Genomic DNA, 72,089 nt, shown 5'->3' on the forward strand with positions numbered 1-72,089 from the left:
GTTCAGGTGCACCCATCATGCATAAGTCCATGCTTTCTGGAATAAACACCTCAGGCTTGGGTAGATGGGCCGGGGTGATGCATATGCTGGGGTCAAAGGTGGATGGCAGTATGTGGATGTGATTGAGGTAGGCAGGAGATGTTTGGTCATTGGGGTCTGAAGGTGGAGCTATCGTCCGGTTGTTGATGAGATTTTGGACCTCATGACGAAGGCGGTAGCAACGGTCGGTGCCATGACCGCGCTGCTGATGGTACACACAGTACTTGGCGGGGTTATGTCTGGCTGGGAGTGGGTCGGGAAGAGGTTGAGGATCGAGGGGTTTGAGATGCCCTTTTTCCATCAAGGCTTTTAGTGCGCTAGTCAGGCTCATATAGAGGGGGGTGAAAGTTCTACCCTGAGCTCGGGCTGGGCCAGCTGTTTGTAGGCTTGGTTTGGCAAAAGGGTCGGCTGTGGCGACTGTATTGATTTCGGTGGGTTTGGGAATAGCGCTACTACCAGCGTTGGTACTCCCTGAAATCACCTTCCTTGTCAGTTCCCTTGTCCTGGGAATGATCCCGCTGTTGAACGCATTCTCGACTTGAACCCCCAGTTCATGCAAACTTTTGAAAGTGAATAGTGGAGCGACTATCAACTTTTGCAACATATCATGCTCGAGGTTTCGGACCATCATCTGCACTTGATCCCTTTCAGAAGGGCGACGATCTGTCATTTGTGCTGCCTTTGCTCTCCACCTTGCAACGAATTCTGCAAAAGGCTCTGTTGGGTTCTGGCGAGTTGCTTCAAGCTCTTGGATGGTCATTTTAACTTGGGTATTGTAGGAATACTGATCGACAAAGGCCTCAGCCAGTTCTTCCCAGTTTTGCTTCACTGTATCCTCCAATTTGGCATACCAAGTGGCTGCTACACCCGACAGGGTTCTTCCATACAGAGAGAGTTTCTGTGGCTTAGTCAGACCCATCGGCTTCAGGACATCTAAGAAAAGTCGGATATGTACCATTGGATCTCCAGACCCGTCGAAACGGTCGATATATGGCATTTTGAATCTGTCTGGGAGCCGGATGGCAGCCTCGGTGCGCCCATCCTCAATGTCAGGAATGGAGTTAAGGCCCTGTGCCTTTTTGAATTGCTTCTCAAGGTTTGCAATTTTCACTGTAGTCAGATTGAACTCATCAACATGAAAGGGTTGAGTTCTCTCATTAGGCTGCACCAGGGGTCTGAGCACCTGAGCTTGAGCCAACCCTTCTCGAGGATTCAGACACTGCAAATCTTCAATTGGCGGAATTGGGTCAAAGTTCGGCTGGGGTCCCAAAGCTGGATGTGAGGCAGATGCCCCAGATGGGCGCTGCGTTTCAATACTAGTCTCAGCCTGCATGGCAGTTCCCTGATGTAGCGCTGCTGTCACGGCCGCAAATTCTTCCGAACCTTGTGCCATCACGGTCTGCTGAGTCTGAACAAAGGTGATGTGACTGGCGACTGACGGATTAGATGAACAGATGAGCCCTGACCGGCTTTTCTTTACCTTGCCTCAGCGAAAGAACACTGGTTGCCCTTGAATTGAATTTCTGACCTAACAAAGTCTATCGGCACTAGTCCAATGTACCCGGGGGATATCGAAGCCTTCTGAAGCTATGGTTCCAAGACTACCTAGCAAAAGAGAAAACAGACATCACCTCAGCCTAATTTCATGATAACCCACATGAGCAAAGCTGAGTGAGTGTACTCTCTACTGAATTCTGCCCCAAAATTCTGCCCCGAATCTGAGTCTGATACCCACAGGTAAAGATGACTCCCAAATATTGATAGTAATGCCCGCAGGCCTGATGCCCAGACTTGCAAACTGTTACATGCATTCCTGTAGAGACGCACTCTAAAAGCACATAGCAGACAAGTGAGAGCCAAAACACCCCTATGTTGGGGTAGGGTTTCCCTGTCCTATTTTGTCAGGAGCTAGGGTTTCACTACGCACACAGCGGTTTTCAAACAACCTATAAACGGGTAAGCAACCTGTCCTAGTTTGGAATGGTCACTATGGATCCGAATATGCACTAGGTCGAATGGTCAAAAAGGGTGCCTCGGTAAAACCGGGGTTTGTGTTCCCATACTGGCAGAGCCCACAACCGGTCAGCCTTATGGTGATGCCTTGACAAGACAAGCCTCCGGCAAACCGTTCAGGAATAGCAGATGGAAAACACGGTGTCCTAGGCGCACCAATGCAAATGCAATGCAAAGAAACACACAAGTGTAGTCAAAAACAGATATCATGAGTTCGAGTCAAGTTCTCTAAATCCCCAGCAGAGTCGCCAGAAACTGTAGACGTCCCCGAACGCCCCGGGAGGAACGAGCTCCCATTCTGTTCATTTGGGGTCACTATAGCTCAGGACTCTCAAATTTGTCACGGTTCTAAGTCTGAACCAAAGAGTCCAAATCCGGCAAATTGTTTTGAGAAAAACAGATTTTTTTGAAAGAAGTGCCAAACATGGACTGCTTTGCCAGATACAGAGTCGCCACCTAAATGTTTTTTAATGGGAAATTTAGGAAACCCTGACTCGGTGCCAAAGGCCACGTGTCCGTCATCACCAAAGTTGCCTCGGCTCGGGAACTTGGGTACGATTTGGGAAGGTCACTTCGTGAGCACCCCCGCTCGCCCGATCAAAGATCGGCCTCTACTAACCATGATATCTATTTTTGAAAACTTTGTGTGTCCTTATTCCGGTTATTAGCCTAGGTTACTATGTGATGCACACAGCATATAAGTATAGACTGGATCGCCTGAATTGGAGCAAAACATTTCATGTTTGTTTGTTTGAAAATGGTTTGATAGTGCTACCTGTAGGTAGGCTAAGACGTGGATTTGCCACCCTCAGGTGGGCTTAGAAAACAATGGTTTTGCCACTATCTAGTGGGCTTAAAACTCACAATTTGATGATTTATTCCAATCCAGATAACCCAACCTTCACCCACAGGCATTCAGGCAGTTATATCACATAAGCATTTAGCCTCATGGCAAGCATGCTATCATGGCAGTCACTCACACGCATGCAAGGATGCTAAAGCATAAAACTCACCAAGTACTCCAAGCCAAAACAAAGACTACATTAGAAATCATGCATGATCCTAAGTATACAGAAATGCCTAATGCAACACATGCAAAAATGCAATCTATAGTAGGCCCGGCTATTCTAAAAGATGGCATATGGGATGCAACAGCTAACAAATATTCAATTTGGAATTGAAAGTACAATGCAGTTAGTATGATGCGCCGAGCCCGGTGCATGCAATACAGATGAATGAAATGCAAACATGCTATCGTACTGTATGCTAATTGAAATATGCCCTAATCTAACCACTATAAGCGGATAAATAAAAGGGAGAAAGACGTGGGGTTGGAAGACATACAACACACACACGCACACTTATTACAGTTATGCCCTCGCACAGAGGGTCCGAATAAATATACTGTTCCGAATAAAAAAATATTACAGTCCAAGTAAATATTACAGTCCAAATATGTGCAAATTCATAATTAATTTACAAATTAACTAAGAAAGCTATAAACTGGCATGCAAGCCAGGGACTGCCTTGACTCTTCTGAATGATGCATGTCTGGGCTGCCTTGCGCGGAAATCCACTAGGATGCCCCAATTAGCCTCTGTTTTGTGACTTTTCTTGGAAAGCGCGCCAAACTCCAGAAGTTTGCTGATTCTTCATTTGCTGCAACAGAGAGCAGGAAAGGGGCATAGCAATGTATTTTCACAGATATATGCATGCCTCGATCCTCGTGTCACCAATCACGCATATCGATGCATGATGGCAGAGGAGTCGAAATGTGCAACTTAATATAGAATGAATGCACGTGTAAACACAACAAGAACCTAACTCCATCATGGGTAATCCGGAGTGTCGGTGACTGGGAATTGAGACACGTTCCGTCATTCGGAGTACGAAACGCACCTCGTTTCCCGTGCCCGGGCTAACTCCTATCCCGAACACGATGCAATATTCATGATATGCATGAATGCAACTAAGATACAGCCTAGTATGCACAATGCTATGAAGATGAGATGTCTCGAAATGCGTGCACACGGGCACGTAAACCGAGAAAATGACATACGCAATGCAAATGACATGGAAATATGATATGGGCTTACACAAACATGAGAGAGCCTCAGCCACACTCACATAAGAGGCCGATGGATGAAAATGAAGTGCCTCGAAATGCGTGCACACGGGCACGCAAATCGAGGTGAAGGCATATGCAATGCAAATGACATGGAAATATGATATGGGCTTACACTAACATGAGAGAGCCTCAGCCACGCTCACATAAGAGGCCATTGGATGAAAATGAAGTGCCTCGAAACGCGTGCACACGGGCACGCAAATCGAGGTGATGGCATATGCCATGCAATAGCATGGAAAATGATATGCAAACATGCTAATGGAATTTCAGCACTGAAATGTGGGGAAAACAGCCCCGAAATGAGGCGAAAGTGCACCCGATGCATGGAATAGTCCCGAAACATGGATTTTGGCACCCGAAATGGCCTATAGCTACACCAAATATGCACAATATGGACATGCAATGAATAGAAAGTAGCAAGGCAGCACCAAAATTAGCATTTTACCAGTACAATTCATGGCCAAACAGCAAGCAAAGATAGGGCAACAATGGCATGCAAAAATGGCCCTAAACATGAGGTAAAGAAGCAACTCACAGTTGCTGACCCCAAACAGGTTAGGGCCCTTCAACAAAGTTGAAGAGGGGCCCAAAGCATGATCTTTTTCAGAACTGTAAAAACCTCAAAAACAAACATAGATATGGCTAAGCTCTTATGCAAGAAAATGAGCCAGAAGGTGGCCAAAGAAGCAAGTGGTATATGCAAAGCCCAAACTGAAAAATTCCCTTCTACAACATTGAAGAGGGACCAAAAATATGCATATTTACAGAACTGTAAAAACCCCAAAAACAAACATAAATATGGCTAAGCTCTTATGCAAGAAAATGGGCCAAAAGGTGGCCAAAGAAGCAAGTATACAAAACATTCATCAAAAAGCCAGGGACCCTCAATGAAACATGACAACGGGGTCAAAATATGGCTGTTTTTAGTTCGGACAAAAGTCCAAAAACAACAACATCAGGGGCTGCCAAGGCATACAAAAATGGGACCAAAAAGAGGACATAAGGGAAAGTACAACATGGAAGTCCCAAACAGTGTTGAGCCCTTCTTCAATGTTGAAGAGGGGCTCAAAATAATCCCATTTTCAGTTTACATCAGGCTCCAAAACAGATCACACATAGGCTAGGAAAAGCATGCAAAATAATGGCATTCAAGGAGGATATTGAAGCAAGTGCAATATGGGGGCCTCAAACAGTGTTGAGCCCTTAAGCAAAAGTGAAGAAGAGCTCAAAAGAAGGCCACTTTCAGTTAGGGCCGGAGCTCAAAACAGTAGGCATATATGGCTAAGAAGTTGTGCAAAAATGAGCTAGAAAAGAGGAAAAGTGGACTTACCCTTGAAGACCAATGCTTTTGTTGCTTCTTGGACCAACTTTGATGACTCTAAGCTGCTGGAATTCCTCCCCTTGCTGCTGGAATGGAGTGGTGGTGGTGGTGCTTGGTGGTGATGAAGAAATGAGGTAGAACTTAGGAGTTTTTCAAGGAAAATGAGAGAGATGGATGGAGATATGTATGTATATGCTTGAAGAAATTTTTTCTAACCCTTAAAACAGATGTTGGCAGCTGGTTATAAGGACCAAGGAGAGGGGGAGCATGGAGGGAAAGGGTGGGGGAAAAGGACCAAGGCTTTCCCCCAAAAGGTGTCCCCCGGATTTAGATATTTCTGGGGGACAACAGCTATACAACTGTAAAGTATACTTTGTGAGGATCATGACCGGCCAAGTTTCAAAGCTGCAGGTGGCCGCCCGGCCACCCCCCCTAGCCGCCGGCTAGGGGTCAAAAAGGTCAAGTTGATTTTCTGGCCGGCCACCACAAAAAGGTGTCCTCCCAGGTCCCCTCATCACAACCTTGTGGTTCGAATTTGGAAATTGTAAAACAGGAGAGAGAATAGGCCATTTTTAAGAGGGGTTCAAAAGGGTCAAATGGAATTTCTAGCCGGCCATATGATATTAGGATCCTCCCATGTGTGTACAACACAAATATGTGGTTTGGGGTTGAAGAAAGTGGCCCCAAGGTGTTCAACATTGGCTCGGAAGTGAGAAAAACGGGTGCCGGAGGGCGAAAATGGAATGTAACTGGTTGCCAAGATAATTGCTGGCCTCCCACCCTCTAGTGACCTTCCTGGTGATAAAACAGAGGTACCTGCCAAAAATGAACGAAAACCGGTGCAAAACGAATGCTCGGGGGCCGAAACACGCAGTTCGGGGTCCTAAAAACTGCCTGTTAAGCACCGAAAGTGGCATTCGACCACGAAGTGGGTCTCTCAGACCTCAGTGTCCCTCAAAAGGGAGAAAATAAGATGTATGCCAAAATTTAGAGCAAACGGAGATGGTTAAGCGGTCCCGAACCGAGGCACACGGCCAACGGTCCCGAAAAATCGGAAACCGGGCTCCGAAATGGGCAAAATGGCCTACGGCCACCAAATGTAGCCCACGGCCACTGAGAGATGGTCTACGGGACCTCTCCCTCCCCTCAGGAAAAGAAACAGAGAAAACCGAGCCTAGTTCGCAAACCGAGGCAAGGCACAGAAGAGGGTTCGGAAATCCAGAGGCAGGGCTGATAGCCAAGACTCTGAAACTTCTGAACGAGCACAATATGTAACATCACCAAGCGCTCAATTGGTGACGTCTGAGTCTTAAGGTCGGTCAAAAATGGGGTGTCTACAATGTGTCACCTTTTGTATATCAAACTCTGATTAATGAAAGCTTATCAATTCATTTATGTTGCTATTTATTGGTTGTTAAGAGATAGGTATATTGTGTTTATTTCAAGGTGTTACACAGACTCCCAAGGATGACCTCTAGTATCGAGAGAACCGCCTTGCGAATTGGTGTAGAGAAATCGATCCTGATTCTTTCTTCGAATCTTTATAGCTTTTTTCTTGATGTGTCGAGGTAGGATTCAAGGATGAAATTCTTGTTTGTTTTTTGGATTCAGAGAGTGAAACCACGTTTCTCCTCCGCCTATGGGCACCAGGAGAAGGTATGGGTAACGACGTGTTCCTAGAAGATAGAGACGCCATAGAAGACGTCGATGAGGCGGTTGTTGTTAGAGAGAGAAAAGGTCACAGCGGAGGAGGTGGTGATCAAAATCAGAGAGAGAGAGAGAGAGAGAGAGTGCCTTAGGTCAAAATTAGAGAAAGATAGAGAAAGAAATAGATTTTGAAAATGAAGATGGCATCAGATATTCTCAACCCCGAAAATTCCAAAGGCTGAATCTTTGCCGTGGATTAGGAAATCATCCAAAGGTTTGGGTGGTGTCTTGGAATTGCATAACGGCTCTTTTTTTCCTAAAAGATATATTTATTTATTTATTTTTGGTAAAATAGAAAGAGACAACAACGGCTAAAAAAAAGGTCATATTTTTATCTTTTAACGGCTATAAAAAAATGGCCATTTTATTTTTCTTCTATAAATACAAACCTTCAATCTCAATTTCATTTCACAGCAAGCCTCACAAATTATAATTTTCTTTTTCTCCTCTCTTTTTCTTAATTTCATTTCACAACAAACCTCCCAAATTACGTTTTATTTTTAGTTTTTTCACACAATCAATATAGAAGAAGATTCATCAAAAACAAAGAGAGGAAAACCATTTACCATTGATGAAGATGTGGCAATTTGTAAATCTTGGTGTCACATTTCTAAAGACCCAATTGTTGGTAATTCACAATCTTATGCTCACTTTTGGGGAAAAAATTATGAAAATTATTGCTCACTTCAGAATGATTAGTCAAAAACACAAGTATCTATCAATCTTGATGGGGTATAATAATGAAATGTTCCAACAAATTTCGTGGGTGTTTAGCGCAAGTTGAAAATCTACACCTAAGTGAGATGCCTCAATTTGATATAGTAGGATTTCATCTTTGTTTATTATGTTGGTTTTTTATTTCTTGTTGTATATAGCTTTAAATAATTAATTAATCTAATTTTTTATTCAGACAAATTCTTCAAGCAAAACTTCTATACTATCAAGATGAAAAAGAAAGCTTTTGAACATTGTTGGCAAGTCTTGCAAAATAATATCAGTTGGCAAGATGTAGCTCCTACGAACACAGTGAAGTCAAGGATACATACATCATTTACCGATTCAGTCTCCGAATCCCCTATGGATAACTGCATTTCTCTTGAAGACGATAATAGTCCAAGCGTTGGTAACAATCTAATTGGTGATGACAATGTCTCTGCAAGGTATAAAAGACCTATACGTAGGAAATCTACAAAAGAATTATTTCGGAAAAGTCAAGTCGTTGAAGCTGAAGTCCACAAGTTTAACAATTTATTGGAGACATTTAACCAATACCTTGCTGACTAGGAAATGAAAAAAGCTGAAAGAGAAGAAAAAAGGATTCAAGCATTGCAGGAGATAAAAGAACTTGAGATGAAAAAGGAAGAACATTTGATAATGACTACCGACATTTCTAATATGGACCCTTAGACGAAAGCGTATCACATAATGTGTAAAAATGAGATTTTTGCAAAATGGTCCACACATTTGAGTAACATAAATTACTATTGTCCCTTATCCCTTGATGAATAATTGGGGGAGAATGTACTTTTCATTTCGCAATGTCATTTATTTTTCAATGTAATTTTTAGTATTTCTGTTTCAATGTAATTTTTATTTTGCAGTGTAATGTATTGTTCCAATGTAATTTTACTTTTGCAATGTAATGTATTTTTCAATATAATTTTAATTTTTCAATGTTATTATGAAAAAAATGCAAACTTACTGAAATGAAGACAATTTTATTAAAATAAAAAGACATTAAATGACATTAATTGTCATTAAAAAGATAAAATACAAACTTAATCTAGGTCTCCATGACGAGCCCACAAGTGTTCAATCAAATCATTGCAAATTGCATTATGGGTTTTAGTAATCCTCTGGAGATTCAAGATAAATTCAAAATACTCCTAGTTTGGGTCGCGTGACACTTGACATGTGGTATTACTAGTATCTATTTGCAGTAGTGCTACATTGCATTGATTTTCAAGAATATCAAGCTCATCTTCAATGATCATATTGTGCAAAATAATGCACGTTTTCAAGATGTAGTACAGATTCTTATCACTCCAACATCGCATCGGAACTCTAACAATATTAAAGCTTGCTCAGAGCACTCCAAATGCCCTTTTAACATCCTTCTGACATGTCTCTTGTATCCTTGCAAATAGTTCTCTCTTTAAACCTTGAGGTTAAAATACTGTTTCGACAGTCGTTGCCCAACGAGGATAGATACTAACAGTAAGGTAATATCCCATGGTGTACACGTGATTGTTGATAGTATAGTTGGTAATAAGGGCACACCCTTTAGTTAATTGAGAAAATAGAGGCGACCTGTCAAAAATAGTAATGTCATTAAAAAAGTTAGCATGCCAAATCCACAAGTCGTAGGAGGCGACTGCCTCGAGCACAATTGTTGGGGAAATTCTATTTTCACATACCTAGTTATCTCAGTGTACACACTTAATGAAATATTATTTTAATGACAATTATATCCTAAACTAAAATGACCATAATGGACATCCACCAACACCCATAATATTACATGAAAATATGCTCTATACACTTCTTTTAAAAATAAAAAAATCTCAATGTACACCTTTTGAGTTTAAAAAAAAAACTAAACCCTAGTTTTTCCATTATTGTCACTTTGCTTGCTACACACTCTATACTTCTCTATTGCTTACAAAGCATTACTCTCATAACAACTCTTATATTGGTTTAATCGCTAGGTTTATACTGTATTATTTATATCATTTTCTTATTAGTTCCACAATTTTTGCTTGATTTTGTTATAGAAGAGTTGTGAACCAATGGAAGTTCAAACTCAAGAAAAAATATGTTTGGTGATAGCAAAATCAGTGGATATAAGTGGAGTTACCGTGGTCGTGCACCTTTTAAGGCGGCGTATGTTCGCCGACGTTACGTTCAAAATATTTCGCGTTATATTAAGAAGACTAAAAGGGGAGTAAGGAAGTTGCAACTGTACGATGAACAATTAACGGATGTTAAATTTGATAATAAAGGTGTGGCGAGATTGCTTAATGGTATTGAGTTGGGTAATAAGAGATGTGACCGTCAATCAGACAAGATCGTGGTTAAGGGTATAAAATTAATTGGGAATGTTCAATTGGGACAAGATGCTAAAGACGAAGCTGTGGCCCCCTACATATTGTTTTTCATCATAAGTGATAATAGTCTGTCAGATTTCGTTAGATTCTTTTAACTCTGCTAACCCTTCTGTTCAGACACCTTAGCTTTGATATATTTGCCCTCTGCTCCTCGTACACCAGAACAAACTTCGCTGGAGTTGACCACTGGCTCTCTTCCCACAGTCCTATTTGCCACGTCAAAAAGCGATCTACACACATTTGAGTGAACTGCCCGTAATTCTCGGGATACTCTTCTAAGAGTACAACATTGTATACCAAATAAATCAACAATAAAGACAAAAAGAAAATGAGGGACGAACAAGGTACTAGAAAGCAACTTCACCACAATCGTTATCCCACTGCAAAAGCATATTCTTCTTTACCATAAAATATTTTCTGGTACCAAATATATAGCAAAACTGGCCCGCGTGTAAGGACGAAGATTCCCCAGTCAAAATAATTCAAACACATTTATTTTCCTGTCTTTGCTTTATGTCTATTATTCTGATAGCATCTGTTCTTTAGAACCACGCAAACCACTAGAAAAGCGACACGTATATAGCACTATCTGGCAAAGAAATCAAAAGTACTCACACCACTCACACCTGGGCCCGAGTGTGACTTCCTTTTAACCACATCCATATACGTGTCCATAAGTACATCAATGGACGACCCAAATTAGTGGGAAGGGGGGCGCTGGTAATATTAATACAGTGCCCCCCCAGTCACACCACTCACACCATTCACACCAGGTTTTTTAACTAATAAGGAGGCCTTGTACGGTTGGTGTGAGTTCACTGTTTACCACTACAAAATGCCTTGCCAAGTCTCTTTCCGTTTTTATGCCAAGAATGTTTTTCCTTACCTACCCACAATGCCCATGCCCAAAAGAACAACTCTTAGAACTCCTCCAATCCCTCTCCAACTAACCACTTGTGGAACCAAGATGTCTAATTGGTTGATTTAGGGTTAATGTATTTCTTCTTGTTGCGCTGTTAACAGTTGCATTATCATTATATCATCATTAGATGATGAAAATTCATCAAAATCTCTATTAAAGACAGCTTTAGTGAAATTGTGCATTGTGGGTGGGTCAATATGAAAATTATAGAAAACCTTGGGTTATAATTTATAGAGAAAATTGTGGATGGGTAAATAATGGGTGGTTGTTGGTGGGTGGTTATTTGTGAGTGAATGGTTGATGAATAATAGGTGGTTATTGATGAATTAATGATGGGTGAATAATGAAGGGTTGTTGGTGGGTAGTTGCTTGTGAGTGAATGGTGGGTGAACAATGGGTGGTTGTTGGTGGGTGAAGAATGGTGGTTGAGATTGGTGTGTATTAAAGAATGGTGGATAGGTAGATGGTGGGTTAGAATTATAGGTATCTCTTCAAGACTAGTGGATAGGTGGTTGGTGATTGTTTATTTTTTAATTTTTAATGTAGTTAATAATTTATTATTATTATTTTGTAGTGATATGTTTTTTGGCAGGGTGAATTATATTTATTTTTTTTAATTTTTTCTATTTGTCTAATCGGGTAGAATGTAAATATTTAATTTTCTTTCAAAGAAAAAGTTTAAAAAAAGGTCACAAAAGACAAAAAAAATAAACAATAAAAAAATCACTAAAAACCTATATCCAAACAACACCTATAAAACTAGAGGAAAAGTTGGTTGAAATTTATTAAAATGACATGTGACCATTGGAGCACCATCACTATAATTTGGCAATGAATATTTAATGGTATCAGAGCCATTGATCAGTTATCTTTGATTAATCATTAATGGTATCAAAGATAGATAAAGTGACTTATAATTAATACAATTAATATAAAAGTGACTTACAATTGTTTGCTAGAAGCTTGAAATAATAACTTCAGAATACATATTACGAAATATTTAATGATTTCTACAAGTTGAAAGGGTATTTGAGAATTCGATTAGAGTTCTCTCATTTTTTTCCCTCTATTTTGTTCAATGACTAAGGAAGTCTTTTTTAGAGAGAGCCAATAACTGTGCTGCATGTGATCTGATTAGAGAATCTGACTGGAATGTAGCATGTAAAAGCACATGGATGCTGTCTGCTACTTTCGGTGCTGCAATGATTGTGCTGCATGTGATCTGATAAGAGAATCTGATTGGAAAGTAGCATGTGAAGGCATATGGGTGTTGTCTGTTGTTTTTGGTGATTAAATGGGTGACTGATGCACATGGGTGTTGTTTGCTACTTTATTTGTGTATAGTGGACAGTACTAACTATTTATTACTTTCGGTGAAAAGGTTGACGAGGTGTGACTATATAGTGACTGATGAGGAATCTATCTATATATCTATATATATAGAAGTAGCTTTTCTCGGAAGAAGAGTATTGATTGAAGCTTATATATATATATAATCTAATGATTGAATTAGGTATATGGGTTCTGAGCATCTTGGAATTATGAACTATATGGGTCATGACTAGTTGAGGCTTCAGAATAGGTCGATTCGTTTGAGGCTTCATCTTCAATTTTTGACTTTGCTTGGGCCATTATTAACTTTGCCATTTGAATAAGTTCATCACTAGTGGTTGACTTGGGCTTGGACTTGGATGATTTGGGTTTGGGAGGCCCAAAGCTGGATGTTGGACTTCCAAGTCTAACTATTGTAAGGAGAAGTGGGTTCCTTGAGTGACTAGAGTAGTTGGGTTCTGCTATGAAGACTTAATCTTTAAGACTATAGGAACATGAATGATGACTAGGAATTCTTGTTTGACTTGTTCAATAATGCGATGGTGTTTGAATGCATCCCACCAATTTTGTTAAATATTTCTTCAATTACGTCAACTGTATGAGTATCTTGTATGACTAAACTAAGTTTGCAGCGGTCACTCCCATTTGAATATCTAAGGGACTTTGTATTTGGTCATAAAAAGAAGCAATATAGCAAATTGAATCTTAGAAGTTACCTAACTCATACTTAGCTTTATGTTTATCTTTAGTAACTTTTTGACAAGTTTCATATCTATACACATTTTTAATCATTCTTTTTGAATTGTACTGATTATATTACCATATGTTAAATTATCATATTCAATAATTCTTGTAAGTTGACTAAGGATATCTCTGATTTTATGAGCAAAAAGATTGGGTAAGCCATTAATGAATTTTTCTTTCTAAAAGGATTTAGTACAATCATCTCGAAGCATGACTCTAGATGTAAAGACATCCTTATACCAACGAAAATCACTTAATGTTGGACATGTTAAATTAGTAACTTGATCATGTATTCTGGAATGAATATTACTAGGTGTTCCTATAAAATGTTTGATTATGGTAAATATTAAAGTATTTATTTCATCAAGTTTACTCATCCCTATTTCTTCATCAAAGATTGGAAATTCATTATCATCAATTTGAATGGCATGTTGAATAGCATCACATATGTCAGAAGTGAGATACTTGTCCCACCATGATTTAAGCATTCCGATAAAATCGGAAGTAAAAAGGAAGACTATTTCAGGTTGAGTATAATCAGGATAATTACTAAGATAACTATTAGCGACTATAGACATGTGATTTAACTTTTGGAAGATTTGATATTCGCTAAGATCATCAATATTCCATTCATATAATTTTTTAGCAGAAAAGGAAAATTGATTATTAATATTAGTTTCTTCAAATTGAAGATCAGGTGGGTTGGGTTTAGCATACCAATTTTTGGTAAGAGTAATAGGATTAACCTTAGGGTGTACTATCCTATTAAGATTAGTAGACTGAAGTTGTTTTTCTATTATTCTTATTTCATCATCAGAGGAGGTAGATGACTCATTATTAGTGTCGAGAATAGGTTGTTGAGTGATAACTAATACACCTTTATCATTGGAAGGTTTAGTAGAAGATGTGGCAATTTTGTTAAATATTCCTTTAATTGCGTCAACTATATGAGTATCTTGTGTCACTAAACTAAGTTTGCTGCAGTCACTGCCATTTGAATATCCAAGGAACTTTGTATTTGGACATAAAAAGAAGCCATATAGGAAATTGACTCTTATGTTGACTGATTGGGTAAACTAAAGAAAAATAGTTGACTTGGTCCATGAGGATGGAAGGGAGGAGTTCTGAGATGGAACCATATTGAGACCACCATCTCAGAAACCAAGAAAGGAATTCTGACTTGAATTTATGATCAGAAGAGAAAAATCAAGAATGACTAAATGACTTATTTTGATGCAAGAGGACTTCAAACCATGCATCAATGTAATCATAATAACTATATTGGATTGGATGATGAGGGAGGTCTCGTAGTAGAAAGGGAAGACCCCACTCGTCAAGAGATACAATACGTTGAATATACAAAGAATGATAAATGATTTTATTGGTATTGACTCGATCATAAATGGGTTTAATGCAGATATTATCTTTGTGGAAAGAAATTGACTTGTCTGGATGGGAAGGAGTAAAATGCCATCCAGAAGGGAAACATGATTTGACGAAATCAATGAGGTTATGGATATTTTTGTGGATTGGTTCTTTGTAGAAGAGGTTAGATAAGTAAGGTTTAAGAATATAATTTGTTCTTGGTGTTGATTTGTATGGAAAATTTGGAGGCATGATTTGCATTGATTGAGAAGCAAATGGGTCAGTTACAAGAGCAGAAGTGTAACTAGGTTTACGAATAGTACCAAGAATTTGGTGTCTATTTACTAGGTCGACTGGTGGTGTTGCAATTGGTTGATTGGTTAGTATTATAGCAAGTGGTTAGTAGGGGGTTTTTGACTTGATATTTGAAAGGAAGAAAAGGGAGATTAGCATCAGCTGAGGGTATCTAATCTGGCAAGATGGATGTTAAGAAAACATCTGTATTGACCAATTAAACTAAATCTCCATTGAATGTTGTGATTATTAATATCAGCATCTTGTTCAATGGATTTTAGGTAAGCAATTTCAAACTCAAGGTTGTGTAGCTTGCTTTTCGTACTCCTTGGAGGGGTTAGTCTCCTTAGATACAATAGCCTTACAGTTCGGATTCCGGTGGTTTTAAATCTGGTTTCACAAGTGCAATGTGAGACAGGAAAAAAAACACAAATGAGAGTTCAAATTCAGCAAACCTTTGAAAAATCGATTTACACTCAGAAATGCCAAAGATGGACTGCATTGTCAGATTTCAGAGTCGCCACTTAAATATTTTTGAGAAATTTAGAAAACCCATGACTCGTGCCAACAACCACTTGTTCGTTAAAACCAAAGTGTCTCGACTCAAGAACTTAGGTATAAGAGGGGAAGGTCATTAATTGAGCACCCCACTCACCCGATCAAAGATCGGCCTCTACTAATCATGATGTGATTTTTATATATAGTATATGCTCTTGTTCTGATTTATTAATGCTAAGCATTATTATGTAAGGTACACAAGTATAGACTATTTCTCCCACTTTGGAATGCTTTGATTTCATGTTTGAAAAGAGTTTTGAATATTCTACTTGAAAAAGTAAGCTCATAGTTACATTAATCAAAGTCATCCCAATTTGAGCGACATAGCCTTCATCCACAGGCATTGAAAAGGTATATCAAATATGTCACACACCAATTTTTAACTACTCAAAAACATTACCAAAAGCCTTTATTTAGGTTATTTTTATTTTATTTTTTTACAATATCTATAACCCTTGAGTAATAAAAACATAATAATACATGTTCTCTCTCTCAATGAATACAACAATAACAATAATAAATGCCAAGTTTCCACTGCAGAGTTATAAATAAATAATTACAAACATCAATGTACAATATTCATTTCTTTCACATCTACGATGCAATTACAGATAAAAAACACATGGACTTTTTAACTCTCCAACCAATAAATCCGAATTCTCTTCCTCTAAAAAAAAATGAAATAACAAGGGATGAGCACAATTGCCCAGTAGGAATCTCATATTTCTACAACAATAACTAACACACAGATAGAAATGATCATGCATGTAGGGTGATACCATATGGTAAGGTGACATTTTGAAATTCAAAATATTATATGTAGAGTACCTTTATCTCAAAATGTATTTGAACATTTAAAGAAAACTTTCAGTCATAAAAATTATCCCTCATCATTAGAAAAACCATAAATCCTCTTTGAAAACAAATATGCTTAAGGAACAACATCATTTTAAATTTGTTAATGCAATTCTAAAGTATTCCTTGTTTCATTTCCATTTTCCTTTTTATTATTCAAAATTATTATGACTCCATAACGTAAAAATTCAAATCTCCTTTATATTCAAACCAATTCTTCTACACTCAACTCCTACCTATCTAACAACTACATCACATCAACTTTTGCACTCTCAAATTATAATTCAACACAACATAGGATTAATAAACCCCTTTCAATTCAATTTCTCAATTATTTACAAACAACACTCATAATTTTCCCTTATAGTTACATACAACCTAGTGAGTTCATTATCACCAATCCCTTATCTAGTTACTATTTCATTATCCATTCTTTTTAAATAATTTCTATATGCATTCCCCTTCCACACCAGAGGACACATCAAATTTCAATTTCATAAGTTCATCACAAGTCACACATATTATCACTAACTCAACACATTTCTCAATACATTCCACCTTTTGTCGACTTGAGACGGCGGGATAGTGCACACCAAACTTTTAACACCCTTTACCTTTTGTCGACTATTATATAGCGGAAGTAAACTCCCAAAAACCATTTTCAACTTTAAAACCATTCCCCATGTTTGCTGACTATTATACGGCAAGATGTGGGCACCCAAAAATATTTTTTAAAATCATCCGTTTTTTCACTTTTGCCGACTATAATATAGCAAGACTTTGTGGACACCCAAAAACTATTTTTCCACTTTTGCCGACAACAATATGGCAGGACCAGTGGACACTCAAAAACATTTTTCCCATATTCGTCCAGCAATAAGCCTAGATAGGGCATTTAGGCACCTTGAATTTAAAACCACCTCCACATTTGCCGACTATTATACGGAAAGACGTGGGCACCCAAAAATACAACACCACCCAATATAACTCAACCCAACTCAACATAACTCAACTCAACACATTTCAACATAACTCAATGCAATTCAACATAACACAACAAAATTCAACACAACTCAACACAATTCAACACAACCTAATTCAACACCATTCAATACAATTCAGCATAATTCAATACAAACTCTTAAACCTCCACTTCATCATTTCATCACAAAACCCATATCATCCATACCATTAGTAATTCCTTCCCCTAAGTTTGGTTTCATATTATAACATAATTTAAAATCTTAACATTAAGAGTTCAATCGCAACTTTTACATAAATTTTTAAACTTTTTAAAATTTCAATTAAACTTGCATATGTGTAATTTAACACCTCAATTTCATGATAATACTTTCAATTTAAGCAAAATCATCATTTATCTTCATGAACCAAGCTAGGGTTTTTAAGGAAAATTAAAACTTTTCACAAAAACCCAATTTTATTCTAATTCTCCTATTGATTACACACCCAAATTCATAACCCAACAAATAAACCCCAACACTTCAAACCTTAAGCCCCCAATCTCATGATTTATCATAATATGCTTAAAAATATAAATTTTGCATTTATATAAAGAAAATATCACAAATCTATCTATAAATGAAAGTATTGAAGGAGAATTAGAAACCCTTACCTCAATGATCAAGCAAGAAAGCAAGGCTCCAAAAGATTCCTTCATAAAACCAAAAATCCAATCTGTAGGAAAATGAGATCTTCATGTATTCTTCACTTTTTGGTAAGAGAACTTGGCCAAATCTTTGAGAAATGGAAGGTATTTGGGTAAAAAACCTAGGATCTTCTAGACTTAGGATAAGTGGAAGGAAGAGAGAAAAGAAAAGTGGAGAGAATGATCTAGAAAGACACTTTTTAAGTTGTTGAATTTGCGTAGTCCGCTCGAGCGCACTTGCTTACAACATAGATACTAAAACTTCAAACGGGCATATCTGTCTCATTCAAACTTTGTTTTAGGTCGTTCTTGTATCCAAATTGAAGCCCCAAAAATAAGCTTGCCAATGGTTCTAGTCTCACACCCAAATTCAAAGTGTGGAAAAATAAAAGGGCAAAAGAGTAATGGTTGTTCATAGGAAAATTATCCAAATCAAAGTTCTTGGTTCACTCTTGCTTTACCATTATGTTACCATTTCGATCAATATCCCAAAATAAAATAAGGAGGCTCCAAATACAATAATAAAAAGGTCAAAAGCAATCCCACTAGTCCCAAAAATTCAGACTCAACCAGGCAAACCGCTCAAGCATCCAATCTTGCGCTTGAGTGAACAGACCAACAAAGTCGACCGCTCGAGTGACCACTCTCACGCTTGAGCGGAAATTCCTAACTCTCAGAATCTCGGATAGACTGTAAAATTTCTGGGAGCCTCACAAGATGGCTCGAGCGTCAACTATTGCGCTCCAATAAAGGAAAAAATTCTAGAGTGTTACAAAATAAGCATTTATCCTCATGATAATATGTTTGCTAAGACAACACAAATACACATACAATATGCTAAAGAAAAAATGCTCACCTAGTACTCAACCGAGACAAACCAAAATAGAAGAAATAGCTAGAAAAATGCATGCTCTAATACTAATGCAACATATACAAAATGCAACTATTAAGTTCGGTTTATTGACATGACATATGGCTCAACTCAAAGCATGCGATAGCTCACGTATTCAAGTAAGTAGGAAATGACAATAATGTTAGAATGATGAACCGAACCCAATGCGTGCAAAAATGGATATTTACACATAGTAATGATATGAAACCAAAATATGATACTACATGCAACCATCATAAGCAAGTGAACAAAAGGGAGAAAGAAATAGGGGTTGGAAGACATACACAATATTACAAGTATGCCCTCATAAAGAGGGTTCAAATAAATATCTTATTTTACTATTTACTAAAACATCAAATAAATGAATAACCTAAATTAACTAATTATTACAAATCCAAATTAAGCTAACTAATTACTTACAACACACTAATATTAAAGCACTAAATTAATGGAACGAGAAGCGAGGAGCCATGAGTGCACAACCGAGAACATCCTTCAACATACCTATCTGTTTTGCTGTCAAAATCTGTTCTGTTTGCAGTCAAAAAGTTATTCTGTTTTTGGCCTCGGATTTTGCTCTATTCTACCACAAAAATGACACTGCCTATACAACAAAAGGTGGCCAGCCGGCCTTGGAAAGTGGTCGGCCGGCCACTATTTTTAGGGATTACCCTACTGCAACAGATCTAAAAATGAGCAAAACAGAATGTTTGATGTTCCTGTGTTCGTGTGTGGTTTGTACAACATTGTGGTTGTGTTATATGTGAAATGGTGGTATTTTTTCATGTTTTCATGATGTTATTTTGTACTGAAATCAAACAAAACATTTTCATGGTTCCTAGTGGACAAACGGTTCAATGTTGTGTTCTTTGAATGAACGAACTTAATGTTAATGTAATTGGTCTTATCTATATTATATGATGGGGAAATATGGGCTTTGGCTTGATGTCAATTTTCGGTAATGGTGGATTGGTAATGTATTCATGATGTTGGGTAGGAATGCGATTTTGGGAGTGTGGTTCATGGTAGATGTCAGTATAATTTGTTTGATTGATGTAATTTTGAATTGTGAGCATGGTGTGGATGTTGATGAAGGTGAAAATTTAACTTTACGATTTAATTTAATAAAAATACTTTAAGTGAGATAAATAAAGATGGAGAAATATATTTTAAGTATCATACATAACAAATTAATTGAGTATTTTATTATTCTCAAATAATTTCTCTATTCAAGTAAAGATTAATTTTAATTTTAAGTATAAGAAATGACAAATTGTTTGAATTGTTTATTACTCACAAATGATTTCTTAATCCTACATTCTCTATCAACTAATTTTAATTTCTTGTGAGATGATTAGATTTTTTATTTTATTATTTTTTTTAACTTCTGTATTTATTTTTTAACTTGTTTTAATCATGTAAGAAATAGTAACCTGCGTTTTCCAAGAGATTTTTTTTAAGATCCCTAATATTACAATTTTAGGAGATCAAGGACACCCCAAACTTTCATACTATCTCAAGTCCATCAAAAACATGAGCCTCTTCCCTCCAAAATTATTGAGCCAAAATATCCTTATGCTTTACATTCAGTCTAACGTCTTTCATTTTTTGAAAATTTTCAAAACTTAAAAATTCAATAATTTTTTATTTAGATGTCCATTTTCAACAAAAATTATATTTATGAAATGCTCTCGTTGAGATCTATCAAACAAGATTCATAATGAATATGAAATTCAGAAGGGAAAAAAATTGACAAAATTTCACTGAGTTAAAAATCGATATGAAAGTAAATTTCTCTAAATATGTTTGCAGAGAAATTTCAGAGAAAGTCAATTGTGTTAGAGAAAATCAACATGAAAGTAAATTTCTCTAACTACATTTGCAAAGAAATGCTAAAGAAAAATCAAATGTATTAGAAAAAATCAGCATGTAAGTAAATTTCTCTGATTACATTTGTAGAAAAATTTTAGAAAAAATCCAATGAGTTAGAGAAAATCAACATGCAAATCAATTCTCTAGCTACATTTGCAGAGAAATTCAGAGAAAAATCAAATGTGTTAAAAAAAATCAACATGTAAGTAAATTACTCTGACTACATTTATAGAGAAAATTCAAAGAAAATCTAACATGACATAGAAATTTTAGATATAAGTCCAGTGAAATTTCAGATTGCAAGTGTGTGATAACCAAAGAGGATCAATATAACAGAGAAATTTTAGCTATAGGTCCAATGAAATTTCTCTGGTATGTGTCCAGTGAAATTTCAAAACAATTCTCTTCACGAATAAATTTCTCTGGTATAAGTCCAGTGAAATTTTAGACAAATTTTACACAAATTACTCTATGAAGAAAAATTTAGATTAATTTTACCTAATATAGGTCCAGAGAAATTTCAGCAGAAGGTTTAGTGAAATTTATCTAGTGTAGGTCCAGAGAAATTTCAGCAGAAGGTCTAGTGAAATTTATCTAGTATAGGTCTAGAGAAATTTCAGTAAGTCCTCCAAACTCCTCTAGATTCGTGAGTTTATTGTTGTCTATGATTGCCCACTCTTTATTCTTCAGCAAATAGATCAATGAGCCATCCTCATGATAGTAGACGAGGTCAACAGGACAGATGTGGCTACGAAAGCGATGAAGGGGGGTTCGAAACTTGGTGTCAAAAACATTTACAAAGCCATCATTGGAATGGAAGGAAGCGGAGGTGGTAGTGTTGGAGAATAAGGAGATAGTGGATTTGAATTCTAAGTTTTGGAAAGAAAAGATTGTAAGGTTGTGGAGAGATTCAAATATATATATATATATATACATATATATATATATATATATATAGAGAGAGAGAGAGAGAGAGAGAGAGAAAGAGAGAAAATAGAAGAAAAATGGAAAGACGATGCCATAATGGGAACTGATGGCTGCGATAGACAGAGGTGGTGGTATTGACGAGTAAAGAGATGGTGGATTTGGGTTTTGGGGTTTGAGAAGAGAGAAACCATAAACATGGATGTAAGAAAGAGAGAGAGAGAAAGAGAAAGAGAGAGAGAGAGAAGAGACCGAAATATGTAGCAAAAAAATTGTGAGGCTAAAGTTGGTATTTTTTTTTTTTTTTGAGTAAAATAGAAGTAAAGAATGTGAGAGACCTTATCTGACAGAAATTTTTTTTGTGGATCTCTCATACTTCCTAAAGTTAGATAGGAATGTTAGACTAATTTTCTCTTTTTTTAACCATGCATCGACTAGATGTTTAATGACTTAAAGATAAAAATTAAAATTTGAAAATAATATATGATTAAGAAAATATAAAATAATAATTTTTTTACATATGAATAAATAAGTAATGTAAATTGTCGGGAAAAAAATTAATCAATTTATTTCAACTTAAAAAAAAATCAAATAATAAAGGGGAATTTTTTTTAAGGTCCTTGGTATAAAGGTTTTATAGGATAAAAGACATATAATATTTTCATAGTAGTTGAGGTTTCTCAACATTCTTCTACAAAAATTTCAGCCTGGAAAAATTTTGATCTAGAGAAATTTTAAAACATAGAGAAAATTCAGACAAACTTCTCTGTGTTTTGAAATTTCTCTAGTTTGCTCAATTTCTCTGATTTTCTCTAATTTTTCAAATTTTCTTTGTATTTTGAAATTTCTCTAGTTTGCTCACAATTTCACTATGTTTTGATCAATTTAGGAGAGAGAAAGTAAAATCTAAGAGAGAGAGGGAAGGAGAGAGTAGGTATGATATAGGGAGGGACCTTGGATTACAAATAAAAAATATTGTGATCTCTCCTATTACTAAAAGTTGGAAAGAGATGTTAAACTAAGGGAAAATCGGTCTAAGGTCCCTATCCAACTTTTAGTAATAGATTAGGTCCACAATCTGTTCTTTTGTAGTCTAAGGTCCCTCACCCCATTCCCACTCCTAAACTCACCCATCTCACACCACTCTTACCACCACCACCACCACCGCCGGAATCTGACCCATCAGGAGGACACAACAACTCGAACAGCAAGCTATCACCGAGGGAGCAAGACAGGTTCCTTCCGATCGCGAACGTGAGTCGAATCATGAAAAAGGCTTTACCGGTGAACGCCAAGATCTCCAAGGACACCAAGGAAACAGTTCAAGAGTGCATTTCAGAGTTCATCAGCTTCATCACCGGCGACGATTTGCTCTGGGCCATGACGACACTAGGGTTTGAAGAATACGTCGAGCCATTGAAGGTGTACTTGCTGAGGTTCAGAGATATGGAAGGAAAGATATGTTGTGTCCTGTTTGGTAATTGATTTATGTGCATTTAAAAAAAATTTATGAAAAAATTTGTTGCAGTTTTAACAAGTCGAAGATGAGTTGAGTATGAATAATTTGATTTTTTTAAAAGTATACACACAAACTAGTTCTTACAAAATTCTCTGGTTTGGTTGGACTGAATTTTCTCTGGGTTGTTGGACTGAATTTTCTCTGGGTTAAACCCAAAGAAATTTGAATTTTCTCTGAATTTTCTCTGGGTTAAACCCAGAGAAATTTGAATTTTCTCTGGGTTAGATGTGTATATAAGAACCAATTTGTGAATGTTCATTCATTGACCAACAAAAAGAGCTTGGAATAAACATGAGAAATATAGAAGGCCAAGTCAAACTTGGTGTAAACTGGTTGTTGATTGATATGCAGTTGGTTTTGCAGATTTGGCCAATTCTGCAGACTAATACGAGTTGAGCAGAGCAGGAGTAGAAGCAACAGGAGAACCCAAAAATTTTGGAACAAAGCTACAATTAGAATTGGAAATTGGTTGTGCTATGTTAGGAACAGGTACTGGTATTCTGTTTATAAATGACGAGTTTGCAAGCTTGGAAACTGATATGTTAGACACACATGATGACTTTATTTCTTCTAATGAATCAGAAATAAAAGAATGGGATTTTCCTGAGGAGGAACTAGAATCCAATGATTCGGGAAGCCGCAATTTATCATGAATATCAACAGAAACAGAAGCTATGGCAACAGCAGCTATTGCATCTGGTCATGTCCAGAGAAATTCTTTGGGTTGAGAGAATTTCTCTGGCTGGGAATTTTCTCTGGATTGTGGAGTCCAGAGAAATTCTCTGGGTTGGAGAATCTTTGGAAATGTATGTCTGAGAATTTCTTTGGGTTTGGGGAGTCCAAAGAAACAGAATCCCTTTTCTTTCCCTCCCCTCCTCACAGCAGCTTCCTCCATACCTTCTCCCTTTCCTTCCTTTTTCTCCCCTTCCACCTAATTGGCAGTCATAGTTATATATATATATATATTCACAATTCCCAGAGAAATTTGAATTTTCTCTGGGTTGAATCCAGAGAAATTCAGAATTTCTCTGGATGAAATTTCTCTGGATCAATTTTCTCTGGATCAACCTGAAGGACCTCAGACATTACGAAAATATTTGGTGTCCTTTATGCTAGAAAATGTTAATACCAGGGACCTTAAAAAAAAAACCCCTTAAACTAAATACCCCAATAATAAATGCATTACTTAAAATGATAAATTTTACATTGTTTGTGTAGTGTGAAATAAATCTTATATTAAATTATTAGGATGCTATTTAATATTAATTTTAGAGAGATTGTTTATTTTTAAATATTTTATCGATGAAAATTAAATTTTTTTCCCATTAAATAATTTAATAATGTCTTGACAATTTAAGGATTTTATTTAATATTGCATAAAATTTGAGAATTTTATTAATTAATGCTAAAATATATATGGATTTTTAATAATATATATGCAAAATTTCAGGGGAGGTGAATAAAATTTCTCATTTGAATAGATAAGATAATGGGCATTTTCGTCATTTTTAATATAGCATGACATTAGCAAAATATGTTAAATAGCCTAACAAAAGGTAATAGTGAGAGATTCTTGATAATAGTTTCAAAAGTAAGAGATGCTAGTGTAATTATTGAAATTATAAGAGAGATATGTAATTGTCAATAACTTTAGAGGAGGTAAGTGTAATTTTTAACTTATTCTCTTTTTAATGATTTTAAAGACTTTATCTAGAGAAATATCTACAGAAACTAATGAGATCCTTTTTTCTTTTTTTATTTTATTTATGAAAACACATATCTATTGACCCGATTAAAGTGTAAAATAGACAAATAATTTGAAATGAAGAGAGGAATTCTTTTGTGCATGTCTGAAAATAATTTTAAAATTGTTATATATTGATTTAATAACTGTGAATATTTGAGATAAGATATAGGACTATTAATATTTTGGGACATAGAGTTAAAAATATGAGAATATAGAATTCTTATAATAACCAAGGTCAATTAGGACTTTTAATAGTACCATTTTATAATGTATAGTTGTGAGTTTAATTCCTATGAAAACAAAAATTGATTATTATTCTTTCCATGTTTGGGCTATGATTGGTGGTGTATTATTGGACTGGCTATGATTGTTAAGCTCGGTGTACCTCATATTTGTAATTAATAAAAACAACAATATAGGCATTCTTAATAGTTGTGTAACACCACAATAGAGGGGTATATATAATGCTTTATTTCTTTCTTAGTTTGGACAAACAATCATAATTTATCTATCTTAAGAAAATAACAATATAGTGCATATATAGTTGTTTATTTCTTTCTTAATTTGAACAGTAATCATAATTTATCTATCTTAAAAAAATAACAAAAATTGATATCTTTTATGACATTATTATTCTTTTTATGCTTTGAGCTATGGTTGGTGGTGTATTATTGGACTGACTATGATTGTTAAGCTTGATCTATTTCATATTTGTAATTAATATAATAACAATATAGAAATTCTTAATAGTCTTTATTTTTTTCGTAGTTTGGACAAATAATCATAATTTATCTATCTTAAAAAAATAACAATATACTGCATATATAGTTGTTTATTTCTTTCTTAGTTTGAACAATAATCATAATTTATCTATCTTAAAAAAATAAAGCCCAAACAAAAACAATGCAGCCTTCACAAACATGGCCTATATATATCAGCCTTCACAAGCTTAAGCTTTCAAACTCACAAAGCCTAGACCAGAGGACTTATGCTTAGCAGCACAAACAAAATAACAATGCGGCCTAACATGTTGTATTTCACTCTCATCCTTTTCTTCTTGCTATCTGGGCCTTCATGGGCCTCCAACCCGGGTGGCGGTGGAAGAAAGGTGGAGTCTGGTGGAGCGAGAACGGGGGATAGTGGGTCGGGTCACGGTCCTAATTAGGGCTGGGGTTGGGGATCAAGTCCCGGAAATGGACCAGGAAATGGATGGGGCTGGGGATCAAGTCCAGAAAATGGATGGGGTTGGGGATCAAAAAACATATGGTGTGTTGCCGTGTTAATTATTGTATAGTACATAAATAAGAAAAATTCTACATGCATGTGTCTTGATTTTGACTTCTAGTATTTTTATTATGACATATTATGATATTATGATATCATTTTGATTATAATTCAATGATTGTTTGGTTATACTTGATGTTTGATTATATTTTCTTTGTGTCGAAATATTAGTTACTTCATTTTGGCTACATGCTAAAAAAGTCAGTTTTTTGACTTTTTAGCTATTTTAGTCAAAAAAGTCTGTTTTTTTACTCAAAAGAAGCTAGCTTTTTGCCAAAAAAGCCACCAAAAAAGACAAAAAATAAAAAAGTCAGCTTTTTACTAACTTCCCAAAACACTCCTAATTCTATTTTTTATTATTTTAAAATATTAGTCTATTTTTAAAATTTTAATGACTAAAATAACATGAATTTCTTATTTTGTCATTGTTTTGAATTTATTAACTATAATAATTGATATTTTTAATACTTTTGAAGTGTAGTAATTATACTATTAAAAAAGTTAAATTTATTCATAAGTTATGACAATTAATACTTTTAAAATGTAATAATTGTATTATCAAAAAAATTAAATTTTCCAAAAAAACTAATATTTTGAGATGGGAGTAATTCAAATTTTTTTAATTATGACAAATGGAATACGTATCATTTCCCTCTCCTCTTCTATTTATACTACTGCATAGGGGTGGGCGCGGGTCGGTTGCGGCCACGAAACCTCCAATCCGCCATCCGTCCGCCAGATTGGTGGATTAGAGAAAATTAATCCGCATCCGTCCGCCAATCCGGCGGCTGTGGATTGAGTGGATTGGCGGTTTGGCGGATGGATGCGAATCGGTTTGGCGGTTTAAATTTTTATAAATTTTCAACATAATTCAACTTGTGCACTTCCTAAAAAAAAAAAGAAAGTATTACGGTCAATGATTTAAAAAAATATTGTAATCACTACATGTCTCATCCAAAGTAAGAAAGTTTGAAACTTTAGAATATCACAATCACTGCATGTCTTATCCATATACTACAATCACAGTATGCCTCATCCACATAAAGTATTACAATCTGTGGTTCTTAAAATATAAAAACAATTCAAACCACCAAAATCATGATCAGAGCAGTAGTAGAGATTGTATGTCTTTGTATTGTTACATCTATATCTGTTTTTGAAAACAAAAACTAACCAGCATATATCATATTTTCTATTTATTATTTTTAGAGATAGATTTAAAAACCAAAAAATATAGATAAATAATACGTTTATTTTTTTCAATTCAAAAAAGATATTCAAGTTGAAAACTTTTTTTCAACAGAATATTTAAACTCTTTTTTAATTGAAAACATAAACAGAATATTTAAACAAACTGAAAACACAAAGTCTTAATTACTAGTGGTGCTCGCGGTTTGGCGGTTCGGTTGCGGCCAAAGGAATTTCAAATCCGCCATCCGTCCGCCAGATTGACGGATTTGAGAAAATCAATCCGCAACCGTCTGTTCGTCATTACGCATCCGTCCAAAATGCGGCGGATCGGTTCGATTCAGTCGGTTTTGGCGGATCGGTATATCCGCTGCTCACCCCAGTTACTCTCTCTCTCTCAACTGCAGGAATATTTAATTATTAAAAAATATATATATTTATAATATTTTTGTGCGGAAAAAATATAATCTCACCACACTGAGAAGAATTGACAAATACAGTAAATACTCCAATGACCTACAATAAAAAATGTACATTAGAATTTTTCCGAAGACCACAAAAAAAGTACAAAAATAATAATAAAAAATGTATATAATACATACAGTAGAATTTTTCTAAAATTAGTAAGCACCTGTCCTAGTGCTCCATCCTAAGCATGATCATCTCCTTTGTGCAATATTTTTTTTTCAAAAGCTATGAGTATCATTTCACTCGTTGTGAACTTTTGATTTTATGAGGGTTAAAAAAGTTTTTTTTTACTTATTATGAAGATACATATAAAAAATAAAGAGATATTATAACTTAAATAAGTTAAAAAATTAATAAATTGACTATTTTTATACCTACTAAAGTAAAGCATATGAATAAATGATTTCTATTATGAACAATTTTGTTATTAAGCCTACCATGTCTTGCTTGTTTTGCTTCAGATTCTTTCTATCCAATATACAATGGAGAGGTAATGTGGACATTGGGATGAGTAGCTTAGTCACCAGATCATTCAAATTAAAGTCTAGAGGCATCTCTCAAATCACACCTTGCTGAGATGTAAATGTTTTATTGATTTTCATGCCATGTTGGATCAACAAGGCGTGAATTTTAATTAGAATTTACATCTAACAAAGCATAATTTAGGTTGTGGTTTGAAGTAAAATTATTGACCAAAATGTAAGAAAAATGATTGGTCCACCGAAATAGGGGGAGCCCAACACCACCTGAATGATATGGATGGATGGCCTGTGTCCCTCTTGTCAATTGCAGTTGTTACTCTTGTCAATTGATGTGTCAACTAGCATCTATCCGGGTGGCCGGTGTCCTCCCAAATGACTGGCCGAATGACCATCGTACACAAATTTGAGCAATTCGAGCAAGATCAAATTCAGTAAATAGTAATATGTTTGATCCTAAATCTTTAAGGATGATCGAAGTCAATAAAATGAAGCTAACATTTAAGTCTCATATTTTTTGAAATAGGATTCTTTGCAACAATAGATTACAAGAATGATTAAATCATCTACTTGAACCATTATTGATTGTGTTTTGAGTTTAAATTACCTACTCAAAACTTTTGTCCTGTTTACCATTCAGCTCTTCTTTGAATTATTGATTATATATGCCAGTCAATTTATCCCCCAAATGGCCATCGAAACAAACTAGACTACTTTTAAAAGTTTTTAATTATTTAAAGAAAACACATCTATATATCACAATCATTTTAGGATAATTTTCAGATATCTACCTTGGTTCTTCCTAGTGCAATCATTTTATTACAAGACTCTTTTCAAATCTGAGAGGCTATTTGGAGAGTGGCTAATAAAGTAAAAAAAAAGTCACTATTAAAAATGTAACTCTTATTTTTTATTACATTTTTACAGATCTTTTTGAAAAAAATTAAAAGATCAATTAAAATACTCTTTCCGTCCCAAAATAAGTCTATTTTGAGAATTCTAATTTTTTTTGGTAGTACAATTATTGTATTTAAAAAAAATTAATTTTCTAAAATTAGCCTTCGATAGTAATTTTTTGGAGAATATCAATTGTTATGATTATACTTTTTATGTTATCAATGAATTTAAAAGAAAAGCAAAATAGAAATTTTATATTATTTTAGTCATTAATTTTTGAAAATGAACTAATATTTTAAAATAATAAAAAATAAAATAAAAAATTAATATTTTAAGACGAAAGGAGCAATCAATTCCCAAAAGACCTGTATAGAACTTCCCTCATGCACAAAACTAACAACAAAAACATATTTTTTTGAAGAAGAAAAGTACATTGATAAGGCCCATTAAAGATATTTACATTATTTTATCCAGGGGTTAGCATGTTCATTGTTTGTACTTCTATAAAGGCATCCAGCATCTAGGCAGAATCAAATCCGACTACTCCAGGACTATTTTGGAAAGATGGTTATAATTAATTTTTTGATAAAAAGCTGCTTATAAGAAGCTTTTTTGTGAGAGAGGAAGTGGGTTATAATCTGGGAAGTGAATTATAACCCACTTCCCAAAATAGGCCTGAGTATATTTTCGACAAAGAAAAATGAGTGAGACTTCCTTTTTTAGAGAATTTTTATAAATTTCAAAGTGATCCACGCCACTCATGATATGTGAAGCCTACATCATGATTGGTGTGAATCACTTTGGGAGTTGTGAGAGTCCTCCAAAAAGAGGTCTTTATTATTGTTGTTCGACAAAAAAGGAATGATTGAAGAAATCAACTAGTAAATAAAATTGGAGAAGTCACAAATCATCAGTAAAATGTAGAGAACATAATTATAAAAACATAAAAAATGAGTGGATCTCTGCTCTAGTATAGGCATAAATTGTAAGTTACTTTACAGAGGCCTCTTGCACATTCATGTTTTTTAATTTATTTTCTCTACTTTTCATTGATTTGTAATTTCCCAATAAAATTCAGCAATGAACCCTTCTTTCCAAAGAAAACCCAGAATCCAGACTCGAGGCAGGCCACAATGTAAAGCTCTAAAATATTATTTGATGTCACTAACACCAACAGAAAATGATATCATCATCACCATAACTCATGCCAATTACTACATAAAATTAGGAGTAACTCAAAACAAGCTGATATTCCTCCACAAATGCTAGCCCCGTACCATACCACCAAGTCTATTAAAACTCAAATCAACAACTGAATCGCAATCTAGACTACAACCATGAAGTAGAACAATTTAGATGCTGGAGGACAAATTTTCCACCACCAATCGAAGCACGATGGGGATTTCACTCATAGATCCATGGATGAAGGCTACTCTGCCAGTTTACAGTGCCATCAGGGAACCACAATGCGATCTCTTTCCTAACACTCTCAACCGAATCACTTCCATGAATGACACTCTTGCAATTAAATAGAAAGAGGGAAAAGAAAAAAAAGAAAAACAACAAATATAAGATTTTGAGACCTCCAAAACCATGAATCTGATCAAGCACCGGAAGTATCAAATAAGCAAACCATATGAAGTATACAACTCCAACAGCATGAGCAATATCTAGTCGGGTAGATACCATTGCATACATTAAACTCCCTACTACAGAAGAGTAGGGTATTGCCTCCATCTCTTCTCTTTCTTTCGTAGATGAGGGACAAGAACTCTTACTCAGCTTGAAATGAATAGCCAACGGAGTACTAACTGACTTAGCATCTTTCACTTGAACTTTTCAAGCACCCGTTCAACATACTTTTCCTGTAACAACCACAACTTCTTAGCTTTCCTGTCATGTATAATTTTTATACCCAAAATTTGCTGTGTAGGGCCTAGGTCCTTCGTGTCAAAGGATTGTGATAACTTCTTCTCCAGTGATCTGATTGTTGTGGTATCCTGTCCAACAATCAGCATGTCATCAACATAGAGCAAGAATATGATAAAGTTTTCACTGGGAAATTTCATGACATATACACACTGATCTGCAGCAGTTCTCTTGTACTCATGACCCACCATGAATGAGTCAAACTTCTTGTACCATTGTCTCGGCACTTGTTTGAGGCTGTAGAAACTCTTCTTAAATCTGCAGACTAAGTTTTCTTTCCCTTTTATTTTAAAGCCTTTTGGTTGCTCCATGTGAATATTTTCCTCCAAATTACCATGGAGAAATGTCGTCTTCACATCCATTTGTTTAAGTTCCAAATCCAAACTGGCCGCTAGTCCCAAAACTACTCGAATGGATGTCATTTTCACAACTGGCGAGAAGATTTCATCAAAATCAAGACCTTTCTTCTGCCCAAAACCTTTGACAACCGATCGAGCCTTATACTTGACTAGCTTTCCGCTGCCATCTTTCTTCAACTTGAACACCCATTTATTCTTCAGTGCTTTTTAACCCTGGGGAAGTTTTATCAAATCATAAGTTTAGTTTTTCTGCAAGAATTGCATCTCTTCTTACTTAGCTTGCTGCCAGTTACTCTTCTCCTTATGATTCCGAGCTTCTTGAAAACTTTCTGGCTCTTCCTCATCAGTAAACAAAATATACTCAGAAGCAGGGTATTTTGACGACGGCTTAGGCACTCTTGTTGATCTTTGTAACTGTGGACCAACAGTCTCTGGCGGAGGAGGTTGTGGCTTCCCCTGCTCAACATTCTCTTCTTCTTCTGGAAATCCATCCTGCAACTCTACATCATTGCCTGCATGCTGCGGTAGCTCTTCTTCATTAGTGGCATGTTGTGATGGTGCAGGATTTAGAACAATTTCTGAAACTTCATCAACTTTAAGTTTGGTTGGTTGCCTAAAGTTTTCTAAGGTCTGGTTTTCTTGAAACATCACATCTTGACTTTGAATGACCTTCTTGTTTTTTAGATCCCACAATTTGTATCCAAATTCTTCATCTCCATAGCCAATAAAAATGCATAGAGTTGCTTTATCATCTAGTTTATACCTGTGCTCCTTGGATACATGTGCAAATGCTTTGCCATTTTGAGCATACATCTGACCTTCTCCACAATGATCATGTTCATGCTCTCGGCTACACTATTGTGTTTTGGGGTTCCAGGAATAGTCTTCTCATACCAGATGCCGCGAGTAGCATAGTAGGCTTCAAACACCTCTGATGTGTACTCGCCTCTATTGTCAATTCGGAGACATTTCAACTTTTTTTCGGTCTCAATTTCTACCATAACATGGAATGTCTGAAAATGGTGGAACACCTCAGCTTTGGTCTTTAGGACATAAATCCATACCTTCCGTGATGTGTTATCAATAAACATCAGGAAGTATTTTCTGCTACCCAAAGATTCCACTTCTATAGGACCGCATACATCAGAATATACTCTGCTCAACAACTCTGATTGTCTTTTAGATGATGAGTAGAAGGCAACTCTATGATGCTTCCCAAATAAGCAGTTGTTACAGGGGTTCAATTTCGTATCTTTGGTAAAGGGAATAAAAGACTTCTTTGCCAGAATCTACAACCCTTTCTCACTCATGTGACCCAGCCTTTTATGCCACAAATTTGGTGATGCATCATCTTCTATTGCGTTGAGGCTATCTGAAATCACGTTCACATGAGTCTTGTACAACGTACCATCTACTTGTCCTCTGGCTACCACCAGAGATCCCTTTTTCAATTTCCACATGCCTTTGCCGAAGTAGTTCTCATAGCCTTGTCGATCTAAGGCTATCCCTAAAATAAGATTCAGGCGTAAATTGGGAACATGCCTGACATCTTTCAACATCATCGTGCACCCAACTTTGGTTTGGATGCGAACATCACCGATTCCCACAATCTTCAAAAAATTGGAGTTACCCATCGTCACTGTACCAAAATCTCTAGCTTGGTATGTAATGAAGAACTTCTTCAGGGGCGTAGCGTGGTAGGAAGCTGCTGTATCTACCACCCACTTGGTGCCGTTGTCTGACTTATGAAGGCATTCTTCTTCTTTAACAGAGAATAATGCAATATGCTCAGAGACAGTAACTGCAGTGGTCCCATGTTCGGTCTTTGGTTGTCTATTGCCTTGTTTTTGTTCTGCCTTCAAGGCATAACAATATTTCTTTATGTGACCCTCCTGGCCACAATGGTAACATTTGAACCTTGGCCGGCTCGTACCTTCTCTAAAATTTCCTCTGTCTTGAGATCTTCCTCTGCTACGTCCTCTACTTTTGCTTCTTCCCCTGCCTCTGCCTCTACCTTTATTTTCTGTGATGAGGGCATGAGATTGATCTCCACCCATGTCTTTCTTTCTTGCCTCTTCACCAAATAAAGCATCCATGACCATGTTCGTGGTTAGTCTTCCTTCAGGTGCAGAGTTGCTAAGGGACACCACCGACGTCTCCTAACTATCTGGCAAGGAGCTGAGCAGCAATAGGGTTTGCATCTCATCATCCAACTCCATTTTGATAATTGCTAGCTGGTTCACCAGATTTTGGAACTCACTGGTGTGTTCTACAACAGAGACACCACCTTTCAACTTCAAATTTACAAGCCTTCTCATTAAGAGGGCTTTATTCCAAGCTGTCTTCGACTGGTACATGCCTTCTAATTTTGTCCAAAGAGCATAGGCATCAATTTCTTGAGCGACATAATAAAAAACACTATGATTGATCCATTGTCTAATCTGACCAATGGTCTTTCGGTTCTTCCACTTCCAGTCTTCATTCTTTTCTGTAGCTGGTTCAACTCCATCAAGCTCAATGGGGTCAAACAAATCTCAACAGTACAAGACATCCTCCATTCTGGGCTTCCAAATTGCATAGTTGAAATCATTCAGCTTGATCATGGATCCCGAAGTCGATATTGATTCCTCCATCCATAATTGTCTCTACAAAAATTTATCTCTGTCTGAAAAATCAAACTTCACCGTTGAGTCCAGACTGGTCAAATTACCCGGAAAAGCACTTTGGATTGCCAAAATAAAAAATGCAAATTTTTGAAATTTGATTTGTAAAATCTGACTATATGGATGTGTCTGGAATATTTCAAATAGTTGGAAAGCACTATTGGATCGTCAAAAACAAACTTCAAATGGCTCAAATATAGCCAAAAATAGTTTAACGGTTCAGATCATCGGAATCTAGAGCATCTACGAAGCACAAGATAATTACTCCAGATTAGCTGACGTCATCGGCTTAGGCAGCTCGGTTTCGGCTCGGCTAAACTCTAGTGGATTTTGAAGAAGAAAAAAAAAATTGTTGCCAAGGAGTTTTTGAACCCTTGACTTCCCACACCAATACCTGAGCTTTACCCACTCTGCCAACACAAGACTTGTGTTCTATATCTTCCCAAATAAATATTTATTACATAAACAACAAAAGGGTCATCTTCAACTTTAGCTTCTTCATCGGACTGAACTTTTTGGCAATCCTTCGACGAGTCTTCGGCAACACGCGTGGATAATCTTCTTGGATTGACTTTTCTAGGCCTGGAATGCTCTCATCGAGACGGTCCTTCTGGTGTACTCAAAGCATGATTTCTAGTAACTTGAAAATTTCAATGTCGAAGAAAAACACTCTGTTTTTCTGAAACCTGCTCATCTTGGCTCTGATACTACTTGTTAGGATTAAAACACACCCAGAAAATGATTAACAAGCAACCACACACGCAAATGAGACATAAATATTTACGTTGTTTGGCCCAATGCCTACGTCCATGAGAGAAAGAGATAAATCAAAAAACAAATACAAAATAGAAGATGAGGAGTGTCACTCTCTCAACTCAACTCACAGATCATACACTTCTCACAACTTTCTCTTGTCTTCACTCTTGATCTCTCCTTTCAATCTCAGCTCACTGCTCTTCTATTTATACACAAACGGGAGAGCTGCTTGCCAACAACCAACTACCAAAATAAATGGAGAGCTATTAATACAACCACCCTACACGGGGATAGCTCGGCTGAATGTCTCCAAAATTTCTAGCCTAAACCTACAGCCTTCATTCTTGACTTCCAACTTCACATGGTGTGGAATGTTCAACACTCCCTTATGATTTTAATAATTATATTAATTTTTTTTATTTTTAAAATTATTATTAAGATTTCCTTAATCTATTAAGTTCATACAAACGACGTTAGTTGGGTATGAAAATAATCAGATTATCCTTTGATTTGCCTGTGAAAAGACGAATAACCATAAACCAAGAAGTCTCACTCATTATCAACATAGATAAATTACACCAACCTCTCCTAAGATTTTGCATATATATTATTATGAGTAAATTATAATTACACCCCTTGAAGTTTGCTGAAAGTGCAGATTGCCCATGTGGTTTGGAAAATTACAAATACCCCATTGTTAGAATTTTTTTAACAGAATTAACTAAAAAATGAAATTCATAATTGCTCTTTTATATAATAATAAAATTACCTAAATTATTAATTGAAACATCTTTCTAACATCATTAAAAACTATTAATTGACTTGTTGATTTATTAATAAAATTGGTAATTTGTTATGAAATTAGAAGCCTCAGGGGATGAAATGTAATTTCTAGAATTATAGGAGGTGATTCGTATTTTAATCAAACCTATAATTTACCCTACTATTAAATATCCATACATATTTTAGCATTATTTTTATAAATTCTTAAATTTCATGCGATCTTAAATAAAATCATTAAATTATTAAGATATTATTAAAACATTAATTAAAATTTTTTAATTTTTATTAATAAAATAGTTAAAAATAAGCAATCTCTCTAAAATTTATATTAGATAATATCCTAATAATTTAATATAAGACTTGATTCACACTGCATAAACAATGTAAAATTTATCATTTTAAGTAACATATTTATTATTTGAATTTTTTTAAAAATTTAAAATAAATGGATTAATTTCTGTCCCAACAATTTGCATCACTTATTTATTCATATGTAAAACAATTATTATTTTATCTTTTCTCAATGATATATTATTCTCAAATTTTAATTTTTATCTTTGAGTCATCAAACTTCTAATCGATGCATATTTTTTTTAAAAAAAAAAAAAAGCAAGTTACTATTTCTTACATGATTAAAAAAAATTAAAAAATAAATATAGAAGTAAAAAAAACCTTACCTCTCTTGAAATTTCTGACAATTAAACCAAACTCATTCATTATCAACATTAATCTTAACCTTAAATGCACAACATTTAATTTAAATATATATATATATATATGAAATTATTATTCATTTTTTATACCTTTTCAAAATATAAATGTAACTTCTTGAACCTTTATATATATGAAATAAATAAATAAATAAATTCAACCATTAATGAAGGTTAAAATTTAATTTTAAGATTTAATTTAATAAAAATAGTTTAAATGAGATAAATAAAGATGGAGAAATTTATTTTAAGTATCATACATAACAAATTAATTGAGCATTTTATTATTCTCAAATAATTTATCTATTCATGTAAAGATTAATTTTAATTTTAAGTATAAGAAATGACAAATTGTTTGAATTGTTTATCATTCTCAAATGATTTCTTAATCCTAAATTCTCTATCAACTAATTTTAATTTCTTGTGAGATGATTAGATTTTTTTTTTTTTTTACTTCTATATTTATTTTTTAAATTGTTTTAATCATGTAAGAAATATTAACCTGTGTTTTTTAAGGGATTTTTTTTAAGGTCCCTAATATTACAATTTTAGGAGATCAAGGACACCCCAAACTTTCATACTATCTCAGGTCCATCAAAAACGTGAGCCTCTTCCCTCCAAAATTATTGGACCAAAATATCCTTACGTTTTACATTCAATCTAACGCCTTTCACTTTTTGAAAATTTTTTAAACTTAAAAATTCAATAACTTTTGATTTAGATATCCATTTTTAACAACAATTATATTTATGAAATGCTCTCTTTGAAAACTAGCAAACAAGATTCATAATGAATATGAAATTCAGAAGAAAAAAAATTGACAAAATTTCAACATGAAAGTAAATTTCTCTAAATACATTTGCAGATAAATTTCTGAGAAAGTCAAATGTGTTAGGGAAAATCAACATAAAAGTAAATTTCTCTAACTACATTTGCAGAGAAATTCTAAAGAAAAATCAAATGTGTTAGAAAAAATCAACATGCAAGTAAATTTCTCTGACTACATTTGTATTGAAATTTCAAAAAAAAAATAAAATCAAATGAGTTAGAGAAAATCAACATGCAAATCAATTCTTGGCTACATTTGTAGAGAAATTTCAGAGAAAAATCAAATGTGTTAGAAAAAAAAATCAATGTGCAAGTAAATTTCTCTGACTACATTTGTAGAGAAAATTCAAAGAAAATCTAACATGACATAGAAATTTTAGATATAGGTCCAGTGAAATTTCAAATTGCAAGTATGTGATGACCAAAGAAAATGAATATAACATAGAAATTTTAGATATAGGTCTAGTGAAATTTCTCTGGTATGTGCCTTGTGAAATTTCAAAAAAATTACTCTTCGCGAATAAATTTTTCTGATATAAGTCCAGTGAAATTTTAGACAAATTTTACACAAATTACTCTGTGAAGAAAACTTCAAATGAATTTACCTAGTATAGGTCTAGAGAAATTTTAGCAAAAGGTCCAGTGAAATTTATCTAGTATAGGTCTAGAGAAATTTCAGCAGGTCCTCCAAATTCCTTTAGATTCGTGAGTTTATTGTTGTCCATGATTACCTACTTCTTGTTTTTTCAGCAAATAGATCAAGGACCCATCCTCATGATAGTGGACGAGGTCAACGAGGTGGACGTGGCTACAAAGGTGACGAGGAGGAGTTCGAATATAGCGATCTGGGTTTTTTCCCGTCCTTTGTGGTATTTTGGACTCGAGTTCCGAGTTATGTGCTGGTATCTGTATCTTGTTTCCATCCTTTAATTTCTTATATTTGAGTTTTGGGATGTGTTGGGCAGGTTTGTTATAGGTTGGTTGTGATTTGAATCTAAGTATTGTTGTCCAGTTTTTTACGTCTTCACTCGAGCAAGGCTTTTGTCGCTCGAGCGAGCTTTGTGTTTGTGTCTCTTGGCTCGAGCGAGAACTCTTGCGCTCGAGCGTGCGTCTCTTTTTGACTTGAAAGTTGTGTTTCTTGGCTCGAGCGAGCGAGGACTATGTTTTGGACTTCTTCGCTCGAGCGAACTTTCCTTCGCTCGAGCGTGCTTCTGGGTTACAGACCTGAAGCTTCGTGTTGTTCGCTCGAGCGATGTTTCTTTGTGTCTGGTCACTCGAGCGACCACTCCTTCGCTCAAGCGAGGATCGAGTATAGCAGTTCGCAGCAGGGGTCTTCTTCTTCATTTTTTTTATCCTCTTTATTTTTCAAAACCCTAGATCGGCTGCTCTCTCTCTCTCTCTACATATCTTCTCTCTAAAAATCCATCTAGCTCTAGTGTGTTTCTAGCCTAGTTCCTTTGTAAGAAGGTTGGAGTTTGGCATGGCCTATGTTTTGATCCGAAAAAAGTTTTGGTTTGGAGCACTTTCAAGTTCTCCTCTTTTTCTCCTTTGGGTTTCTCCATTTGAGGTAGGGATTTCCTTGCTCTTTTTCAATGCCTCGTTCATAGATAGACATGTAGTAGTTTTGTATTGCATGAAAATCATATCCATGTGGGATTTCTTTGAAAATCATGAAGGGGAACCTAGGGTTGGTTGTTTAAATATGAGTTTGTTAACATTGGTTGTTGTGTGGGCTAATTGAGAAGTGATCTAGCATGATTATTGTTGAAAGAAGAGAAAACCCTAACTTATATTTTGATTTGATAAATTAAAATGGAACATGGTTGGACAATGTTTGTAAATTACTATTGTTAAAGTGGGTTGTATAAAAGTGTTAATGGCTTAGGGATTAACTATGTCATTGGGGTTATTTTGAAATGAATGTATTGGAATGAGACGAGTCATGGCTTTATTATCTATGGAATTGGTTTTGTGAAATGAAAAGAATGGAAATTGTTTTCGAGAAATAGGAAAAGTGTTTTGGAATAAGTGGTGGAATATGTTGGCTTGGAAAATTATGAAAGTTGATCTTGAAAATGGAAAATGAAATGATAACTCTATGTGAGTCCCGGAATATAAATATGAGAATTGAACTTTTATATCATGAGTGATGAATACACACATGTGGGGGTTTTTACCTTTACCTATCATACTAGTGTTGTTGTTGGGTTTAAGATCTCATGAGAGTTGAGTCTTCAAATAGGTGTACTGAATACATGCATCTAGAGATTTCGTCCTTGGTCATCGGTGGAGGATGACATTGTTGGGTTGAATTATAGTGTATGCATTACACTTGTATTAGTAGAACATTATTGAGAAATCTATGTGTATGTATTACACTTGTTGATTGTGCTTGGTTATGTTGAGATGGTTGGTGAAATATACCGCGCTTAGAATGAGGGGTACCAGTACCTTCCAGCTAGCGCCTGGAAAACTTGGACGAGGTACCAGTACCTTCCAGCTTGTGTCTGGAGAACTTGGATGAGGTGCCAGCACCTTCCAGCTTGTGTCTGGAGAACTTGGTAGAGGTACCAGTACCTTTCAGCTTGTATCTGAAGAACTTGGCTTGTCACTTGTCGTAGGTGCATCCTTAACTTACCCTGCATATGGCAGGTAGAGCATAGTTTTTATCATCATTGTCTCAGTGTATCTGAGTATGTTATGGGCTATGATGGTTACAGTTTTGAAGAGCCGAGTTGCCTCATTTGTTGATTATATACATGTTGATGATTTGTTATCTCCTTTTTTACTAAAGGCATGCATGTATGGTTATGAATGTGATGGGAACAGACATAAATTCTATTCTGAGATTTTTGAAAGTGGAAAGGTAAATTGGTTGTAAGTTCGGAAAATGGGGGAAAGTAATGGGTTTGGTGAAATTGTTTTCTAGAACTGTTATTGTCATGAAAGTTTGGGAAAAAGAGGTAAAGAAAGGTGAACCGCTTCTAGCGTTGAATGAAATGGCTGATTTTGAGAAAAGTTGATACATATGCATATTTTTGTATAAACTACCACATTACTATTCTAGTATGAGATTGAGCATTCATGATCATAACTATCTGTAAGTTGTTATTGTTGAGGACTATGTTGAGATCCCTACTGGACTATATGTTCATCCCACGTTGTTGAATCTTTTTCAGGTGTTAATCATGATATGCTACAAGATCTGGATCTTCTTAATTGTTGGCCACGGGGCCTTTTTGTGTTGGCGGAATGCCATTGTTGTAAAAGGGTTACACCCTTCTTATTGACTTTTAAATGATGTAAGCCCACAGACAGTTTAATTGGTATGTTCATGTTGTATTTAATTTACATTCAAACGAGTGAATTGTTATTTAATTCCACTAGTCGAATATTTGAGTTTATTTCCGCATGTTGTCTCTGAACTTGAATTAAATTAATGGATTTGGTAATGATTTCGAGTATTAAAAAATGGGACGTGATATCGAAACTTGGCATTGAAGACATAGACAAAGCCATCATCGGAACGGAAGGAGGCGGATGTGGTAGTGTCAGAGAATGAGGAGATAATGAATTTGGATTCTAGGGTTTGGAAAGAAAAGATTGTGAGGTGGTGGAGAGATTCAAATCTGTAGAGAGATAGAAGAGAATAGAACAAAAATAGAAAGACAATGCCAGAATGGAAATTGATGGCCGCGATAGGCAAATGTGGTGATGTCGGAGAGTAAGGAGATAGTAGATTTGGGTTTTAGGGTTTGAAAAGAGAGAGATCATAGACATGGATGAGAGAGAAAGAGAAAAGAGAGACCCAAATATGTAGCAAAAGAATCGTAAGGCTAAAGTTGGTATTTTTTTTTATTTTTTTATATTGAGGAAAATAGAAGTAAAGAATGTGAGAGACCTTATCTAATAAGAAAAAAAAAAATTGTGGATCTCTCCTACTTCCTAAAGTTAGATAGGGATGTTCGACTAATTTTCTTTTCTTTTGTTTTTTTTTTTAAATATGCATCGACTAGAAGTTTAATGACTTAAAGATAAAAATTAAAATTTGAGAATACTATATGATTAAGAAAAAGATAAAATAATAATTTTTTTTACACGTAAATAAGTAAGTAATGCAAATTGTCAGGAAAAAAAAAATAAATCTATTTATTTTAACTTTAAAAAAAAATTCAAATAATAAAGGGGAATTTTTTTAGGGTCCTTTGTATGGAGGTTTTATAGGATAAAGGACATACAATATTTTCATAGTAGTTGGGGTTCCTCAACATTCTTCTAGAAAAATTTCAGTCTAGAGAAATTTTGATCAAAAAATTTTTTTAATCTAGATAAATTTTAAAACATAGTGAAATTTCTCTGATTTGCTCAATTTCTCTGATTTTCTCTATGTCTTCAGATTTTCTTTGTATTTTGAAATTTCTCTGATTTGCTCACAATTTCACTGTGTTTTGATCAATTTAGGAGAGAGAAAGTAAAATCTAAGAGAGAGAGAGAGAGAGAGGGGGGGTTATGATATATGGAGGGACCTTGGATTACAAATAAAATTATTGTGGACCTCTTTTATTACTAAAAGTTGGAGAGTGGTGTTAAACTAAATACCAAACTAAATACCTAAATAATAAATGCATTACTTAAAATGATAAGTTTTATATTGTTTTTGTAGTGTGGAATAAATCTTATATTAAATTATTAGGATATTATTTAACAGAGATTGTTTATTTTTAAGTATTTTATAAATGAAAATTAATTTTTTTTCCATTAAATAATTTAATAATGTCTTGACAATTTAAGTGTTTTATTTAATATTGCATAAAATTTAAGAATTTTATTAAATAATGCTAAAATATGTATGGATCTTTAATAATATATATGCAAAACTTCAAGAATGTGAATAAAATTTCTCATTTGAACAGATAAGGTAATGGGCACTTTCGTCATTTTTAATATAGCATGACATTAGCAAAATATGTTAAATAGCCTAACAAAAGGTAACAGTGGGAGAATCATTATAATAGTTTCAAAAGTAAGAGATGTTAGTGTAATTATTGAAATCATAAGGGAGGTATGTAATTGTCAATAACTTCGGAGGAGGTAAGTGTAATTTTCAACTTATTCTCTTTTTAATGATTTTAAAGACTTTATCTAGAGAAACTAATGATATCTACAGAAAGTAATGAGATCCTTTTTTCTTTTTCCTTTTTTATTTATGAAAACACATACCCATTGACCTGCTTAAAGTGTAAAATAGACAAATAATTTGAAATGAAGAGAGTAATTCTTTTTTACATGTCTGAAAATAATTTTAAAATTCTTATATATTGATTTAATAACTTTGAATATTTGAGATAAGATATAGGACTATTAATATTTTGGGACATAAAGTTAAAAATACAAGAATAGAGAATTCTTACAATAACTAAGGTCAATTAGGACTTTTTATGTAATGATTGTATAGTACCATTTTATAATGTAAAGTTGTGAGTTTAATTCTTGTGAAAAAAAATTTTTTGATATCTTTTATGACATTATTATTCATTCCATGTTTGGGCTATGGTTGGTGGTGTATTATTGGACTGACTGTGATTGTTAAGCTTGGTGTACCTCATATTTGTAATTAATAAAACAACAATATAGACATTCTTAATAGTTGTGTAACACCACAATAGAGGGGTATATATAATGCTTTATTTCTTTCTTAGTTTGGACAAACAATCATAATTTATCTATCTTAAGGAAATAACAATATAGTGCATATATAGTTGTTTATTTCTTTCTTAATTTGAACAATAATCATAATTTATCTATCTTCAAAAAATAACAAAAATTGATATCTTTTATGACATTATTATTCCTTTTATGCTTTGAGCTATGATTGGTGATGTATTATTGGACTGGCTATGATTGTTAAGCTTGATCTATTTCATATTTGTAATTAATATAATAACAATATAGAAATTCTTAATAGTCTTTATTTCTTTCTTAGTTTGGACAAATAATCATAATTTATCTATCTTAAGAAAATAACAATATACTGCATATATAGTTGTTTATTTCTTTCTTAGTTTGAACAATAATCATAATTTATCTATCTTAAAAAAATAAAGCCCAAACAAAATAACAATGCAACCTTCACAAACATGGCCTATATATATATCAGCCTTCACAAGCTTAAGCTTTCAAACTCACAAAGCCTAGACCAGAGGACTTATGCTTAGCAGCACAAACAAAATAACAATGCAGCCCAACATGTTGTATTTCACTCTCATCCTTTTCTTCTTGCTATCTGGGCCTTCATGGGCCTCCAACCCGGGTGGCGGTGGAAGAAAGGTGGAGTCTGGTGGGGCGAGAACGGGGGATAGTGGGTCGGGTCACGGTCCTAATTGGGGCTGGGGTTGGGGATCAAGTCCCAGAAATGGACCTGGAAATGGATGGGGCTGGGGATCAAGTCCCGGAAATGGATGGGGATCAAGTCCAGGAAATGGATGGGGCTGGGGATCAAGTCCCAAAAATGGACCTGGAAATGGATGGGGTTGGGGATCAAGTCCCGGAAATGGATGGGGTTGGGGATTTGGGTCTGGGCCTCCACCGAGTCCTGGGGTTCATAGAGTCGGGTATGAATCTGGAACTGGTTCTAGTGGCGGGTCAAAGCGTTCACAATCAGCCTCGAAAGACACAAACAAGAAGAATGCATGGGTAAGCAAAAATTGATTTTTAGTTTGATTTTAAAATCATGTCATCCAGACTTTGGAGAGGATGATCCCTTGACTGTAATACTTGTAGTAAGTATGGTGTGTTATCACCCAAAAAAAAAAAAACATTTGGTGTGTTACCGTGTTAATTATTATAAAGTGCATAAATAAGAAAAATTCTATATGCATGTGTCTTTGATTATGACTTCTAGTATTTTTATGATGACATATTGTGATATTATGATATCATTTTGATTATGATTCAATCATTGTTTGGTTATACCTGATGTTTGATTATGTTTTTTCCGTCTCAAAATATTAGTTATTTCATTTTGGCAACATGTTAAAAAAGTCAGTTTTTTGACTTTTTAACTTTTTTAGCAAAAAAATCTAACTTTTTTATCCAAAAGAAGCTAGCTTTTTTGCCAAAAAAGTCAAAAAATTAACTTTTTATCAACTTCTCAAAACACTCATAATTCTATTTTTTATTATTTTAAAATATTAGTCTAGTTTTAAAATTTTAATGACTAAAATAACATGAATTTCTTATTTTGTCATTGTTTTGAATTTATTAACTATAATAATTGATATTTTTGATACTTTTAAAGTGTAAATTTATTCATAAGTTATGGCAATTAATACTTTTAATACTTTTAAAATGTAATAATTGTACTATCAAAAAAATTAAATTTTTCAAAAAATTAATATTTTGAGATGGGAGTAATTCAAATTTTTTTAATAATGACAAATGGCATACTGATCATTTCCCTCTCCTCTACTATTTATACTACTGCAATTACTCTCTCTCTCTCTCTCTCTCAACTGCTGGCGCCCAAGTGGACATTGGCCCTGTTTGGTACAGCTTAATTTCAGCTTATTTCAGCTTTCAGCTTAATTTAAGCTATTTTGATGTGTTTGGTTTAGCTTATAGCTTATAGCTTATAGCTTTGTGGAAGTCAGAAAACAGCTTATTCTTTGAGTGGGGCAGGAGATGCTTTAAGAATAAGTTGGAAATCAGCTTAAGCTGAAAGTTATAAGCTATAAGCTGTTTAGGCATAAGCTATAAGCACTTTCCCACAGCTCTACCAAACAGGGCCATTGATGGCTTGAGTTACTATGAGGAGATTTTTAACGATAATAAGTTTATCTGAATATTTAATTATTAATATATATATTTATAATATTTTTGTGCGGAAAAAATATACCCACACCACACGACATGAATTGACAAACACAGTGAATATCTAACACGGGCAAATTCTCCAATGATCTACAATCCAAAAATATATATTAGAATTTTTCTAACTACCACAAAATAGTACAAAAATCATAATAAAAAATGTATATAATACACAGGGTTGAATTTTTCTAAAATTAGTAAGTCTACTTGCAAACTAAGAGATCTTCGTACTATCTGAATTTATTATTGAGAATTTTGTGTAACCACCTGACTTTATAATGGATTAAAAAAATTAAATTTTTTTACTTATTACAAAAATATAAATAAAAAATGAAGAGATGATATAACTTAAATAAGTTAAAAAAATTAATAAATTGACTATTTTTATACCTACTAAAGTAAAGCATATGAATAAATGATTTCTATTATGAACAATATTGTTATTAACCATACCTTGTCTTGCTTGTTTTGCTTTAGATTCTTTCTATCCGATATACAATGGAGAGGTAACGTGGATATTGGGATGAGTAACTTGGTCACCAAATCATTCGGATTAAGTCTAGAGGCATCTCTCAAATCACACCTTGCTGAGATGTAATTTTTTTTATTGATTTTCATGCCATGTTGGATCAACAAGGTGTGAATTTTAATTTGAATTTACATCTAAAAAAGTATAATTTAGGTTGTGGTTTGAAGTAAAATTATTTACCAAAATGTAAGAAAAATGCTTGGTCCACCGAAATAAGGGGAGCCCAATACCGCCCGAATGACGTGGACAGATGACATGCGTCACCCTTGTCAACCGTGATTGTCACTCTTGTCAATCGATGTGTCAACTGGCATCCTGATAACCGGCCGGACAACCATCATGCATAAATTTAGACAATTCGAGCATGACCAAATTCAGTAAATATAGCATTACTGCAAAATGTAATATTTTTTATCCTAAATCTTTAAGGATGATCAAAGTCGATAACATGAAACTAACATTTAAGTCTCATATTTTTTGAAATAGGGTTCTTCGCAACAATAGATTACAAGAATGATTAAATCATCTACTTGAACCATTATTGATTGTGTTTTGTGTTTAAATTACCTACTCAAAACTTTTTTCCTGTTTACCATTCAGCTCTTCTTTGAATTATTGATTATATATGCCAGTCAATTTATCCCCCAAATGGCCATTGAAACAAACTAGAGTCCTTTTAAAAGTTTTTAATTATTTAAAGAAAACACATCTATAAATCACAATAATTTTAGGATAATTTTCAAATATCTACCTTAGTTCTTCCTAGTGCAATCATGTTATTACAAGACTCTTTTCAAATCTGAGAGGCTATTTGGAGAGTTGGCTAATATAGTCAAAAAGTCACTATTAAAAAGGTGATTCTTATTTCTATCTTTTTATACATCTTTTTAAAAAAAAAAATTAAAAAATCAATTAAAATACTCCCTCCGTCCCAAAATAATAATTCATTTTGGGAAATCTAACTTTTTTTGATAGTATAATTATTACACTTAAAAAAAATTAATTTTCCAAAATTATCATTTGGTAGTAATTTTTTGAAGAATATCAATTGTCATACTTGTACTTTTTGTGTTATTGGCCTCGTTTGAAAACAAACTATTTTAGTAACTTTTTGACTAAAATATGAGATAAAAAAACTAATATGTTTGGAATAACTTTTTGATTTTTTACGAAAAGATATACAAAAAGTAGAGAAAAAATGAAATTTTTGACTTTTTAATATAGATTGTCAGTTTTTTTGATTTTTTTAGTGATTTTTTGACTTTTAAAAAATGATATTGCCAAACAAGATCTCAATGAATTTAAAAGAAACGTAAAATAAAAAATTTATATTATTTTAATTATTGATTTTTAATAAATATTTTAAAATAATAAAAAATAAAATAAAAAATTAATATTTTAAGACAGAATGAAATAGTCAATTCCGAAAAGACCGGTATAGAACTTAAGAGCTTTCCTCATGCACAAAACTACCAACAAAAAGAAATATTTTTTTGAAGAAAAAATGTACGTTGATAAGGCCTAATTATTTTATCCAGGGGTTAACATGTGCATTGTACTTCTACGAAGGCATCCAGCATCTAGGCTGAGTCTGATCCGACTACTCCTGATAGAAGAAGTCAACTAGTAAATAGAATTGGAGAAGTCACAAATCATCAGTAAAATGTAGAGAACGTAATTATAAACACATAAAAAATAGTGGATTTCTGCTCTAGTATAAGCATAAATTGTGAGTTTACTTTACAGAGGACTCTTGCACATTCATGTTTTTTAATTTATTTTCTCTATTTTTCATTGATTTGTAATTTTCCAATAAAATTCAGCAAATGAACCTTCTTTCCAAAGAAAACCCAGAATCCAGACTGGAAGCAGGCCACAATGTAAAGCTCTAGACTATTATTTGCTGTCACTAACACCAACAGAAATATGATATCATCATCACCACAACTCATGCCAATTACTATATAAAATTAGGAGTAACTCAAAACAAGCTGATGTTCCTCCACAAATGCTAGCCACGTACCATACCACCAAGTCTATTAAAACTCAAATCAACATCTGAATCACAATCTAGACTACAACCATGAAGTAGAATAATTTAGAAGCTGGAGGACAAATTTTCCACCACCAACCGAAACACGATGGGGATTTCACTCATAGATCCATGGATGAAGGCTACTCTGCCAATCTACAGTGTCATCAGGGAACCACAATGCGATCTCTTTCCTAGCACTCTCAACCGAATCACTTCCATGAATGACATTCCTGCAATTAAATGGAAAGAGGGAAAAGAAAAAAAAAAGAAAAACAACAAATATAAGATTTTGAGACCTCCAAAACAATGAATCTGATCAAGCACCGGAAATATCAAATAAGCAAACCATATGAAGTATACAACTCCAACAGCATGAGCAATATCTGGTCGGGTAAATACCATTGCATACATTAAACTCCCTACTGCAGAAGAGTAGGGAATTGCCTCTATCTCCTCTCTTTCTTTCCTAGATGAGGGACAAGAACTCTTGCTCAGCTTGAAATGATTAGCCAGCAGAGTACTGACTGGCTTGGCATCTTTCATGTTGAACTTTTCAAGCACCCGTTCAACATACTTTTCATGTGACAACCACAACTTCTTGGCTTTCCTGTCACGTATAATTTTTATACCCAAAATTTGTTGTGCAAGGCCTAGGTCTTTCATGTCAAAGGACTATAATAACTTCTTCTCTAGTGATTTGATTGTTGTGGCATCCTGTCCAACAATCAGCATGTCATCAACATAGAGCAAGAATATGATAAAGTTTCCACCGGGAAATTTCATGACATATACACTGATCTGCAGCAGTTCTCTTGTACTCATGACCCACCATGAATGAGTCAAACTTCTTGTACCACTGTCTCGGTGCTTATTTGAGGTCGTCGAGACTCTTCTTCAATCTGCAAACTAAGTTTTCTTTTCCATTTATTTCAAAGCCTTTTGGTTGCTCCATGTAAATTTCTTCCTCTAAATTACCGTGGAGAAATGCGTCTTCACATCCATTTGTTCAAGTTCCAAATCCAAACTGGCCGCTAGTCCCAAAACTACTCGAATAGATGTCATTTTCACAACTGGCAAGAAGATTTCATCAAAATCAATATCTTTCTTCTGCCCAAAACCTTTGACAACCAATCGAGCCTTATACTTGACTAGCTTTCCACTGTCATCTTTCTTCAACTTGAGCACCCATTTATTCTTCAGTGCTTTTTGACCTTGGGGAAGTTTTATCAAATCATAAGTTTGATTTTTCTGCAAGGATTACATCTCTTCTTGCTTAGCTTGCTGCCAAGTACTCTTCTCCTTCTGATTTTGAGCTTCTTGAAAACTTTCTGGCTCCCCCTCATCAGTAAGCAAAATATACTCAGAAGCAGGGTATTTTGATGATGGCTTAGGCACTCTTGTTTATCTTTGTAACTGTGGACCAACAGTCTCTGGCGAAGGGGGTTGTGGCTCTCCCTGCTCAACATCCTTTTCTTCTTCTAGATATTCATTCTGCAACTCTACATCATTAGTTGCATGCTGCAGTAGCACTTCTTCATCAGTGGCATGTTGTGATGGTGCAGGATTCAAAACAATTTCTGAAACTTCATCAACTTTAGGTTTGGCTGGTTGCCTAAAGTTTTCTAAGGTCTGGTCTTCTTGAAACACCACATCTCGGCTTCGAATGTCCTTGTTTTTCAGATCTCACAATCTGTATCCAAATTCTTCATTTCCATAGCCAATAAAAATGCACAGAGTTACTTTATCATCCAGTTTCTACATGTGCTCCTTGGATACATGTGCAAATGCTTTGCCATTTTGAGCATACATCTGACCTTCTCCACAATGGTTCGATTCATTCTCTTAGCTACACCATTGTGTTGTAGGGTTCCAGGAACAGTCTTCTCATACCAGATGCCACGAGTAGCACAGTAGGCTTCAAACTCTTTTGATATGTACTCGCCTTCATTGTCTGCTCGGAGACACTTTAACTTCTTTCCGGTCTCCCTTTCTACCATAGCATGGAATGTTTGAAAATGGTGGAACACCTTAGCTTTGGTCTTTAGGACATAAACCCATACCTTCCATGATACGTCATCAATAAACATCAGGAAGTATTTTCTGCTACCTAAGGATTCCACTTCTATAGGACCGCATACATCAGAGTGTATTCTGCTCAACAACTCTGATTGTCTTCTAGATGATAAATGGAAGGCAACTCTATGATGCTTCCCAAATAAGCAGTTGTCACAAGGGTTCAATTTCGTATCTTTGGCAAAGGGAATAAAAGACTTCTTTGCCAGAATCTGCAACCTTTTCTCACTCATGTGACCTAACCTTTTATGCCACAAATTTGACGAGGCCTCATCTTCTTGCGTTGAGGCTATCTGAAATCACGTTCACATGAGTCTTGTACAACATACTATCTACTTGTCCTCTGGCTACCACCAGAGATCCCTTCTTCAATTTCCACATGCCTTTGCCGAAGTAGTTCTCATAGCCTTGTCAATCTAAGGCTATCCCTAATTCAGGCATAAATCGGGAACATGCCTGACATCTTTCAACATCCTCGCGCACGCAAATTTGGTTTGGATACGAACATCACCGATTCCCACAATCTTCGAAAAACTGGAGTTAGCCGTCTTCACTATACCAAAATCTCCAACTTGGTACGTAATAAAGAACTTCTTCAGGGGTGTAGCGTGGTAGGAAACTGCTGTATCTACCACCCACTTGGTGTCGTTGTCTAACATATGGAGACATTCTTCTTCTTCAACAGAGAATAATGCAATATCCTCTAAGACAGTTACTGCAGTGGTCCCATCTTTGGTCTTTGGTTGTCTATTGCTTTGTTTTTGTTCTCCCTTCAAGACATAGTAATATTTCTTTATGTGACCCTCATGGCCATAATGGTAACACTTGAACCTTGGCCGGCTCGTACCTTCTCTAGACTTCCCTTTGTCTTGAGATCTTCCTCTACTACGTTCTCTACTTTTGCTTCTCTCCCTACCTCTGCCTCTACCTTTATTTTTTGTGACGAGGGTATGAGGCTGATCTCCACCCATGTCTTTATTTCTTGCCTCTTCCCCAAATAAAGCATCCGTGACCATGTTCGTGGTTAGTCTTCCTTCAGGTGCAAAGTTGCTGAGGCACACCACCGGCGTCTCCCAATTATCTGGCAAGGAGTTAAGCAGCAATAGGCATCTCATCATTCAACTTCATTTTAACAATTGTTAGTTGGTTCACTAGATTTTGGAACTCACTGGTGTGTTCTACAACAGGGACACCACCTTTCAGCTTCAAATTTATAAGCCTTCTCATGAGGAGGGCTTTATTCCAAGCAGTCTTCGATTGGTACATGCCTTCTAATTTTGTCCAAAGAGCATAGACATCAATTTCTTGAGCGACATTATGGAAGACACTATGATCGATCCATTGTCTAATCTGACCAATGGTCTTTCGGTTCTTCCACATCGAATCTTCATCCTTCTCCGCAGCTAGTTTAACTCCATTAAGCTCAATGGGGTCAAACAAATCTCAGTAGTACAAAACATCCTCCATTTTGGGCTTCCAAATTGCATAGTTGGAAGCATTCAGCTTGATCATGGATCCCGAAGTCAATATTGATTCCTCTATCAATAATTGACTCTACAAAAAATTATCTCTATCTGAAAAATCAGACTTCGCCGTTGAGTCCAGACTTGTCAAATTATCCGGAAAAGCAATTCGGATTGCCAAAATAAAAAATTCAAATTTTTGAAATTTGATTTGTAAAATCTGGCTATATGGATATGTCCGAAATATTTCAAATAGTTGGAAAACACTATTGGATTGTCAAAAACGAACTTCAAATGGCTTAGATCTAGCCAAAAATAGTTTAACGGTTCAGATTGTCGGAATCTGGAGCATCTACGAAGCACCAGATAATTACTTCAGATTAGTTGACGTCATTGGCTTAGGCACCTTGGTTTCGGCTCGGCTCTAATGGATTTTGAAGAAGAAAAAAAAAATCGTTGCTAAGGAGTTTTGAACCCGTGACTTCCCACACCAATACCTAAGCTTTACCCACTCTGTCAACACAAAACTTGTGTTCTATATCTTCACAAATAAATATTTATTACATAAACAACAGAAGGGTCATCTTCAACTTCAACTTCTTCATCGGATTGAACTTTTTGGTGATCCTTCGACAAGTCTCCGGCGACACGCGTGAGAGCGCGTAAATAATCTTCTTGGATTGATTTTTCTAGGCCTGGAATGCTCTCGTCGAGACAGTCCTTATGGTATACTCAAAGCGCGATTTCTAGTAACTCAAAAATTTCAGTGTCAAAGAAAAACACTCTGTTTTTTTGAAACTCGCTCATCTTAGCTCTGATACCACTTGTTAGGATTAAAACACACCCAGAAAATAATCAACAAGCAATCACACACGCAAATGAGACACAAATATTTACATTGTTTGGCCCAATGCTTACGTCCACGAGAGAAAGAGATAAAGCTTCACTATGATAAAAAAAACAAATACAAAATAGAGGAGGAGTGTCACTCTCTCAACTCAACTCATAGATCATACACTTCTCACAACTCTCTCTTTTCTTCACTCTTGATCTCTCTCCTTACAATCTTAGCTCCCTGCTCTTTCATTTATACACAAGCGGGAGATCTACTTGCCAACAACCAACTACCAAAATAAATGGAGAGCTATCAATACAACCACCCTACAAGGGGATAGCTCGGCTGAATGTCTCCAAAATTTCTAGCCCAAACCAACAGCCTCCATTCTTAACTTCCAACTTCACATGGTGTGCAATGCGTAACACTCCCTTATGAATTTAATAGTTATATTAATTTTTTTTTTTTAAAAAAAATTATTATTAAGATTTCCTCAATCTATTAAGTTCATACAAACAGCGTTAGTTGGGTATGAAAATGATCATATTATCCTTTGATTTGCCCGTGAAAAGACGAATAACCATAAACCAAGAAGTCTCATTCATTATCAACATAGATAAATTACACCAACCTCTCCTAAGATTTTGCATATATATTATTATGAGTAAATTATAAATACACCCCTTGAAATTTGCTAAAAGTACAAATTGCTCCTGTGGTTTGAAAAATTACAAATACCCCATTGTTAGAATTTTTTTTAACAGAATTAACTAAAAAAATAAAATTCATAATTTCTCTCCTATACAATAATAAAATTACCTAAATTATTAATTGAAATATATTTCTAACATCATTAAAAACTATTAATTGACCTGTTGATTTACTAATAAAATTGGTGATTTGTTATGAAATTAGAAACCTCAGGGGATGAATGTAATTTTTAGAACTGCAGGAGGTGATTCGTATTTCAATCAAACCTATAATTTACCCTACTATTAAATATCCATAAATATTTTAGCATTATTTTTATAAATTCTTAAATTTCATGCAATCTTAAATAAAATCATTAAATTAATAAGATATTATTAAAACATTTAATTTAAAAAATTTAATTTTTATTGACAAAATAGTTAAAAATAAACAATCTCTCTAAAATTAATATTAGATAACATTTTAATAATTTAATATAAGACTTTTTTCACACTACGTAAACAATGTAAAATTTATCATTTTAAGTAACATATTTATTATTTGAATTTTTTTAATTTAAAATAAATGGATTAATTTTTGTCCCAACAATTTGCATCACTTATTTATTCATATGTAAAACAATTATTATTTTATCATTTCTCAATGATATATTATTCTCAAATTTTAATTTTTATCTTTGAGTCATCAAGCTTCTAATCGATGCATATTTAAAAAAAAAAAAAAAAAGAAGCAGCAAGTTAATATTTCTTACATGATTCAAAAAATTAAAAAAAAATAAATATAGAAGTAAAAAAAATCTTACTTCTCTTGAAATTTCTGACAATTAAACCAAACTTATTCATTATCAACATTAATCTTAACCTTAAATGCACAAAATTTAATTTAAACATATATATATATATATATATGAAATTATTATTCATTTTTCGTAACTTTTCAAAATATAAATGTAACTTCTTGACTCTATTTTTTTTTTTCACAACAAGTTTTTGAACTTTTATATATAAAAAAATAAATAAATAAATTCAACCATTAATTATAGCGATCCCGGTATTTCCTGTTGCTGTTTAACTGTAATCCGGACTCGGTTCCGTAGATTCGTTGTTGTCTTATCCTCATTTCTATCCCCTTCTCTTTTAATTAGAGTTTTGGGTTGTGTTGGGCAAGTTGGGAATAAGTTGGTCGTGTTTTAAAACTTAGAAATTTTGCCCAGGTTTTGGTCTCTCCGCTCGAGTGGTGATTTGACGCTCGAGCGGGATTTTGTTGCTGCCTTTTCGCTCGAGCGGCAGTTTGGACGTTCGAGCGTGAATTTCCTTCTCTCAGCATTTTGGACATCTGCAGAAAATTCTGGGAGAGTGCATCCGGCGCTCGAGCGGATCTTGGGACGCTCGAGCGTGAACCTGTGTCTGATGCTCGAGCGGGGTGTTTTACGCTCGAGCGGACCTGTTTTTATATCAGTCCGTGAAATCACTTTTTTGATCACTTTTTGATTTCCTTTCTCTCTCTTACTTTTTCAAAACCTCTATTGGAGAGCACCTCACTCTAAAACCCTAACTTCTCTCTTAGGATTGATCTAGTAGGAGTTGTTTTCTCACCTTGGGCCTTTACAAAAGTTGTGTTGATCGTAGAGGGCTATCTTTTAATCTGAAAATTTCAGGATTTGGAGCATTTCCATTTTTTCATCTCCTTCGTTGAGCCCCATCATTCGAGGTAGGGATATCCTACTCCTCTTTATGAGCTTTGTCTTTGAATTTTAGCATTTTGATATGTCGGGGGTTGTTGGGTAATTTTGAAAAAGGTTTGGGCCTTTGTGCAATTTTACAAAAGTTGGGGATTAAACATATAAACCTATATGCATGTTAGGCATAGAGAAATGAGATTAATGTTGGGACATAGATGGAAATAGAACCTTAGGGTTTTTTTGTGAATTATGGTAATTTGCCCTAATTGGTTTAATTAATTAACACATATAATTAATTGAAGAAAAAGAGGAATTGAATTGAGAATGTTGAAATTGGGAATGTATGGGACTAAAGAGTGTAGTCGAGTCTTTTATTGCTCATCTAGTTGAAATGTTGATATATTATCCATTTGTGCATTATTTCCTGCTTAGAAATAATTGCTTTGGGCTACCGGTGGAGGGTAGTATTGATTGTTGTAGACAATGCATGATGATTAGGCAAACTAAAACTAATCAATTGGATGTGTCATAGAGTATGACGGTTGATAGAATACGTTAACTTTATGTGTTGGTTGAGTGTGCATATGGCCTATGTGTTTATATGCATTATGTGTAGACAGCTGATAGAATACATTAACTTTATGTATTAATTGATTGCATATGTGATTCTGTGTTTATATGCATTACTTGTGTATGGGAGGAGATGGGGGATGTACTCCACGGTTTAGGGGAAGATGGGGGATGTACCTCTAAACCGGTTAATGGTTAAGGGAAGATGGAGGATGGACCCAGGGATGCAGCTCATATGCTCTCCCATTGAAGTGTTGATACATCTCATATGCTTATCTGTAGTAGTATTGATATAGCTCATATGCTTATCTGTGGTAGTATCAATATAGCTCATATGTTTATCCATTGAAAGTTTGTTTGATTTGATATAGCACCTATATGTTTATCATCATCGTTTGCGAAGTATGGAAGTAGTTTATGTGTTTTTGATACAGCACCAAAATGTGTATCCACTTGGAATTTCGAAGGTGTTCTAGTGATGAACTATAATCTCATCAAATGTTTTGGCCAGAGTATTGAGCCTTGTTTTCAAACTCAAAGTTGAATAACAAATGGAAAGTGAATTGTAACATAGACTTGACTGTCATGAAATTGTAATAAGATGTAAATGGAAGTTTAAGTATTGACCATCTATCTGTTGCTAATCTTTTTGGCGTTGTTCATAGTCGGTTTAGTATATTTCTACTGGGCTGTGGCTCACCCTATAAGGGAACATCATTTTCAGGTACAGGTAGCATGCCACCTCCGAGGACATAGCTTGGGAGGCTAGAGGCAGACATACTTTTGTTGCCTTATTTTCTTTGATTGTATTACATATAGATTCAAGCCAAGGACTTAATGTGTAATTAAGTTAGCATTCTCTTTTGTAACCGAGGGTCAACTTAGAAAGCTGTAAGCCCGTAGGGCATTTGCTTTTGTTATAAACATGTAATACTTTTGTAATGAAATACTCTGATGAATAGATGAATGTGGATCTTTTTTTTGTATCAATGCATGTCTCTATATGGATGGGTTTAATGTTATTTTTTTGAGGGCGTTATAACTTGGTATCAGAGCGTACCGGGTTCGAATACTTTGGGTACGTGGGAAGTGATTAGTATCACAATGGGTTTGTCTCGCTTGTTAGAGACTTAGACGTAATGTTACATACTTGTGTGATAACATGTTTATGTAATTATTTGGGTATGGAATGTAGTTTCTTGGATGTTGATTGGATCCTTGGGTTTCTGGGAGTCCTGTTGGAAAGGCACTTGATCAATGCTGTTTCTGACCGGAACTCTAGTAACGCCTCAGGACTATCATTATCCGGAAATGAAATTCGTAAGTGCTTATGTGTTTATGTGCTTACGTGGAGTCAATTACAGTTGTCCATGTGGTAGGACGTGAGTGTTTAGCTTCGGCACCTGTGTGAGTGTGCTAACGTGTTGTGATTTCCCTCCTTCCACTCGGGAAGAGTTGCGTAAGCAGTTTATGGAGTTACGCCAAGGTACTACACCTTTGGTACAGTTCGAAAGATGGTTTGCTAACCTGTCGAGGTTTGCTCCAGAATTGGTGGAGACGGAGGACTTGCGTTGTTTCGAGTTTGAGAGTAAGCTGCGTGACGACATCCGTGTAAGGATAGCAGGGTCTTGGCATAAAAGATATAGTGTGCTTGTTGAGGCAACTGCCCATGTAGAGGTTGCGGTGCTAGCAATGGGGCAGAATGGGGAGGGAGCCATCTCGGCAACTCCCGTGACTCAGGGTGTTGGTAGGCCTTTTAAGAGGCAGAGGGGTTTAAACCCGCAACAGGGAGGTCGGGCTAGAACTACCCTTCCAGTGTCGGATTTGGGTTTGGAAGAACGTAAACAGGGGGGTGTCACTTGTTTCAGATGTGGTCTACTGGGCCACAAGGTTTCGGGTTGCCCACAGAGGAAGGGGGCAAGGTTAGCAGTTCAACCAGTAGTTGTACCACCGGGATCACCTAACCAGCCGGGTTTTGGGCTGATCAAATGCTCAGTGGGGAGGCAGTTGTTGGGGTCTTCATCAGCCCAGGTTCTGAACCAGTCTCATGCTCAGGCACCGCCTACTTGTTGGATGTGTAATCAGCCGGGTCATATTCGACGTTTCTGTACTCAGCCGGGGGCTTCGTTAGGGGTTTTGCAACCTAGCCAGGCTCAGTTTCATTCGACTGGGCAGGAACAGTATCGTTTTGGGAGACTAGGAGGCCAGATTGCGAGGGCCTCAGTAGAGTCGAGTTCCCTGGCCCCAGTTGGGGAAGTTTGTAGTTGTTCCAGGTGTGGACAGAGGGGGCACGTCAATAGTTCTTGTCCATGGCTTGTAAGCTCGTAGGTTATCTTATGTTTGGGGATGACCAACTTCGGCGGTCCAGCAAGGGACGGTAATAGTAGTAATACTTATGGGATTGTTTTGTTTTGACTAATCCGTTTTGTAATCAGTGGATTATTATTTTGAGATCATTGGGTTCCGTTGTGTAACCAATGTGTTTTGGGGATGTTGAAACATCTAAACTGTTTGTTTATCCATATATATATACATATATGCTTTGCTTGTTAATTTCCTTAGAGTGGGTGGATTGGAGCATGTTATAGCTCTAAAGTTTTATTAATGTATAAAGTTGCTGTAAAACCATAAAATTATTGGAGCGAGAACTGCTTTACTTGCTGAGTGTGTGGAATTTCATGGGTATTACCCATTTAAAATTTTGTGCGTGGTATAGATTTCGGTCTACTGTCGGGTGAACTCGAGAGGATGTGAAGTATGCGATTAGTACTAGATGTAACACGTATTTGATATGGTGTCCTACGGGGGCATAGCGCATAATTTTGTTAAGGTTGGACTTGTACCTTTGTGGTAAGTAGCGTTGCCGAGATTGCAGGTGTACTGATTGGCCGTTTTAAGTGAGGGGATGTTGGTCCCTATATAAGGTTGTGATTGTTGTGTCGGGAGTGTTGTATTGTAAGCAGTTGGTACTATATCTCGGATAGTAGTATATGGGTATTTCCTAAGTTTTTGGGTTCCTTTATTATGATCGAATGTGATAGGTTTGTACCTTAACACTAGTTAGGTTGGGAGATGCTATCGTAAGGGTTGATTGAGTGTACAGTCCGTAGTTAGGGTGTGATCCGTGGATGGAGTCACGGTGGTATGGTGTTTGCGGATAGAGATGAGGGTTAATAGTGAGGAGGGTGAGGACCTTTACTCTGCTGGATAGTTAGGATGGTGAGTCTTTGAAAGCCTAGTCGGCGACATGCGATAGTGTCGGGGTTGGTTCATGGTGGTTTCCTAACGGTAGTTTTGACTAAGTGGTTTAGCACGAAGGTCGGGCCTCTGGAGGGTACTCTCGGGATGGGTGGCAAGTAAGATGTGGAGATTTGATGTGATGGTTAGATGTGATGGTTGCGAGAGTTGCGTGGTGTTGGCAAGGTTATGTGAGAATGTTCGAGGAAATGTGAGATTTGTATCTCGGGTTAGTGGAAATGGTACCTGTATGTTGGTTCGTGTTTTGGGTCTTGCTAGTCAGTGAGTCCGTGGTGACCCCATCGGTTGTATAGGGGTAGTGTTCGTATTGTTATTGGTTATCAATTGTTGGGTTTGGGTTGTGAGTGGATGCTGGCAGCATTCTTTGAAGGAAGAGCGGTTCGTATTCTAAAGTAATGAGTATAGTGTTGGTCAAAGTGGTCCTTCGTGTTTGGGTTGTTGTGATTGAGGTTGACCATGTCGGTCTTCGATCAAGGAAGTGAGCAAGCTTGCTAGATAGCCATGGCGGGGAAATGGTGATTCCCTTGGACGCAGTGTTGATGCGGTTCAATTTTAGGAGATCCGGAGAGATTCCAAAATTTGTGGTTTGTGTAGAGAACTCCGTGGTTGGGGTTAGTGGTTTGAATGGCACATCAGCGTGTGGATTACTGAGTATAGAGTTTATTGAGTTGATTAGTCAGCTTGCCGGTATCGGGTTTTGGGTTGGCATTGGTCACCTTGAGTTTAGTCTCGTTCGTTGTAGACTTCGTATGTTGATTAGGGAAAACTGAAACTAATCAAACATTTGTCGTTGAATCTGACGGTTGAAATAATACATCTAATATATGTATTGATTGATCATTGTGAATGATTGGCTTTTATACATTATGTATGTATGATGTTTGGTTTGATATTGATACAGCACTATAATGTGTATCATTTGTGTATTTCTAAGCCGTGTTTATGATTATAAAGTGGTTAAGTAAAGGGAGGCGGGATAAAATTGCAAAACCATGAATTTCTTATACCTTATGTGTTGATAGTACTGTTGTTATTTCTATTAACTATCATTATAGAAATGTTGTGTTATGTGTTGGTTGTGGCATCACTATGTGAGTGATGGTTGTTGATAGTGTTATCTTAAAAAAAAAAAAAAAATTCCTAGTGTTTGGGGCCATCTAAATGCGTTGTTGAAAAGTTGATTTAATTCAAGGGTTTTAAAGAATTCTAGATTAATCTTTTTGGCAAATAAACCGTGGGTAACTCTGCGTTTTGGGTAACACCATATTTGTGAAAAATGTTTACAAAGCTTTTGAGTTTTCGTATGGAAAATGCAAGATTTATTCCGGAACGTTAACGTTGAGAATTTGAACATCTTTGAGAAATGCCTCTTGAACAAGAAAATGTTTTCTTATTATCTACTCTAAAGATTTGCTTTGGTCGTGTTGTTGAGTAGTGACTTAGCTTGAAACACCAGTCGGTTATTGGTGAATTGTTTCGGGAGAGGTTTGGTTTGTTGAGGCTTGCGTACCTAAGGTGTTGTCGTTTAGAATGTGTTCCCTTGGTTAGTCTCTTCCTTGGTAAGAGTGAGTTGGAGGTTTGTTGTGAAAGTAATTTCTTTCCTTGGGACTCGATTGTTGAATGCTCTGTAATCTGTTGGCCTTGTGTTTTGGTGTACCCTTAATTTCGGGGACGAAATTCTTTAAGGGGGGGAGGTTATAGCGATCCCGGTATTTCCTGTTGTTGTTTAACTGTAATTCGGACTCGGTTCCGTAGATTCGTTGTTGTCTTATCCTCATTTCTATCCCCTTCTCTTTTAATTAGAGTTTTGGGTTGTGTTGGGCAAGTTGGGAATAAGTTGGTCGTGTTTTAAAACTTAGAAATTTTGCCCAGGTTTTGGTCTCTCCGCTCGAGCGGCGATTTGACGCTCGAGCGGCGATTTTGTTGCTGCCTTTCCGCTCGAGCGACAGTTTGGACGCTCAAGCGTGAATTTCCTTCTCTCAGCATTTTGGACATCTGCAGAAAATTCTGGGAGAGTACATCCGGCGCTCGAGCGGATCTTGGGACGCTCGAGCGTGAACCTGTGTCTGACGCTCGAGCGGGGTGTTTTACGCTCGAGCGGACCTGTTTTTATATCAGTCCGTGAAATCACATTTTTGATCACTTTTTGATTTCCTTTCTCTCTCTTACTTTTTCAAAACCTCCATTGGAGAGCACCTCACTCTAAAACCCTAACTTCTCTCTTAGGATTGATCTAGTAGGAGTTGTTTTCTCACCTTGGGCCTTTACAAAAGTTGTGTTGATCGTAGAGGGCTATCTTTTAATCTGAAAATTTCAGGATTTGGAGCATTTCCATTTCTTCATCTCCTTTGTTGAGCCCCATCATTCGAGGTAGGGATATCCTACTCCTCTTTATGAGTTTTGTCTTTGAATTTTAGCATTTTGATATGTCGGGGGTTGTTAGGTAATTTTGAAAAAGGTTTGGGCCTTTGTGCAATTTTACAAAAGTTGGGGATTAAACATATAAACCTATATGCATGTTAGGCATAGAGAAATGAGATTAATGTTGGGACATAGATGGAAATAGAACCTTAGGGTTGTTTTGTGAATTATGGTAATTTGCCCTAATTGGTTTAATTAATTAACACATATAATTAATTGAAGAAAAAGAGGAATTGAATTGAGAATGTTGAAATTGGGAATGTATGGGACTAAAGAGTGTAGTCGAGTCTTTTATTGCTCATCTAGTTGAAATGTTGATATATTATCCATTTGTGCATTATTTCCTGCTTAGAAATAATTGCTTTGGGCTACCGGTGGAGGGTAGTATTGATTGTTGTAGACAATGCATGATGATTAGGCAAACTAAAACTAATCAATTGGATGTGTCATAGAGTATGACGGTTGATAGAATACGTTAACTTTATGTGTTGGTTGAGTGTGCATATGGCCTATGTGTTTATATGCATTATGTGTAGACAGTTGATAAAATACATTAACTTTATGTATTAATTGATTGCATATGTGATTCTGTGTTTATATGCATTACTTGTGTATGGGAGGAGATGGGGGATGTACTCCACGGTTTAGGGGAAAATGGGGGATGTACCTCTAAACCGGTTAATGGTTAAGGGAAGATGGGGGATGGACCCAGGGATGCAGCTCATATGCTCTCCCATTGAAGTGTTGATACATCTCATATGCTTATCTGTGGTAGTATTGATATAGCTCATATGCTTATCTGTGGTAGTATCAATATAGCTCATATGTTTATCCATTGAAAGTTTGTTTGATTTGATATAGCACCTATATGTTTATCATCATCGTTTGCGAAGTATGGAAGTAGTTTATGTGTTTTTGATACAGCACCAAAATGTGTATCCACTTGGAATTTCGAAGGTGTTCTAGTGATGAACTATAATCTCATCAAATGTTTTGGCCAGAGTATTGAGCCTTGTTTTCAAACTCAAAGTTGAATAACAAATGGAAAGTGAATTGTAACATAGACTTGACTGTCATGAAATTGTAATAAGATGTAAATGGAAGTTTAAGTATTGACCATCTATCTGTTGCTAATCTTTTTGACGTTGTTCATAGTCGGTTTAGTATATTTTTACTGGGCTGTGGCTCACCCTATAAGGGAACATCATTTTCAGGTACAGGTAGCATGCCACCTCCGAGGACATAGCTTGGGAGGCTAGAGGTAGACATACTTTTGTTGCCTTATTTTCTTTGATTGTATTACATATAGATTCAAGCCAAGGACTTAATGTGTAATTAAGTTAGTATTCTCTTTTGTAACCGAGGGTCAACTTGGAAAGCTGTAAGCCCGTAGGGCATTTGCTTTTGTTATAAACATGTAATACTTTTGTAATGAAATACTCTGATGAATAGATGAATGTGGATCTTTTTTTTGTATCAATGCATGTCTCTATATGGATGGGTTTAATGTTATTTTTTTGAGGGCGTTACATTAATGAAGGTTAAAATTTAATTTAATAAAAATAGTTTAAATGTGATAAATAAAGATGGAGAAATATATTGTAAGTATCATACATAACAAATTAATTGAGTATTTTATTATTCTCAAATAATTTATCTATTCACGTAAAGATTAATTTTAATTTTAAGTATAAGAAATGACAAATTGTTTGAATTGTTTATCATTCTCAAATGATTTCTTAATCCTACATTCTCTATCAACAAATTTTAATTTCTTGTGAGATGATTAGATTTTTTTTTTTTTTTTACTTCTATATTTATTTTTTAAATTGTTTTAATCATGTAAGAAATATTAACCTTTGTTTTTTAAGGGATTTTTTTTAAGGTCCCTAATATTACAATTTTAGGAGATCAAGGACACCCCAAACATTCATACTATCTCAAGTCCATCAAAAACATGAGCCTCTTCCCTCCAAAATTGTTGGACCAAAATATCCTTACGTTTTACATTCAATCTAACGTCTTTCACTTTTTGAAAATTTTTAAAACTTAAAAATTCAATAACTTTTGATTTAGATGTCCATTTTCAACAAAAATTATATTTATGAAATGCTCTTTGAGAACTAGCAAACAAGATTCATAATGAATAAGAAATTCAGAAGAAAAAAATTGACAAAATTTCACTGAGTTAGAAATCAACATGAAAGTAAATTTCTCTAAATACATTTGCAGATAAATTTCAGAGAAAGTCAAATGAGTTAGAGAAAATCAACATGAAAGTAAATTTCTCTAACTACATTTGCAAAGAAATTCTAAAGAAAAATCAAATATGTTAGAAAAAATTAACATGCAAGTAAATTTCTCTGACTATATTTGTAAAGAAATTTCAGAAAAAAAAAAATTCAAATGAGTTAGAGAAAATCAACATGCAAATCGATTCTCGGCTACATTTGCAGAGAAATATCAGAGAAAAATCAAATATGTTAGAAAAAAAAAATCAATATGCAAGTAAATTTCTCTAACTACATTTGTAGAGAAAATTCAAAGAAAATCTAACATTACATAGAAATTTTAGATATAGGTCCAGTGAAATTTCAAATTGCAAGTGTGTGATGACCAAAGAAAATGAATATAATATAGAAATTTTAGATATAGGTCTAGTGAAATTTCTGTGGTATGTGTCTAGTGAAATTTCAAAAAAAATTCTCTTTACAAATAAATTTCTCTGATATAAGTCCAGTGCAATTTTAGACAAATTTTACACAAATTACTCTATGAAGAAAAATTCAGATTAATTTACCTAGTATAGGTCCAGAGAAATTTCAGCAAAAGGTCCAGTGAAATTTATCTAGTATAGGTCTAGAGAAATTTTAGCAGGTCCTCCAAATTCCTCTAGATTCGTGAGTTTATTGTTGTCCATGATTACCTACTCCTTATTCTTCAGCAAATAGATCAAGGACCCATCCTCATGGTAGTGGACGAGGTGAACGAGGCGGACGTGGCTACGAAGGTAACGAAGAGAGGTTCAAAACTTGGCATTGAAGACATAGACAAAGCCATCATCGGAATGGAAGGAGGCGGAGGTGGCAGTGTCAGAGAATGAGGAGATAATGGATTTGGATTCTAGGTTTTGGAAAGGAAAGATTGTGAGGTGGTGGAGAGATTCAAACCTGTAGAGAGACAGAGAAGAGAATAGAAGAAAAATAAAAAGACAATGCCATAATGGAAACTGATGGCCGCGATAGGAAAAGGTGGCGGTGTTGGAGAGTAAGGAGATAGTAGATTTCGGTTTTAAGGTTTGGGAAGAGAGAGATAATAGACATGGATGAGAGAGAAAGAGAAAAGGGAGACCCAAATATGTAGCAAAAGAATCGTAAGGCTAAAGTTGATTTTTTTTTTTTTTTTTTTTGAGTAAAATAAAAGTAAAGAATGTGAGAGACCTTATCTAATAGAAAAAAAAATAAAAATAAAAAAATAAAAAATTATGGATGTCTCCTACTTCCTAAAGTTAGATAGGGGTGTTAGACTAATTTTCTCTCCTTTTTTTTCTTTTTTTTTTTAAAAAAAAAATATGCATCGACTAGAAGTTTAATGACTTAAAGATAAAAATTAAAATTTGAAAATAATATATGATTAAGAAAAGATAAAATAATAATTTTTTCACATATAAATAAATAAGTAATGCAAATTGCCAGGAAAAAAAAATCCATTTATTTCAACTTTAAAAAAAATTCAAATAATAAAGGGAAATTTTTTTTAGGGTCCTTGGTATGAAGGTTTTATACGATAAAAGACATGCAATATTTTCATAGTGGTTAAAGTTCCTCAACATTCTTTTAGAAAAATTTCAGTTTAGAGAAATTTTGATCCAAAAAAAATTTTAATCTAGAGAAATTTTAAAATATAGTGAAATTTCTCTAGTTTGCTCAATTTCTCTAATTTTCTCTGTCTTTGGATTTTCTTTGTATTTTGAAATTTCTTTGATTTGCTCACAATTTCACTATGTTTTGATCAATTTAGGAGAGAGAAAGTAAAATCTAAGAGAGAGAGTGAGGGGGGGTATGATATATGGAGGGACCTTGGATTACAAATAAAATTATTGTGGACCTCTCTTATTACTAAAAGTTGGAGAGTGATGTTAAACTAAATACCTCAATAATAAATGCATTACTTAAAATGATAAGTTTTATATTGTTTATGTAGTGTAGAATAAATCTTATATTAAATTATTAGGATATTATTTAATATTAATTTTAGAGAGATTGTTTATTTTTTAAGTATTTTATAAATGAAAATTAAATTTTTTTCCATTAAATAATTTAATAATGTCTTGACAATTTAAGGGTTTTATTTAATATTGCATAAAATTTAAGAATTTTATTAAATAATGCTAAAATATGTATGAATCTTTAATAATATCTATGCAAAACTTCAAGAAGGTGAATAAAATTTCTCATTTGAATAGATAAGGTAATGGGCACTTTCGTCATTTTTAATATAGAATGACTTAGCAAAATATGTTAAATAGCGTAACAAAAGGTAACAGTGGGAAAATCTTGATAATAATTTCAAAAGTAAGAGATGTTAGTGTAATTATTGAAATTATAAAGGAGGTATGTAATTGTCAATAATTTCATAGGAGGTAAGTGTAATTTTTAACTTATTTTCTTTTTAATTATTTTAGAGACTTTATCTAGAGAAACTAATGATATCTACAGAAACTAATGAGATCCTTTTTTTCTTCTTTTTCTTTTTTTATGAAAACACATATCTATTGACCCGATTAAAGTGTAAAATAGACAAATAATTTGAAATGAAGAGAGTAATTCTTTTGTGCATGTCTGAAAATATTTTTAAAATTGTTATATATTGATTTAACAACTGTGAATATTTGAGATAAGATATAGAATTATTAATATTTTGGGACATAAAGTTAAAAATACGAGAACAGAGAATTCCTATAATAACCAAGGTCAATTAAGACTTTTAATATAATAATTGTATAGTACCATTTTATAACGTAAAGTTGTGAGTTTAATTCTTATGGAAAAAAAAAAGAAAAAGAAAATTGATATCTTTTATAACATTATTATTCTTTTCATGTTGGGGCTATGGTTGGTGTATTATTATTGGACTGGCAATGATTGTTAAGCTTGGTCTACCTCATATTTGTAATTAATAAAATAATGATATAGACATTCTTAATAGTTGTGTAACACCACAATAGAGGGGTATATGTAATGCTTTATTTCTTTCTTAGTTTGGACAAACAATCATAATTTACCTATCTTAAGAAAATAACAATATAGTGCATATATAGCTGTTTATTTCTTTCTTAATTTGAACAATAATCGAATTTATCTATCTAAAAAGAATAACAAAAATTGATATCTTTTATGACATTATTATTCTTTTTATGTTTTGAGCTATGGTTGGTGGTGTATTATTGGACTGGCTATGATTGTTAAGTTTGATCTATATTTATATTTGTAATTAATATAATAACAATATAGAAATTCTTAACAGTCTTTATTTCTTTCTTAGTTTGGACAAATAATCATAATTTATCTATCTTAAGAAAATAACAATATACTGCATATATAGTTGTTTATTTCTTTCTTAGTTTGAACAATAATCATAATTTATCTATCTTAAAAAAATAAAGCCCAAACAAAATAACCCTGCAGCCTTCACAAACATGGCCTATATATATCAGCCTTCACAAGCTTAAGCTTTCAAATTCACAAAGCCTAGACCAGAGGGCTTATGCTTAGCAGCACAAACAAAACAACAATGCAGCCCCACATGTTGTATTTCACTCTCATCCTTTTCTTCTTGCTATCTGGGCCTTCATGGGCCTCCAACCCGAGTGGCGGTGGAAGAAAGGTGGAGTCTGGTGGAGCAAGAACGGGGGATAGTGAGTCGGGTCACGGTCCTAATTGGGGCTGGGGTTGGGGATCAAGTCCCGAAAATGGACCTGGAAATGGATGGGGTTGGGGATCAAGACCCGGAAATGGATGGGGTTGGGGATCAAGTCCCGGAAATGGACCTGGAAATGGATGGGGCTGGGAATCAAGTCCCAAAAATGGACCTGGAAATGGATGGGGTTGGGGATCAAGTCCCGGAAATGGATGGGGTTGGGGATTTGGGTCTGGGCCTCCACCGAGTCCGGAGTCTCCACCGAGTCCTGGGGTTCATAGAGTCGGGTATGAATCTGGAATTGGTTCTAGTGGCGGGTCAAAGCGTTCACAATCAGCCTCGAAAGACACAAACAAGAAGAATGCTTTGGCAAACAAAAACTGATTTTTAGTTTGATTCGAAGATCATGTCATCCAGACTTGTGGAGAGTATGATCTCTTAGCCGTAATGCTTGTAGTATGGTGTGTTATCACCCAAAAAAAAAAAAACCAAATGGTGTGTTACCGTGTTAATTATTATATAGTACATAAATAAGAAAAATTCTATATGCATGTGTCTTTGATTATGATTTCTAGTATTTTTATTATAACATATTGTGATATTATGATATCATTTTGATTATGAATCAATGATTGTTTGGTTATACCTGATATTTGATTATATTTTTTCCCATTTCAAAATAGTAGTTACTTCATTTTGGCAACATATTAGTTACTTTATTTTGGCAACATGCTAAAAAAGTCAGTTTTTTTACTGTTTAGTTTTTTTAGCAAAAAAAGTTAGCTTTTTTACCCAAAAGAAGCTACCTTTTTGCCAAAAAAGCAATCAAAAAAGTCAAAAAGTCAGAAAGTCAACTTTTTATCAACTTCTCAAAACACTTCTAATTCTATTTTTTATTATTTTAAAATATTAGTCTATTTTTTAAATTTTAATGACTAAAATAACATGAATTTCTTATTTTGTCATTGTTTTGAATTTATTAACTATAATAATTGATATTTTTAATACTTTTGAAGTGTAATAATTATACTATTAAAAAAGTTAAATTTATTCATAAGTTATGGCAATTGATATTTTTAATACTTTTAAAATGTAATAATTGTACTATCAAAAAAATAAATAAATTTTCCAAAAATATTTTGAGATGGGAGTAAGTCAAATTTTTTTAGTTGTGACAAATGGAATATGTATCATTTCCCTCTCCTCTTCTATTTATACTACTGCAATTGCTCTCTCTCTCTCTCTCTCTCAACTGCAGGCGCCCAAGTGGACATTGATGGCTTGAGTTACTATTAGGAGATTTTTAACGATAATAAGTTGATCCGAGTATTTAATTATTAATATATATATATATATATATATATATATATATTTATTTATTTATTTATAATATTTTTGTTAGGAAAAAATATAACCACTCCACACACTGACATGAATTGACATTAGAATTCTCCGATGATCTACAATCAGAAATGTACATTAGAATTTTTCTAATGACCACAAAAAAGTACAAAAATCATAATAAAAAATGTATATAATACACACAGTAGAATTTTTCTAAAATTAGTAAGTCTACTTGCAAACTGAGATCTTTGTACTATTCGAATTTATTATTGAGAATTCTGTGTAATCACTTGTCCATAGTGCTCCATCCTAAGCAGGATCACCTCCTTTGTGCAATAATTTTTTTTCAAAAGCTATGAGTATCCTTTCATTCATTGTGAACTTTTGACTTTATGAAGGGTTAAGAAGGTTGAATTTTTGTTACTTATTACGAAAATACATTTAAAAATAAAGAAATGATATAATTTAAATAAGTTAAAAAACTAATAAATTGATTATTTTTATACCTACTAAAGTAAGCATATGAATAAATGATTTCTATTATGAACAATTTTGTTATTAAGCATACCCTGTCTTGCTTGTTTTGCTTCAGATTCTTTCTATCCGATATACAATGGAGAGGTAAGGTGCATATTGAGATGAGTAACTTAGTCACCAGATCATTCAAATTAAGTCTAGAAGCATCTCTCAAATCACACCTTGCTGAGATGTAAATTTTTTATTGATTTTCATGCCATGTTGGGATCAACAAGGCGTGAATTTTAATTAGAATTTACATCTTAACAAAGTATAATTTAGGTTGTGGTTTGAAGTAAAATTATTGACCAAAATATAAGAAAAATGATTAGTCCACCGAAATAGGGGGAGCCCAACAACACCGCCTGAATGATATGGATGAATGACATGTGTCCCCCTTGTCAATTGCAGTTGTTACTCTTGTCAATCAATGTATCAACTGGCATCCATCCGGATGACCGGCATCCTCCCAAATGGTTGGCCGAACGACCATCATGCACAAATTTGAGTGAGACCAAATTCAGTAAATATAGAGCATTACTGCAAAGTGTAATATGTTTGATCCTAAATCTTTAAGGATGATCGAAGTCAATAAAATGAAGCTAACATTTAAGTCTCATATTTTTTGAAATAGGGTTCTTTGCAACAATAGATTACAAGAATGATTAAATCATCTACTTGAACCATTATTTATTGCGCTTTGAGTTTAAATTACCAACTCAAAACTTTTTTCCTGTTTACCATTCAGCTCTTCTTTGAATTATTGATTATATATATGCTAGTCAATTTATCCCCCAAATGGCCATTGAAACAAACTGGACTCCTTTTAAACGTTTTTAATTATTTAAAGAAAGCACATCTATATATCACAATCATTTTAGAATAATTTTCAGATATCTACCTTGGTTCTTCCTAGTGCAATCATTTTATTACAAGACTATTTTCAAATTTGAGAGGCTATTTGGAGAGTGGCTAATATGACCTAGTTTGGGAAGACTAAATAAGTGCACTTTTTGACTTTTTATGAAATATGAGTTGGGTTTGGGTTGGGTTTGAAGTGATGTGTTAGAGAGATGATGTGACTTAAATAAGATGATGTGACTTAAATAAGATAGTGACTTTTTGACTTTTTGTCTTTTTTCAATCTTCCCAAACTAAAAAAAAGTCACTATTAAAAAGGTAACTCTTATTTTTTATTACCATCTTACACATCTTTTTGAAAAAAATCAAAAGATCAATTAAAATACTCTTTCTGTCCCAAAATAAGTCCATTTTGAGAATTTTAACTTTTTTTGGTAGTACAATTATTGTACTTTAAAAAAATTAATTTTTTAAAATTACTCCTTGATAGTAATTTTTTAGAGAATATCAATTGTCATAATTATACTTTTTATGTTATTAATTAATTTAAAAGAAAAGCAAAATAGAAATTTTATATTATTTTAGTCATTAATTTTTGAAAATAAACTAATATTTTCAAATAATAAAAATTTAATATTTTAAGACGCAAGGAGTAGTCTATTCTCAAAAGCCCTGTATAGAACTTAAGAACTTCCCTCATGCACAAAACTAACAACAAAAACATATTTTTTTGAAGAAAAAAAAGTACATTGATAAGGCCCATTAAAGATATTTACATTATTTTATCTAGGGGTTAGCATGTACATTGTTTGTACTTCTATGGAGACATCCAGTATCAAGGCAGAATCAGATCCGACTACTCTTGAGTATATTTTCGACAAAAGAAAAATGAGTAAGACTTTCTTTTTAGAGAATTTACATAACTTTCAAAGTGATCCATATAACTCATGATATGTGAGGCCTATATCATGATTGGTGTAAATCACTTTAGGAGTTGTAAGAATCCTCCAAAAAAAAGGTCTTTATCATTGTTGATCGACAAAAAAGGAATGATTGAAGAAGTCAACTAGTAAATAAAATTGAAGAAGTCACAAATCATCAGTAAAATGTAGAGAACGTAATTATAAAAACATAAAAAATTAGTGGATCTCTGCTCTAGTATAAGCATAAATTGTGAGTTTACTTTACAGAGGCCTCTTGCACATGTTGGAACAATCTTTTCTGTAAATAAAATAAATTGACACAAAACTAAACAAATAAATAAATAACGTATCAAATTTATTTATCGAACTGAATAAAAAAAATCAAAGACCAAGTCGAGTGTGACACTTTGTCCTTAAGACAGATTCGTCCCGTTTCGGTACTTACGGTTGAGTGGCGTCTATCTCCCAGGGTACAATGATCTTTACAAATTTGTAGTAACACTCCAAACAAATTTGTCCAGCGAACTAGAACCTTGTGTTCTTATACTCTCTTTATTTTTCTCTAAATAACTAATATGAAGAATAATGTAAATAAATAAAATCTGGACAGCAAGAACAATATTTCAGACTGATTTTATGGATGATCCGGACTGCTGGAAATTGGCTATATTTATAGGCAAAAATTTGACCCGAACAGGTGCTGTGAGGAATCCGAACAGGTATGAACCTATTTGAATAGGTACCACTTTGTTTCAAAAAGATATAGTTTGAAATTCAAACAGATTCACAGTAGTTACATAACTGAATCTGTCTGAAAACAATCTGGAACTGCTGGACAGTTTCGGTAGTTAACCTATTCAAAAATTAAATCTGTTGAGGAATGAAGAAGAGAACAAAGTTTGGAAAAAATTTGAATTTCAAATTCAAATTTGGAATTAAATTCTCGCAATAATTTTTGAAATAAATTCAAAAGAATTTTGTTCAAAAAATTAATATTAAAACCGACCCGACCCACACCCGTGCCAGGCACAGCCGGCGGCGGCGGCGCGCGCGCGTGTGGTGGTTTGGGCTAAGATTCACTTTGTCCATAACTCTTCCCTTCTACAAACTTGGGGTGCCCCTTGGGGCCCAACCTAAGTGTTGTAGGCTAGAACTTATACACTCAACAAAACTCTCTTAAAGTTTCAATGTGGGACAAGCCTCACAAGGAAAACCACATTTAAAACTTAAATGTTCAATTCCATGAACCCGAAAACGACATCAATTTCCTATTCACTCATAAATGGTTTTGACGTATCGTCTTCACCGTGTGACTTGCCATGCGGCAAGGAACACATCACCTCATCGGACCCAACCCAAAAGACGTTTGGGGCCCACTCAATTTTGGGCTCAAAGTCGGCCCAAAATAAGCCTTATAAACCAAATTTTCCAACAATCCCCCACATGAATAGAATTTGATGGAGAGAAAATGCAACAACATAATCTAATTTCAGAGAGTACAGAAATTGAAAATATTCTGCAAAGGATAGGTAGCTTTTGGTTTTGAACCTTCCTTTGTGAAACACTATCGGATTTACTAGCTAACCAATGAACATGATGTCTTGAATTGTTCATCCGTTTATGTAAACCAAGACAATAGAACTCACACAGTATATCCCCAGACACAGTTTAGTTCTCACTAGCCCTTCACAATTCTCATAGAACCGGCCCAGTTCACACTCATATAAGTGAT

The sequence above is a fragment of the Camellia sinensis genome, chromosome 1 (assembly GCF_055761805.1).
Source record: "Camellia sinensis isolate YWXY chromosome 1, ASM5576180v1, whole genome shotgun sequence".
NCBI lineage: Eukaryota > Viridiplantae > Streptophyta > Magnoliopsida > Ericales > Theaceae > Camellia > Camellia sinensis.